Source organism: Hevea brasiliensis, chromosome 9 (assembly GCF_030052815.1).
Source record: "Hevea brasiliensis isolate MT/VB/25A 57/8 chromosome 9, ASM3005281v1, whole genome shotgun sequence".
In the NCBI taxonomy this organism is placed as follows: Eukaryota; Viridiplantae; Streptophyta; class Magnoliopsida; order Malpighiales; family Euphorbiaceae; genus Hevea; species Hevea brasiliensis.
The window spans coordinates 23,349,357-23,421,445 of record NC_079501.1 but is presented as its reverse complement, the minus strand read 5'-3'; the positions used below and the strand labels follow the sequence as shown (position 1 = coordinate 23,421,445).

General features: G+C 34.7%; 3 protein-coding genes, 2 long non-coding RNA genes and 1 pseudogene across 6 annotated transcripts; 3 read left to right on the top strand and 3 right to left on the bottom strand.

Annotated features, from left to right (window-relative positions):
* Positions 1-7,126: 7,126 nt before the first annotated feature.
* LOC110664048 (uncharacterized) lies at positions 7,127-8,221 on the top strand. The gene is made up of 2 exons (XR_009151335.1): positions 7,127-7,633; positions 7,730-8,221. It is a non-coding gene; the product is annotated as an uncharacterized LOC110664048 (long non-coding RNA).
* A 4,623-nt stretch (positions 8,222-12,844) lies between these two features.
* LOC110663590 (probable mitochondrial saccharopine dehydrogenase-like oxidoreductase At5g39410) lies at positions 12,845-24,474 on the top strand. Of its 2 annotated transcripts, XM_058153465.1 has the most exons (4): positions 16,534-16,917; positions 21,578-21,888; positions 22,002-22,326; positions 23,599-24,474. In XM_058153465.1, the coding sequence occupies exons 1-4, from the start codon at positions 16,882-16,884 to the stop codon at positions 24,289-24,291; spliced, it is 1,365 nt and encodes a 454-aa protein (XP_058009448.1). In that variant the 5' UTR covers positions 16,534-16,881; the 3' UTR covers positions 24,292-24,474. The 2 variants fall into 2 exon arrangements, with proteins under 2 accessions (XP_021678651.2, XP_058009448.1); XM_021822959.2 differs by lacking the exons at positions 16,534-16,917; positions 21,578-21,888 and adding an exon at positions 12,845-13,463.
* A 16,677-nt stretch (positions 24,475-41,151) lies between these two features.
* Positions 41,152-45,728, top strand: LOC131183200 (uncharacterized; annotated as a pseudogene).
* Positions 45,729-47,014: 1,286 nt separating this feature from the next.
* Positions 47,015-55,293, bottom strand: LOC110663567 (probable ubiquitin conjugation factor E4). The gene is given in 19 exon segments (XM_021822923.2): positions 47,015-47,465; positions 47,560-47,649; positions 47,823-47,987; positions 48,108-48,200; positions 48,454-48,576; positions 48,692-48,787; positions 48,876-49,079; positions 49,167-49,256; positions 49,739-49,853; positions 49,964-50,076; positions 50,189-50,392; positions 50,855-51,007; positions 51,179-51,458; positions 51,557-51,708; positions 51,951-52,126; positions 52,129-52,154; positions 54,272-54,443; positions 54,446-54,555; positions 54,557-55,293. Coding segments are annotated over 19 exon segments (3,072 nt in total). The 5' UTR covers positions 55,087-55,293; the 3' UTR covers positions 47,015-47,285.
* A 773-nt stretch (positions 55,294-56,066) lies between these two features.
* Positions 56,067-60,829, bottom strand: LOC110663559 (cyclic nucleotide-gated ion channel 2). The gene is made up of 8 exons (XM_021822910.2): positions 60,643-60,829; positions 59,887-60,562; positions 57,937-58,152; positions 57,525-57,841; positions 57,313-57,424; positions 56,993-57,229; positions 56,817-56,903; positions 56,067-56,732 (listed from the first exon to the last, which is right to left on the bottom strand). The coding sequence occupies exons 1-8, from the start codon at positions 60,678-60,680 to the stop codon at positions 56,247-56,249; spliced, it is 2,169 nt and encodes a 722-aa protein (XP_021678602.2). The 5' UTR covers positions 60,681-60,829; the 3' UTR covers positions 56,067-56,246.
* Positions 60,830-70,732: 9,903 nt separating this feature from the next.
* On the bottom strand, positions 70,733-71,535 carry LOC131183393 (uncharacterized). Its single transcript, XR_009151493.1, has 2 exons — positions 71,314-71,535; positions 70,733-71,066 (listed from the first exon to the last, which is right to left on the bottom strand). It is a non-coding gene; the product is annotated as an uncharacterized LOC131183393 (long non-coding RNA).
* Positions 71,536-72,089: the final 554 nt, after the last annotated feature.

Below are 72,089 nucleotides of genomic sequence, written 5' to 3'. Positions count from 1 at the left end.
AAATAATAAAGAAAATTTAGACAAAGTAAAAAAATAAATAAATAAAGCCAATGCATGGCACGTACATGTCAAATGTAGTATTTAGATTTATGGAGAGCAGTGACAGACGCAAGCTTTAAATGGATATATAATTAACACTTTGGAGAGGCCAAACTATATATGAATAAAAAATATCTTTAAATGTAAATAATATATATATATATATATATATATATATATATATATATATTAAAATTATTATGGAATAAAAAATTATGTAATAAATCTTTTAAAATTTTAATAAAAAAAAAACACGTGCTTAATAAATTAATTTACTGTAACGATCGAGCTCCAATCACTAGAGGAATTGTCCACTTTGACCATAAGCCTCACGATTTTGTCTCATAGATGGAATGGAGAACTTCCTACCAACTCTCCAGGCCATTCCACCAAAAGGCGCACCTCTAGTGATTAGTTACATCATCTTATATATCATTACTTTTTGAACCCAAGACTATCTCCGTGCTGTGCCGATGTGAAAGTTGACTAAGGGACCTTTATATAAGATGGAAGAACTAATCACTAGAGGCGCCTTTTAATGGAATGGCTTGAAAAGTTAGAAGAACTCTAGGTTAAGCGTGTTCGCTTGATAGAGATCTTAGGATTGGTGACCTCCTGGAAAGTTCTCCATTCCTTCTATGGGACAAAACCGTAAGGCTTATGACCAAAGCGGACAATTTCACTAATAGTTAGAGCCCGATCGTTACACTTACATAACAAATTTATTTATTGGGGGCTAATTTTGAAAAATAATTTATTAATCTCTTTTTTTTTTTCAAAACTAAAATTAATTTTTTTTTAACCTTGCGAAGGACTAGGGTCCTATTGGCCCCTTGGATCCGTCTCTGCGTAAATAATAATAATAATAATAATAATAATAATAATAATAATAATAATAATATATTACAACTTTAATTAAATTTTTTAGATAAGCAAGATTTTTAATTAATTAAAGTTCTATTATATCTATTATAAATAAGATTTAGTATGTTTTTAATATTATCAAAAAATAAAAAAAAAGACAAAAATAAAAAATTATCTAATAAATGATATTTAAATTTCTTAGTTATTAAAATGAATCCATACAGTTATTTTTTAAATTAGAATAGGATTATAATTTAAAAAAATTGAATTTTTATACTATCTTCCTTTTTTTTATAAATAATATAATATATTAAAAATATTTTTAATTTTAATATATTTTAAATTTTAATATATTTTTAATTAATTATATAAATAAAAATATTTATCAATTTAAGAATTATCATTTTTTTTTTGCATCATATTTTATGAAAGTTATATGATATATTATTAAATATAATATTAACTTAATTATAAATAAAAAGTAATATAATAAAAAAATATAATAATAAGTTTTAAAAATATAAATGGAAGAATATGTTTAAAAATTAAAATAAATTTCTTTATAAGGCGGATGAAGTAAAAATCTAAATATACAAAAAATTTAAACTTTTGTGTGCATTTATCCGATTTTTTTTTTTTTATTTTTGGCAGTTTTGATGAAATTCTTAAAATTAAAAGCAAATTTATTAAACTGATTAAATTGGTTAAAATGTAGATTGAGAGTAATATTGTATTCATTTAAAAAAAAAATTCAAGTTGAATGATATCTTATTGAAAATAAGTAGGTAAATAAATAAGTATTAAATTTAGTTATTTAATTTAAAATTTTAATTTTAATATAACTTTAGTTTACTAGAGTAAATTTAAAAAAATTTACCATTACAAACATATTAATATAATACAAATTGTTTATATGAGTGTAGAAAACATTTCAAATTAAATGTTATTTTTTTATCATCACAAATTTAAATGTATTTAAGGCTTTATAGTAATATTAATAATTTTTATTTTTTAATTTTTTATTTTAATTAATTATTTTTTATAAAATTTTATATTTAATTAAAATTAAATATAAATAAATTAAGAATTTTAATTTTATATAAACTTTAAAATTTTAAATTTAATAAATATAAAATTAATTTAAATAATAAAAATATAATTATAATTAATTTAAAAAATAAAAAAAAATTTTGACAAAATCAATATTCTCCCTCCCTCCCATCCTATGTTTATTGTCACACCCTCACAAATGAGCTCCCAAAATTTCAATTTTTTTTTCCGCAAGGTTACCTGTAGAGTGAGGTTCGATGGGTGTAATTCCTTGTGGGGGCAAGAGGGAGGTACGTGTTGATGGTAGGCAACACGGGCAAAAATAGAATTTTTAGCCAAACAGGCCTACCGGGCGAGCTAGAGAGCAACCGGGCTGCTGCAGGAGCAAATGAGGTTAAGTCTGCGAGCCAAGCTCTAAAATGAGGTTCACTGCGGGCGTTGGGCGTGCTGGGCTGAGGAGCGCCCCAAAACGAGGTTCAGGAAGGCCTAGTGTGGGCTCGAAGGTCAATCGGGCGTGTGGGAGCAATAGGTGGGCGAGCCAGGCCCAAAATGAGGTTCACAGGTGGGCCTGGCTCGCAGAAATAGCAGGCGGGCATGGGCTGGAAGCCCATGCGTGTAACACCCCTATTTGTATAGCCTGGTATATTTTACTACTCCGGTGACCGGAGTCGGTCCGGACAATTAAGGGGATTAGAACCATACTTAAGACAACTAGATAAACTATAAACACAAATAATTAGTAATATCCAATTAGTTAAGTATAAATAAGAAAAACAGAACATAAGAAGTTAAACGAGCCGAGAGTCACAATGATGGGTGACCTTCTCAGGAACGACTGCGAAGTCGTTTTAAACTCAAATTTCGAACCGTAAAATGTGACGCCGTGGTCCTTAGGACCCTTATAAACACAGTGGAAAAGAGAAAATCACGAAAAAGAACTGTTAAACCAGTCAAATAATTAGATAAGAAAGCCAGAAGAAATATGAAATTAATTGCAAACCGGGATAAACCGGCGAGGGGCAATTTGGTCAATTGACCCCGAGAGCTGACTTCTGACCTAACTGTCAAATAAAATCGGAGCAAAGAAAACTTCGGGATTGAGAATTAAATTAAAGAACTAATAGAAAAAAAAAAGAGAAAATGAAAAAGTTAAAAAGGTGTAGGGATATGATATCATGCATGACATCATGCATGATGCCATAAATCCCATAATTTATAAATTAATTAAAATGAATTGTGGTCTTTCATAAGACATAAAAAAGAAAGGAAAAGAAAAAAAAAAATCAATTGGTCTTCTCTCCCAAAGTTGCCGCCTCCCATCCTTCTCTCTCCCTCACCATTGCAAACCTCCATTAAAGCTTGCTTCAAGCTTTGAAACCACCATTAAACCTCAAATCCTTCCATACTTGCTTCACAAAAACTTGATTTAGTCACTTGAGAAGAAACTTGGTCATCAAAGAAAGAAGAAAAGAAGAGGGAAATTAGAGAACTCAAATTCAAATTGAGGTAAGTGTAATTTCAAGTTTAGATTCTTATTGAATTCATGAATTTAAGTTTATGTGTGGTGAAATTGCATGAGAAATAAAGGAAATCATGCTTAAATAAGGGAAGAGAGAATGTGGCAGCCATGAGACCCTAAGGTTTTGATGGTATTTAGTTAGGTTAAACATGAAATCTTGGTGAATAGATGTTAAATATGTGAATTGTATATTTAGATTACATGAATTGTGAAGATTGGACAAACTTAGGGTTTTGGAGATTAGGGTTTAGAGACAAAAAATGTGAGAAACTTGTAAATGGTGTTTTTGACCTAATATGAAGTGAGAAATGGTCATTTGTAACCTAATTAAGTGTGTTAGAAGTGTTTGAATCAAAGCCAAATTCAGATTGAGTATGCAGCATGACCAAAAGTCAAATTTGAGGGACCAAAAATGAAATTTTACAAGTCCAATTGGTATGTGACTAATTGGGAATGAAAATAGGCACTAAATGACACAATTTTCATTTAGGAAGCATGCCCAAAAAGTGACCAAAACCTAGTGAACAAATTGACCAAAGTTGGAAAATTGCAGGCTGCCCTGTATAAACTGACCAAATGAACAGTATTTGTTCATTTGGTCATAACTCGAGATAGGCAGGTCAAAATGACCTGAAATTTTACTAGTGGTTAGATGAGATATAGGCCTAAAACTTTTGTGAAGAACACAAACCCAAATTATGCCATTAACTCAATCAAATTATTGAGCAAAGTTGAGTCACTGAATCTCCAGAACTGCAGATTTGCCATATGAACAGTAAAGTTTCAATGGCTATAACTCTCTCTAGAAAACTCCGATTTAGGTGATTCTTGAACTGATGGAAACCTAAAACATAGTAGAACATTTCATATGAAGAAAATTAGATCAAATTATGGACTTAACTTGATCAAATTGCTGAACGAAGTTGGAGTAATAAATCAACAGAACTAAATTCTGCAGCATGAACAGTAATTATATTTTGGCTATAACTTGAGCTACAAAACTCTAATTGGAGTGATTCAAAAAGGAGAATAAACTTAAGACAATAGGGAACATTTTCTATGAAGAAATTTTTGCCAAATTCCAACAGTAAAAGGACCAATGAAACAGTGCAACTTAGGACTCCAAAACTGAAAATTGGCAATTTTGTCTAAAAGACCTAAGTTTTGAGAAAATGACCAAAACCAACAAATTTAGTGACCAAAATGTGGTATGTGGGTGAAGTTGGAGTTCCCATACCTATTAAGCCTTAGAAACTCAACAATTTGACTTGAATAGTGTAGTGAATAGTAACCCGAAACACAAAAATTTCAAGAACGTCGAGTTTAGCACGTTAGAGCCAGGTAAAAGTGAAGCTAAATTTATTTTGAATTTATGTTAAGTTCTAGTACTGAAACATTATAAAATTGTGTGTTTTAGTTGGAAAGAATACTGGGAAAGAACCCGAGGAACCGAGTCGAGGCCAAGAGGCGACTCGCTTGAGGTTTGTGCACAACGTGTAATTTTTGTAAATTATTTGCTGCATATTGTTTTGAATGATTTGAAAAAGTGAATTGAGACATTATTTATGATGCTTTAATTGAAATTGTTGAAAGTTATTGTGTATATTTGAAATGACAATGTTTAGCAAATTGTTAAGATAAGTTTTGAAACCACAGTATCATGACCATATATTTGAATACCTCACTAGCACGATTAGTGGGGGTAATTAGTTTCGAATTTTGATTCCTTCTCTGGAGAAGTGTTGAGGTGTGCCAGTAGAAGAGGATGTGAATGGATATCCATATATTTGAGCTAGCTAGCCTTGTGATGTGACTTTTCTTTAGCTTTTGGCTATTGAGATTCTATTTGTTTCGAATAGCATGATCTAACTGTGGGTTTTATGAAATGTGATTTGATACTTCAAAATGAAATTGTTTGGGATTAAATCTCATAAATTATGTTTTGTGTTTAACTCGCATGCTCAGTTCAAATTTTGAATAAATGTGATTTTATTTCTGTATAAAGATTATTTTAGTATGTTGTGCACCACTGAGTTCTAATACTCAGCGATAGCTTTTATTGCTGTCGCAGATTTAGAGACTAGAGGAGCACCAGACTGAGCTGCTGAGATGTGAGGAGCTATCAGCTTGAAGTCATCGGGTATAATTTATACCCTAATTATAAATATTTCTTTTGATATATGTATTGCATATAAATGTATGGACATGTAAATGGGTCTTGAGCAGCTTGAATAAATTTTGTATGAAGTTTGTAATAAAGTTTAGTTTGTATTTCTATTGATGTAAATTTTGTAAGGATGTATATAAATTGTTTTGTCTCTAATGAAATATGAGTGAAACTATTTTATTTAATTTGAATGGAATGTATTGCTAGTATTTTGAGGATTATTGAATTTTGAACTTGAGAAATTGATTGAAATGATTGTGGAGTTGTTGAAATGGATTGAGCTTGATTGTGAAATTTAAGTAGTTGTTGAGAAAACATTTTTAGAAGTGCTTTTTATAGATATTTGAAGAACTGGTTTCTCAAAATACAGACAGAACTCTGTCAAAATTTTTATAAAATTTGCAGAAAAATAAAATGGACCAAAAATATTAACTAAATTTACTTTTAATCATATGTTTTAAATACCTATTAGAAAATGTTCACCACTTGTCAAAAGTAAGAAAATTGTTTAAAATCCCTTGTAGGGTACTTAATGAGTTATCGGTAGGTGAAGTTCGGTAGTTCATTAGGTATTCTACGGGATCATGTTATGCCTTATAGAGGGGTAAGGTGTGACAATGCGGGGGTGCAGAAACAGTAGGCGGGCCTCCCAAGCGCGAAACGAGGTTCAAACATAGGCGGGAGTTGCTGGGCACCAGGCGCGCGCGAGATAGGGGAGAAAGCGCGTGGAAACGAGGTTCAAATGGGCGCGGGAGCTGCAGGCGTGCGCGGTTTAAATCTGCGCCGGAGCTAGGTGCCCGCGGGCTGCCAGCCTGCCCAAACGAGGTTCACCTGCGCTGGCAGCCCGCCAAAATTAGGTTCACCCCCAGTTTTCTGTCAACCCGCCCATTTTCGAATTTTGGCTGCCAAAGGGAGTTCTAACTCGGCCAAAGCACTACAAATAGGGGTCTTGAGGCTCATTTTCATGCATAGAGTGATTCACAAAGCTCCTTGTATACTTAGTCAATTTTCTAGCTCTCTTGTGAAGCTTTAGGCTTGTAAAGCTATTTTTCTCGAGTTATAAAATTACTTTCTTTTTTTCAATTTCTCTCAAGTGTGTTTTTCACTTTATTTTCATACTCTCACCATCTTTTACCTTTTTCACCCATTTTAATCTATTTTATATAGACTACTTGAGTTGAGAGGCTGATTTAGTCTTGCCAATTGACTAAGTGCCGCACAATTTAAGCCTAGTTTGATGTGAGCAAATACTTACTCCTGTGACATTATACACTTACACATGTATGCGAATATATTATATTTATAATTTTTATATACGACTCCCTCGTGTCATAATGTCTGGCTCGCCATTGTGGACTGTGTGCTGCATACCTATATCATGTGCAATAAATGCCCATCTCATGAATTTTTTTTTCATTGTCTCATTGGAGGAAAATTATAGATACTCATAAATTATGAGACGTGAGTCGAAAGAGTGCATGTGATCAGAGTACTTGATAAAACCTCTTCGTTGGAATGGTAAGTCAAAGATTTTAGGTTTCAGTTGTAGATTTTAAGTCAAATATTTTAAGCTTCAGTTGCATATACATATACCAATCCAAGTACTTGAAATTTCTCAAACTTTCCGCTCTTTGTCTCGCCAATTTCATGGAAGATCAAAGACAATCTCCATCCCCTCCTTATGACGTAGTAATCCTGGAAGCCTCAGGCTTTACAGGCAAATACGTTGTCAGAGAAGCCCTCAAGTTCCTCAACATCCCTTCTTCTCCCCTCAAATCACTTGCACTAGCCGGTCGCAACCCCACTAAAATAACTCATGCCCTCAATTGGGCTTCTCACCCCCAACACTCCTCCTTCGATCCCTATCCTCAAAGCCGATACTATTGACCCTTCTTCCATCCGTCATCTCTGCACCCAAACCAAGCTCATTCTCAACTGCGTTGGACCCTTTTACCTCATGGTGAGCCCGTTGTTGCTGCTTGTGCTTAGACTGGGTACGCTTATAAACTCTACATTAATGCTTAATTCTATTCTTTGTATAACATTGATTTCAATTTCAATTTCAATGTGTCTGCCCAAAATTCTATTAGGTGTGATTACTTAGATATATCTGGGGAGCCTGAGTTTATGGAGAGAATGGAGATGAAATTTCACGAGAATGCTGTGGAGACTAGTTCTTTGGTGTTTTCGGCACGTGGGTTTGATTCGATTCCTGCTGAATTGGGGTGGATGTTTAATTCCAGGCAGTGGGTGTCCCTGGCTATACCAAACCAAATTGAGGCCTATTTGAGCATGGAGTCAGAGAAAAGGATTGTTCTGAACTTTGGGACATATGAATTTGCAATTTTGGGAGTGTCCACCATGGAAAAGTTGCAGGATTTGAGGCTTTCAATACCTAAAAGGGCAAGGCCAGCTGAAGTTGATAATATTGTATACACTGGTTTTTTATATTATTACTTGTCAAGTTAGGTTTAGTATTGAGTCTCTTTTATTTGAATGTTATTACTTCAAATTACACCTCAAATAACACTCTTTTATTTGAAGTAATACTCTTTTATATTTATTAAATTTAAAATTTTAGAGTTTATATAAAATTAAAATTTTTAATTTATTTATATTTAACTTTAATTAAATATAAAATTTTATAAAAAATACTCAACTCAATTAAACCTTTATCCCAAAAAATTTGAGGTCGACTATATGGATTCGCTTTCTCCACTCTAAACGATTTTGAGTTAAATCCTCAGAAATGTGTAATGCTTTTAGGTCATGTTGTACTACTCTCCTCCAAGTCAATTTAGGTCTACCCCCTTTTTTTTTTTTTCTATCCTTTAACCTAATGTGCTCTGCTTGTCTAACTGGAGCCTTCGTATGTCTACGCTTCACATGACCAAATCACCTCAATCTCCCTTCTCTCAACTTATCTTCAATTGGCACCACTCCTACCTTTTCTCTAATACTCTCATTACGGAATTTATCTATTCTAGTATGTCCACTCATCCACCTTAACATTCTCATCTCTACAACTCTTATCTTAGACGTATATGACTCTTTCAGTGCCCAATACTCACTACCATATAACATAGCCGGTCGTATGGCTGTACGGTAAAATTTTCCTTTCAACTTATTGGGAATCTTATGATCATATAAAACTCCCATGGCACGTCTCCACTTCAACCATTCGGCTTTAATCCTATGATTAACATCCTCCTCACATCGCCCATCTACTTGAAAGACTGAGCTTAGATATTTAAAGTGATTACTTTGGGACAGTACTACTCTATTCAAATTAACTCCTTCCCTATCACCAGTTTGGCCTTCACTGAACTTGCAATACATGTATTCTGTCTTCGTTCTACTTAACTTAAAACCCTTTGACTCTGGAGTACTTCTTCAAAGCTCTAGCTTTCTATTGACTCCTTCTTGTGTCTCATCTATCAGAACAATATCATCCGTAAACATCATGCACCAAGGAATACTCTCTTGTATGTGTTTCGTCAATTCATCTAAAACTAATGTAAAAAGGTAAGGGCTTATGGCTGATCCTTGGTGTAATCCAATTGAGATTGGAAAATCTCTTGTGTCCTCTCCCACTGTGCGCACAATAGTAGTTGCTTCTTCATACATATCTTTCAACACTTGTATATACCTAATAGATACTCTCTTTTGTTCTAACACATTCCATAAGACATCTCTTGGAACACTATCATAAGCATTCTCCAAATCGATAAAAACCATGTGTAGATCTTTCTTCCCATCTCTATATTTCTCCATCAAGCTTCTAATGAGAAAGATCGCTTCCATAGTTGAACGACCGAGTATGAAACCAAATTAATTGAGAGAGATAGAAGTATCATGATGTAGTTAACTAAGGCTTTACCTCCTCCTTTAATATTACTATGAAGCCTTAAATACATTTAAATTTGCGATGATAAAAAAATACATTTAATTTGAAATGTTTTCTACACTCATATAAACTGTTTGTATTATATTAATATGTTTGTAATCGTAGATTTTAAATTAAATTTACTATTGTAAACTAAAGTTATATTAAAATTAAAATTTTAAATTAAATAACTAAATTTAATACTTATTTATTTACCTACTTATTTTCAATAAGATATCATTCAAGTTGAATTTTTTTTTTAATTTTAAATGAATCTACATTTTAACCAATTTAATTAGTTTGATAAAATTGCTTTCAATTTAAGGAATTTCATCAAAACTGTAAAAATTAAAAAAAAAATCGGGAAAATGCAAACAAAGGTTTAAATTTGTTGTATAAATAGATTTTTACTTCATAATATTAAGCTACTATATAGGAGTAGAACATTAGTAGTGATATGACATTACTATCAACGGAAGTTCTGTAAATAATAATTATTTTATTATAGTAAAAGAATAAAATCAAGTATTTAAAAACTATATAAAAATTATGTGTATTATAAATTATTAATTTAACATATTTAAAATAATTATGAAATAAAAATAATTATATATATATATATATATATGAAGCAAACATGTAAAGTAATAAAAATATTTTTAATATATTATATTATTTATAAAAAAAGAAAGATTGTATAAAAATTCAATTTTTTTAAATTATAATCCTATTCTAATTTAAATAATAACTGCATGGATTCATTTTAATAACTATACTTATATATATAATTTTGACATAATTATATATATATAACTGTTTATAATTTTGACATATATATATATATATATATATATATATATATATATATATATATATATATATATATATATATATATATATATATATATATAGCAAACATGTGAAGTAATAAAAATATTTTTAATATATTATATTATTTATAAAAAAAGAAAGATTGTATAAAAATTCAATTTTTTTAAATTATAATCCTATTCTAATTTAAATAATCCTATTCTCATAAGAGCTAATGCTTTAATCAAAGAGTTTTTTGAACTCAGCCTCACAACCTCTATGTATTACAAGATAAATGCCCTCACACCATAGGGATGGATTTATTTGATACAAGTGCATGTCTTATGACCATGTATAATTCATTTTTCCATTGAACCCATATCTCATATCTCTAATGCTCGAGCTAGCTATCCTCGTACATGGTTCAAGATTATGTAAGCTTTAAGCTCATCCCCTTGATGTTGTCCCGTTCCTTTCGCCTATTGCAGCGAAAATGGTTACTGTAATCCCAACCTGAAGCAGATTATGAGCCTTAGAAAATTCAAAAACTTTATGTTTGATCCTCTTCAGAATATTGCCACTGTCCAGTTGGGAAGAGTTAAAGATTCTTTCATTCATCTTGTTCCACCAAACACTTTGGTCCAGCTGATATCATTTACTTGTCGCTGTGGATTGCAAATTAACAACTAACCAATATTCAATACTCTGGTCTGTAAGAACAGAATACTGTAGAACATAAAATAAAAATTACTTGAGAACAAAACAGACCAATCTTAGCTCTAAGGCTTGTAGCAATGCCACTTTCCTCAAAGCTATATTCTTCCCAAATTATTTGTGTATAATTAGGGTGTTAATGTGCGAATTGCCTCTAGGATGCAATGAAGCCCAATGACTACTTTGTTTGCACTACGAATCAGACTTTGAGCATTCAAAGTGCTACACAGGTTTGTGTTTTCCTTTTATTGTTTTTCGAGTAAAACAAGAAGAGGAGGTCTGACGTAGCATGTAGTGTGAAAAAAGATCGACACTCGATCAAACCCTTAAAAATAAACTAGATCTAATCCAAGATCTTAAAATAAATAAGATTTAATTCAAAGTCTAAGATAAATAAAGCAAACTAACTTTATAAAGAAGAAAACTCCACTAAATCTGAAAACTTGTACCTGATGAAAATACAATAGGTATTTATACTTCTAATAATACTTTCAAATAAAGACTAATTAATATAATATTTATCATATTCATACTGTTAAAATTAAAGTATATATGCTAAACTTTTTAATTATAGTTTATATGATATTAATGGTACTCATATTATATGTGATAAACTTTTAAATTAAGACTCCAGAACTTATGATAGTCATACTATCATAATTATGACATATATGATAAATTTTTAAATTAATCATATCATAATTAGGGTATATATGTTTTTGAATTAGAACATGTATAATACTTATGATAATTATACTATCAAAATTAGGGAATATATGTTAAACTTTCAAATTAGGGTATGTAAAATACTAATGATACTCATCCTATTAGAATTAGAGCATACATGCCAAATTTTTAAATTAGGTCATACATAGTATTTGTGATACTCATATTATCAAAATTAGAAATTATTTAGATTGTAAATGAGCCAAAGAATATTTTACGAGTTAAAAAGAATCACTAGCATATTTTACATTAATATCAATTATTTTTTGATAAAATAAAAATTATTCATTACCAACATACTCAATATTTTTATATACAAAAACTATTGAAAAATATATTATTAAATATCACAATACTACAATAAAAATTATAATCAGATACCATATATTAAAATAATAAACATGTATTATTATTATTATTATTATTATTATTATTATAAAAACATTAATATTTACTTATAATAATTTTTACACATTATGTCAAAATATTTTTTATAAAAATAAATAAGCAGTATAAGTGTATATAATAAAAACATATTTATCACAAAAAGTATTGACAAAATTTTAGAGTTAAAAGAACGTTAATCAAAATTTTAATTTTTAATATATATCTTTTAAGACATTTTATGATAATAATCATGAAATATGTAAAAAGAGTAGCATAGACTCTTAGGATTACATGTATTTTTGCTAATTTTTATTTCAGTAAAATAAAAAAATTTTAAAAATTAAAATAAATGCGAAACTTTTTTAATAATAAGAATACAAAAAGTAGTAATTTGTATTGAAATTTGTATTTGTATTCAAATTTATAGTGCTTTTAAAGCTAAATATAGATGCATGTGAAAGAATATGAACATCAAATTTAAATTATGCATATTATTTAAAAGAAATTTATAAAAAAATAATAATATAAAAATTTAATTTTTTAAGTATAAAATTATAAATTTATCCCATGGATTCACATTAAATATGGATTCACTCGATTCATATATAGCATTTAACAAAGTTAAACAAGTAAGAAAACTCACTTTATTTTATAAAATAATATAAAGTAAGGTAATGAAATATAAGATAAAAAACTTATTCAACTTTCCCCAAACAAGCCATTATGACTATTTACAAACGCGCTCTTCTTCTTTGAAAGTCTTCTGTTAGAAGTTAGCAGAACCACAAAGACAAAGCAACCAGTATGTCTTCTTCTTCTGCTTCTTCTGTCAGGCCAATAAAGTATGAAGTATTCCTTAGTTTTAGAGGTCCAGATACTCGTTCCAATTTTACTAGCCATCTTTATGGTACTTTGCGTCGATTTGGAATTCCGACCTTCATAGATGATAGACTTGAAAGAGGAGAAGAGATCGAACCAGCAATCTTGAGAGCAATTGAAGACTCTCGTATTTCAGTAATTATTTTCTCAAAAGACTACGCATCTTCATCCTATTGCTTGGATGAACTTGTGAAGATCTTTGAATGCAAGGACAAATATGGACAAAAGGTTATTACTGTTTTCTACCACATTGATCCCGCAGATGTTGACAACCAAACAGGAAGTTTTGGAGAGTCCATCGCTAAGCACAAGCAAAAGCAAGATCTGAAGGTTTTGACGGATTCCAGGGTGCGCAATTGGAGAATTGCCTTGACCAGAGCAGCTAGTATCTCAGGGGAGTTTTTGAATGGTTCCAGCTCCAGGTAACCTTTAATTTATAATTTTATTGCTTAATATTCTTGCTATCTCTGTTTGTGACTCATGAGAAAGCATCAAATTTTTTATTTTTAATACAATTGGCTTTGATTAATACTAAATCAGCACCTTACACTCCACCATAATGAGACGAAGCTAGCTAATTGATGGGTTTTGGGGAAATTTTCTACTGTTACAAAACAAGAGTCTCACGTTCATTGTCTTTCCAAACGTAGAAATGAAATCATTTTCCCTCTTTCGGGGTCCGTTTGATTCTAATTTGGGAAACGTAATTGCAATCCAACAGAATTGTTTTTCCCCCCTCGAGTGTTTGATTCCATAGCAAATTAGAATTTGATTTCTCACATAGACAGTTATTTTGTTTTTATAAATACAAAAATCAAAATCATTCGAATTTTCAGAGTGCTCAAAGAAACATAAAATATAAACATACTTGTAAAATGTTATATTCATCTGAAATTATCTTTCTGTTTTGTTTAGGTTAATGTCTTGTGTATTATTATATGCTTATTTTTATTTAGAGTACTTTATAAATTGTAATGGATGATTGCAGTTTGATTTATGGTTTGGCTGTTATAAATGGTTTGATTTGAAACAAGTACCAAATCAAAAATTCTAATTTGATTTGAGAATTACTCTAAATCATATTAAATGGGACTGTGCACACCCCCATTGGGAAGACCCATGAAACTAATCACTTTGTCTTTTGCATGCGAGCTATACACTCAGTCAATTTTGGGTTGCTATTTTAGCTGAAATCATGGTGGTTCCATTTAAAAATATATGAATGTGATTTTTTTATTAGTTAAATGTTTGTACAGCTTGGTGTAGGTTAAAAATTTCCTTCGCATGCAGATTGCCATGAGTTTAGGCTAAGCACGAATCCTGGAATTCCTCAACCGAACTAATTAATTAGACTGAAAATTCTTCAAACTCAAAATCTTTGTTGATTATTTGACTTTTTCGAACCGGACCATCTACACTGTTATTATGAGTATATATTTCATAAAATGTTCAAGAAATTAATATTCAACCTTTAGAAAAAATTACAGAAATTAATTATGAATTATTTAAAACTTTTACCAATTTTCATGGCATAAATCTTAATTAGCTAAATTAATCATCAAGGAAAAATTGAATTTACGACAAATTAACCACTTTGAATAAATTGAATATGCACTCACAATTAAGAAAAATAAAATTTATCAAGAAATTAAAGAAAAAGTCTTTTATATGAATTATAATTTTTTATTTTTATTTTAATTATTTATTTTTTTATTCCCATTTTTTTTATTATTTGTTTATTTCTCCCTTCAACGAATAAATCGCAAGAAAACTAGTAAATAAACGATAATTCAGCAAATAAACTAGCAGCAAACAACAATAAACAGATCACAGAAAACAAACTCAAATGAAAAAGAAGAAAGAGGAGGAAAGGAAGAAGGAAGATTAAAAAAAAAAAAACCAATTTTGTGGGGGGGGGGGGGGGGGGGGGGGGGGGGGTTTGGGTGGTGAGGAAGAGGAAGATTAGGAGTGGATTTAAGTGAAACATTGTTGAGACATGTATCTCTAACATGTAGACAATTAAGGAACCTGTCCAGACTACATTTTCTTTTCATTATAAGGTTTTCATCGTTCAAGTTAACTTTTTAAGCATTCTGCTATTGATGCAGAAGGAAAATCTACATTCGTCTCTTGCTGAAGAAGTCTTTAATTGGCAGACTCAAAATGTAAAGATTTAGAATAATATCTTAGAGAAAATTGATTCAAAGATTGATCTAGTAGTAAGGTTATGTAGGTATGTAGTAAGTTGACATTATTATATCCATTCAATAAGTAATATCGCTATGACATTTGTTGGTAGTGCCTTTCAATATCTCTTTGCCTCAACAAACATCTTATTTCAAAAAGTTTTTATTTTATTTGTTTATTGTATAGGGAAATATCATCAATAAATTTTATAAATTTAAATAAGTGTTTATTTTATATAATTATAATTATTTAAATAATACTAAAAAAATAATTAATTGGATATCATATGTTTTTTTAAATAGTAAAAAAAATTATTAACAAACAATATATTTTACTAAATTTTTAAATATTTACATTACGGTATATAATTTTGTAAAAAAATATTTTATCTATTGTAATATTTTTGAATAAACAAATAATTATAAAAATTCTTTTAACATAATTTTATTTGGAAAATTATATAATTTTTTTATCTTTCTAATATAATTTAGTTTGACAATACATAATCATACATTAATAATTTAAACTTACAATTTATATATAATTTATAAATATTTTAAAATTACAATTTAAATTAAAATTTTAATTTGTAAAATTAAATTTCAAATTTTTGGCAAATTAAAAGCAAAAACTGTAAAATTTAATTAAATTTTATAAAATTTATTTGAATTAAACATATTGTTAATAAAAATTTTCTTTACTAAAGAAAATTGCGACCATCTTTTAATTGAAATATTAAAAAAAAAATTAAGGTGCATTTAAAAAAAATATTATTTAATTTTTATATTTTAATAAAATTAATTCCTTAATTTATTTTAAAAAATATATTATTTAATTATTTTATTTTTAATTTATTAAATTATTTAGCCTTTCATTAATTTTTCGTTAATCAATAAATTTCAATTCAATCAAATTACTATTTAGCTTTCTTATTTAGTGAAATTAATTAATTAATTCTTATATTTTAAAAAATATTATTATTTAGTCTCTAATTTAATGAAACTAATTAATTATTCATTATATTTTATAAAATATATTTCTAAATAATAAATAAAAATTTTATTATGTGAGAATTAAATCTAAATTTTTTAATTATTTAAGTATTTTTATTTAATTTTTTAATATTATTTTTTATATTTTCTTGCTATTAGGCTTTATCAAGTATTATTGAGAAAATGTGAAATGGTATCTAGAAAATTAAATGAAATTATACTTTTGAAATTCTAAAAAAATATAGATATAAATTTATTTTTTGCAGAATAAATTTTTATTTTTTATATAAAAATATATTTTTAAAATATAGAGATCAATTACTTGATTTTATTAAAATAAAAAAATAAATAATAATTTAATTTAATTTAATAAAAAATTAAATAATTTAATAAAAAATATAAAACTTAAAAAGCTTATTTTTAAAAGTATAATGATTACGTAATTAATTTTATTAAAATTAATAAATAAAACAATCTGGCTCTTCAACGACTGTTCTTGCTGCTGTCCTGCGGAGCTTCAATTCTAGATGATCAACCTCCACGCTTTCCAAACTCGCTAACAGGCACACATTTGTAGACCCACAGCTAAACACTCTCTACCCTTCACCTCCAAACCCTAATAAATTTCTCAGCCTTCCACACTCTGTGTTTAACCAATTTCATGGATCATCAAAGCCAATCTCCATCTCCTCCTTATTGTCACGGGTCCACTTCTTAGCTCGGACAGTAGTCCCGTGCGGCGCCTAGACTTCCACCCAATCTAGGCCAGCCTACTCGTATTCAAGGGTCTTTCCCCCTTTAAAGAGGATTTCCAATATCCTTATCGAAGGTCTCCCACGTATCTAGCCCGATCATCGAGCCTTGATATTCTTTGTAGCACGATGTCGCCCTTCATCGTGTACATCCACAAGCATCATCCGAAAACCTAGCAACACGCATCGTCCGAAAGCAAGGCAACAAGCAACATCCGACCGTATGGCTGAACCCAAAGCCAAGGTATAATATTGTTCCCCTATACCGAATAGCATCATTGGCCCATATACCGAACAGCATCGTCGGCCTCCTATAGAAACCTCGGGCCTAGGAGAGACGCGCACTACAAGCCCCTCGGCCTTGTAGTGTCCATGAAGCTCCTTCTTCATGGAGACACCGAGTCCCTATCTCTCGAGAGCTCGATGCCCGCCGCCTAGTACAATGAGTACGTAGGGAGCTCACTTAGAGTCACGCCCTTGCGCCAGTGACCCCGGGGATGGTGGAGAGCTTGACACCAATTTCGGAGACTAGCTGGGCCCGATCGTGCCCGACCGTGCTCACCCGTGGCCAACTAGTCTCACCCCCCTAAAGAGCATTTGGAGCATAGTGACCTCTGGCAGGAGGAGACATCAGTATGTCTCACCCATCACACCCCCCTGGACTTTTCCATATTTATAAAAGTGTCCGCCAAACTTCTTATTCTCTTCAACTGTGCCCTTATACCATCTCATAGGCCTACGGCTTGGCTGGGTTGGCCAATCCTCGAGGGATAACGGGCTGTCCCCCTTACATTCTCCCCCACTTAAACAATCGATGTCCTCATCGATTTGCCCCGAACACCTCCTATTGAACAATGCTCTCCTGAACATTTTGTGCCTCCCATATTCACTATGTTGAACAAAGCTCTCCCAAATGTGTCTCTTCATGTCATTCATCATGTCGAACAAAGCTCTCCCGATTCCCTTATGCATCTTCCTACACCTTCTTCATATCATCCTCATGTTAGGATTGTGGTATGGTTGCTCCCCTCGATCAATGATGGAACGACTGCCCCGCTTGATTAATAATGACATTACCACATTCTGCCTTGTTATATTCTTCCTCGTGACATTTTGCCCCACTTGGATACTCGACAACCCTGTCGACTACCGCTGTTGTTGCTGTGGCATTGCAACCCAGCGAGTTCTCATTTTGATGGATCTGTTCACTCATCTGCATACTCCCCCACTTAATTCTCCATATCTCATGTTGGGGTGGTTTCTTCGATGTTTCATTTCTCTGTATTGTGATTACCATGCCTCTGCAGGAATATCTTCGGCCTTCACTAAGTTATTCTCGTGGCTTTGCCTTATAGTTGCGCCATCATAAGTACCTCGCAAATAATCACAATACAAAATAGTGTTATACATGAACTCAAGCATACGAAAGTAACAGTATTCGATTTCGAAGATATGCTATAATATTACAGTTGCCAATAATGAACAACATATTCATCATGTAAATGAATAGAGAAACTGACACATTACCGATTTCGTGTATTGCCACGTTCCTCTCGGGAACTCCCATTATGCTCGTGGGACTCATTGCTCCAGTTAGGCTTGCCCTCATTTCTTACTGCACACCCATTGTTTGTATATCCGTCTCTTGATGCTACCGCTTATCGACGATAAGCAATTCTCGGCTACCGATTGCTTCCGCTCGCTTCGCTCTCTTCCAGTTTGGCTTTAACTCATATTGAGCACCACCAAGTGAGTTTGGCCTTCATGTTCTCTTGAGGTCTCCACCTTTTGCTACTTCTCATCTTCCATTTGGAGTGTGGTTAACACCTTGACGGGATACAATATAGGTCACGATTGCACTCTCCACCTGCAAAATCTTCACAAGATTGCCTCGAGGGACTTCTCTAGTCCCACATGCTTCTTATTTTGTTTCCTCGGTGAAAAACACATATACACGACTGTCACAGTCGTCAAGCTCATCTCGTTATCGCAATCTAAATGCTTGGCCATCACAATTGCTTAGATTTCCCACAAATGTCTGGAACCCTCTTTGACACCACTATCATCACAATTGTGATCCCAAGATCATTCGTTTGCCCATAACTCAATGTCACTTGACAAGTGCTTCATCATCTCTATGTATTCTCACTTCATAGGTATTCAAGGTGGCCTCAAGCTCTATTGGCACACCCAATTCATCGGGGAGTCATTACCCTCTCCTCAAAAGACTATATCTAATGAGGCGTGCAGCCCTCCCACACGTGGTATCACCACTTTTATCACCATGTGGCTCTGAACAGCACCATCTCGTATTTTACGATTGTTTTGGTGAGCTTTTCTCATATAAGCTACCACCATCAGCATTATGACCTAGTTACCAGTACTAGGTATCCGAAACTTTTGAGTTTGATATGAATATTCGGGCTACCGTTTGCTAACGCAACTTCATAGTGCTTGCACGCACAATTGGGCCTCTGCCCTTTCTCGTGTTATCACAAGCCAACTCGATCCCTCCGAAATTGGACATTGGGTTTTATACCCTTTCTAGGCTTTTCGTAAGCCAACTCAATTTCTACGCAACATGATTAGGGATCCACCTGTCCCTTTTCCGAATTTATCTCGTAGCTGATTTTACTTCAGCCGTTCTTAGCATCTATATCGCCTCGTAATTAAGTGGGATTCAATAAAATCCACACATAATCCGAACTTGCCATCAATGGCATTCAAGGACCATCTCGCCTCAAGTTGCACTCTAGCAACAGTTTCACCTTCCAAGTTATCCATAAGATAGCAACATTCATATTTCAAGGGATTCAATATATTTCTCATCCTTCATTTGAAGGTTATAGCAGCCAACCGCAATGGCATTCTCCAAGGAGACAATAACCGTCCCCGTACCGATTAGGGTATTCCAACCCATAATTCCGAAGGTTCACATAACCATTAAGCTATCTCAAATTTTCCATCTCTTTACCCGCACAACATATGTTACGATATTTTGAAGGCTTTCATAGCCAACAAGTAGTTCCCGAATTCCAACTCTTACCCCAACTAGGGTAAGACACCATCTCAAAGAGATAAGCCAATAATTTTGCAACTCTTGGGGATAGCACACCCCATATCTCGAAAGACTTCCACAGTCTATTAACAATTCGCAGCCGTCTTATCAATCCTTGGGGCTTACTCGTCCCCACACATCTCGAAGACTTTCAAAGTCTTTTAAGCAATCCCGAGTATCGTATATCATCACCCGACAAGGGTTGTTCACCATCTCAATGGCTTTAGGGCTACCAGTTGCCCCATATTTTCTAGTGTTTTCTCAATATCGATCGCCTCATTTTTATCCGACCAAAGTCTCAAATGATGTTACTTGCTTGGCAAATGTCATTTGCCAACTTCGCACACCGTTTTGCCCACGTTAGCATCCTTTGCATTGAGGAGCCCCAATTGGTGTACTGCACTCGCATACCACCTCTTCAGGGCTCAACAACATCAAGAATACTCATTTGCTCAACATATCTCTTATACGTTGTGCATGCCACAATATGTTTTTGATAAGGACATCATGCCCTTCCCCATCTCGGGGTTGTATACTCCGCTCACCCTTTCTCAAGGTGAACACCCGATTGGCTTTCATCGCTTCCATCGTTTCTCACTATTTTTGCATCTCGTATGCATCACACGATCGAAGGTTTCTCAAGGAAGGTATGGATTATTATCCATCACGAGCACTGACCTTGCTCTGATACCAACTGTCACGGGTCCACTTCCTAGCTCGGACAGTAGTCCCGTGCGGCGCCTAGACTTCCACCCAATCTAGGCCAGCCTACTCGTATTCAAGGGTCTTTCCCCCTTTAAAGAGGATTTCCAATATCCTTATCGAAGGTCTCCCACGTATCTAGCCCGATCATCGAGCCTTGATATTCCTTGTAGCACGATGTCGCCCATCATCGTGTACATCCTCAAGCATCCACCGAAAGCCTAGCAACACGCATCATCCGAAAGCAAGGCAACAAGCAACATCCGACCGTATGGCTGAACCCAAAGCCAAGGTATAATATTGTTCCCCTAAACCGAATAGCATCATTGGCCCGTATACCGAACAGCATCGTCGGCCTCCTATAGAAACCTCGGGCCTAGGAGTGACGCGCACTACAAGCCCCTCGGCCTTGTAGTGTCCATGAAGCTCCTTCTTCATGGAGACACCGAGTCCCTATCTCTCGAGAGCTCGATGCCCGCCGCCTAGTACAATGAGTACGTAGGGAGCTCACTTAGAGTCACGCCCTTGCGCCAGTGACCCCGGGGATGGTGGAGAGCTTGACACCAAGTTCGGAGACTAGCTGGGCCCGATCGTGCCCGACCGTGCTCACCCGTGGCCAACTAGTCTCACCCCCCTAAAGAGCATTTGGAGCATAGTGACCTCTGGCAGGAGGAGACATCAGTATGTCTCACCCATCACACCCCCCTGGACTTTTCCATATTTATAAAAGTGTCCGCCAAACTTCTTATTCTCTTCAACTGTGCCCTTATACCATCTCATAGGCCTACGGCTTGGCTGGGTTGGCCAATCCTCGAGGGATAACGGGCTGTCCCCCTTACACTTATGACCTAGTAATCCTGGGAGCCTCAGGCTTTACAGGTAAATATGTTGTCAGAGAAGCCCTCAAGTTCCTCAACATCCCTTCTTGTCCCCTTAAATCCCTTGCTCTAGCAGGTCGCAACCCCACTAAACTAACCCAAGCCCTCAATTGGGCTTCCCACCCCAGCACTTCTCCTCCGATCCCTATCCTCAAAGCCGACACTACCGACCCTTCTTCAATCCGTCATCTCTGCACCCAAACCAAGCTCATTCTCAATTGCGTTGGCCCTTTTCGCCTCTATGGTGAGCCCGTTGTTGCTGCTTGTGCTCAGTCTGGGTGCGCTTATAAACTCTATATTAGTGCTTAACTCTATTCTATATTCTTTATGTAACAGTGATTTCAATTTCATTGTGTCTGTGTACTCTACTTTCTGCCCTAAATTCTATTAGGTGCGATTACTTGGATATATGTGGGGAGCCTGAATTTATGGAGAGAATGGAAATGAAGTTCCACGAGAATGCAATGGAGACTGGTTCTTTAGTGGTTTCGGCATGTGGGTTTGATTCTGTTCCTGCTGAATTGGGGTGGATGTTTAATTCCAGGCAATGGGTGTCCCCGGCTGTACCAAACCAAATTGAGGCCTATTTGAGCTTGGAGTCGGAGAAAAGGATTGTTGGGAACTTTGGGACATATGAATCTGCAATTTTGGGAGTGTCCAATGCGGAAAAGTTGCAGGAGTTGAGGCGTTCAAGACCTAAAAGGGCAAAGCCCGTGGTAAGGAGTTTATCTATTTCAATCATGGGGATTAATGCAAACAATTGTTAGGAATTAATATTAATAAAATTATAAACATTGGTTTTTTTTATACATGATATGTATTTTTGTGTGTATTATATCAGTGGGCAGTAGGCTGCAGCAGATTCAAAACATATTCATTCTCCTATTTGAATTAACAGCTCAGCTAAGCATTACTCCCATTCTAGTTCCGGTGGTGTAAGTGGAACATTTTCCTCTTCGAAGTTTTAACTAGTGGTTGCACTTTACGCTGGGATAATGTACTTTATTACTACTATCAAACTCAATCTCTTAAACAGTTCTTATAACCTTTGCTTTAATAATTTATTTTCTTGTTTCTATGTTCAATGCTGAAATGGGCATTGTTGGTAACAGTAGAGACAGGACTGCCAACAGAGTGGTTGTAACTTCAGCTATAATGCCGGAATTACATGGCGTGTCAGTGATAACATCTCTAGTGGGAGTCCAACAGTTGAAACATGAGTATTTTTAAACTTCATAATGCTAAGTAACAATGATTTCCATTATCTCTTTTGTGGTTGCCTCTTTATGGTCCAAATAAGGTTGCGAAGGTTTTCTTGGCTCAGGGCCTTCTTGTGAAGAAAAGGAGAAAAAATCAATGACAATTTCTGGTCGAAATTAGGTTGTGAAGGTTTTCATACCTTTTATTCTTGTGGGGAAAAGAGGAAAAATCAATGACATTTTCACATTAACTTTTGTTATTATTATGAAAGAGAATCATGTTTGAAATGCCTTGATGAACATAATATTTATGGTGAAACTGTTTCAAGTAGGTGGTAAAATTTTCACCAAGTATACTTATTTCATTAAGAGGTTATTCAGTCTCTTCTATTGCAAAGTATTGCTGCCCACTTAGGTTCTCTCTAATATGGTAAAAATTTTACAATTAGATTGCCTCTAATGTGACCTTCTTAATCCGTCTCTTAGTCAAGATGGGATAATAGCAAATATAGACTGATTTTTCACATAAAGGTTTCGAAGTTGTAAATTATTGTGCTTCAATTGAATCTACAGTGTGATAACTGCTTTGTTTGAGGAAAATATGTCATCGCTTCTCTCTCTCTCTCTCTCTCTCTCTCTCTTCTATTGATTATTTATTTTTTTTTAAATGGACTTAGAATATTTTTCTACCTTTCAGATCTCCGCGAACTTTCTAATCGCGTTTGTTTTGTCTTCCTGGTTGGAGTTGGACCATGAACTATAGTTAATGATTTACATGCATATTTGCAGATTCCTGGACCCTTTCCTCCTAAAGGACCACCGATTGAACACCCAAAGGAGATTGATCTTTGGGCTGTAAAGCTACCTTCTGCAGATTCTATTGTTGTTCGAAGAACTCTTGCAACACTGACAGAAAACCCCCAAGGTCTTCCTGGGGTTAATGAGAGTGCTGAACATATTAAAAAGAGAGAGGCTTTCTGGTCAATGATGAAGCCTGCCCATTTTGGGGTGAAGCTTGCCTCTAAAACTCTATCGGGTGTCATTCGCTTTATAACAGTTGGCGTGTTCATGGGTCTATTGGGTGGAAATGCTATTGGGAGGTGGCTTCTATTTAAATTTCCATCTTTTTTTAGTCTTGGATGGTTTACGAAGAAGGGCCCCTCAGAGGATGAGGTGAGAAGTGCTACATTTAAGATGTGGTTTGTTGGACGTGGTTTCAGTGATGGGAATCAAGTTTCACAGGCAAACATGAAACCAGATATGGAAATAGTAACAAGACTAATGGGGCCTGAGATTGGCTATTTGACAACCCCTATAATCCTAGTTCAATGTGCTCTTATCCTTCTAAGCGAACGTGACAACCTGCCAAAGGGAGGAGTTTTCCCCCCCGGTATTGTATTTGGCCCTACTGATCTTCAAGAACGACTCCAACAGAAAGGAATATCTTTCGATGTCATTTCAAAGAAAGCTCTCCCTGCTTAACTGGTGCAGGCTTCATCGAGCTCTAGGAAATATAACAAAACTTTTACCTGTTTTAAACAAGATAGTTATGATAGGAGATAGATAATTACGATAGGAGATAGGTACTTTCTTTCAACTATTTTGTTCAAAAAAAAAATTGAAAATGCTATGAAATTATCTTAATTTGAATCTGGTTTTCCTCAATGGCGTTGCGTGCCTGTTCCCTTTGCATGTTTGCAATTATTTAAACGAAGAGTAAGCGCTTAAACTAGGCAGAGCAACCATCCTTCATTTCCATCTATTAGATGTATTGACTTGTAGAGACGATTCCAGATGAATGCGTATCTTCTTCCATGTCTCAATGAGTTCCATCAGCCCCTTCCTAGGACTGCCACCAATGACCACAGCTCTTCTAGCCTCTTCTGTGATGTGCATTGTTTGAATAGTTCATTGCCCATCATCCCTTTAATCTTTTCTGCGGTATCTGTCCCATTCACTACCATCTCTCCACCCCGCCCCCAACTCTTCACCCGAGTCCCTAATCACAATATCAGCATTGATTTTCTGGTCTCCATGTTGTGGCCGCGCAAATATGCGCAGTCTATGCGATATAGTCACTGTTACAGAATTCCACTCACAATAACTCGTAAAACCACCAACTGCTGGGTGGTCTATTATGTCATGACCCAACCTATGGGTCGGACCGGCACTAGGATTTGGGTCAGCCTAAAGCCCCCGAGGCCCGTAGTAAGCCTAACTATTCATTAATCAAACTCTAAGGCCCATTTGGGCCCAATTTCAAGAATTCTGTCACGACCCAACCTATGGGCGGACCAAGCACTAGGACACAGGCGACAAAGCCCCAGAGGCCCGTAGTAAGCCTAAGCTGTTCATTAACCCAACTCTAAAGCCCATTTGGGCCCAATATCAAGAAAATAAGCGAATGAGTCCCATAAAATGGACTTTCCAACGGGGAGTTTTCGACTCACCCGACCTGTAAACACAATATATAGTCAATTGGGGAGCTCAGCTCACCCTCCACATACTCATCATCATAAAATAAATGGGAGCTCAACTCCCTCATCCAATCCATCAAACATGCATAGCATATTTAGTTTACAGGTCCAACATGATAATAATATTACAGACCAAATTCAAATAATTACTGCTAACACATGCGGAAATTCTAGGAGTAAATAAAATTACACAAATATTGATAAACAACCTGCGAGGTAGAAAAGCAGGTTAACCCAGAACAAAATATCCTCCTGTGGCCTGTAAAAATTTTTGAACAGGAGTGAGCGTTCGACTCAGAGAGTAAAATATCAATCTTAACTATAATCTCTATAACTATCTGAACTAATGCACCCTGTAGAGTGAAATGCAACATAAACAACATTTTCACATCATAACATCAAAAAGGTAATTTGGAGCACTCACGCACCCTGTAGCATCAATCATAATATATTGGGAGCTGATCCCCTATACAGCTCTCTTAAATCCAACCTGGTGCCAGCGAAGAACTCAAGCCGGACTTTCGCTTAATAAACCAAATCGAGGGTCCCAGCGAAGAACTCAAGCCGTGACTACCCCTCGAAGGAACGGGTCCCAGCGAAGAACTCAAGCCGTGACTACCCCGTCCTATCCATAGTCCACACCACATCACACGCACGCCAACGCACGCACACTGCTCCAAATTACCACAACAACACTCATGGCACATTAACAGTTATCAATGCAACATAATTCGTGCCTAGAGTTTAACTACATAAATATATATGCATATAAGTGATGCATGGGCATGCTGAACATATAATAATATCGAAATTATAATTAAAATCAATATTTTACTCACAGACTTGACGACAATCCTTTGTGGCGGTGGCGGAGGAAGAAAGGCATCGGCTCACGACAATTACATTACATTTATTTAACACAAATGACTCAATACAAATAAAGAAAAGACCAAATCGTCCTAAGTCATGCAGAAAATCGTGAGTCTCCCTATACCTAGGACCTACCCAACTGCAAAAGGCTCAAAACACACTTCTATATTCACGGTCCATATGTCCACAACTCAATCATATCACTCGGCCCCTCACGGGCCCATCAAATCGATCATCCATCACAATACGCAAAATTTCAATTTAGTCCTTATTATCGATCATTTTTGCAAAAACTGCCCAAACAAGCTCTAAAAATTATAAAACTTTGCCCCGTGGTCCTTAGCAATATTACTAAGCTATTGCAAAAACAATCGTAATTTTCTAAGCTACCACGAATATTTTATGGATTTTTAATCCTATTTAAGCACTAGAAAATTACGAAAAAGCAAGGTTCGGGTTTACCTTTGCCGATTCCGACTTCGGAAAGCGCTCGGGATGCATGACAATGGTGGGGTAGCCAAAACCTCGATCCAATTCTGAGACTTTTCCAGAGTCGGTCTGCATGCGGAAATTCACAGATCCGGACAACTGTCGAATTTCCGCGAATTGAGGATACCTACACGAAGCCCAATAATAATATATAAAAAATCAGGGGTGTTACATTCTTCCCCCCTTACAGAAAATTCGTCCTCGAATTTTACACAAGGCAGAATAAAGCACATGATTATACATTGAACAGATAAGGGTACTTGCTACGCATGTCCCGTTCTGACTCCCAGGTGCACTCTTCCACTGACTGACTCCTCCACAAAACCTTAACTATAGGGATCTATTTGGATCTCAACTGTCTCACTTGGTAGTCAACTATGGCTCTGTTTGCTCCTCAAATGTCAAGTTCTCCTTTAGCTCTATCACATCCATTGCGGTATATGAGAAGGATCAAATGTATTTCTGAGCATGGAGATGTGAAACACGGGATGAGCGTGAGAGAGGTTGGGTGGTAGCTCCAACCGTGAGGCAAGCTGCTCCAATTCTATCAGTAACCTCAAAAGGTCAGATATCGAGGTGCCAACTTGCCCTTCTTTCCAAATCTCATGACTCCTTCATTGGAGAAACCTTCAGAATACATAGTCGCCTTGCAAACTCCACATCCCTCCGTCGGGTGCATAACTCTTACGCCTCTTGAAAATTGTCCTCGGTCGTTCCACGATTAAAGGAACTACCTCAAGTGTCTTGCACTAGGTCTACATCATGCACCTTCGCTTCCCCCATTTCTGTCCAACACAGAGGAGACCTACACTTTCTTCCATATAATGCCTCATAGGGTGCCATCCCTATGCTAAAGTGATAACTGTTGTTGTAGGCAAACTCCACCAAAGCTATCTGCTCATCCCATTGACCTCCAAAATCCAAGACACTCATGCGAAGCATGTCTTTGATGTTTGGATTGTCCTTTCAATTGTCCGTCTGCGAGAGTGGAAAGCCGTCTTGAAGTTCAAGCGTGTGCCAAGTGCCTCTGCAATTTTCTCCAAAACCGAGAAGTGAATCGGGGCCCTCATCGGATATTATGGGCCGGAACTCCATGCAATCGACTATTTCTCGAATGTAGAGCCGGGCATCTTGTGCCCGCAGAATATGTAGTCTTCACGGGTAAGAAGTGGTGATTTAGTCAAGCGGTCTACAATTACCCATATCGAATCATATCCTCGCGTGGTGCGAGGTAACTTGATCCACAAAATCCATAGTGATCATTTCCCACTTCCATTCGGGATAGGGAGCTCTTGCGGCTTCACGACGGTCTCACGGTGTTCAAACTTCACCTTCTGACAAGTCAAGCACTTGGACACAAAGTCTGCTATGTCTCTCTTCATGCCATTCCACCAATAGCTATCTTTCACATCATGGTACATCTTGGTGGAACACAGGTGGACAACATGCGATGTGTAGTGTGCCTCTCGCATGATTTCATTCTTGAGGTTGTCCACATCGGGCATACATATCCTAGAACCTTGCACTAGGGCGCCATCATTGGCAAATCCGAACTCACCACCTTCACCTTGCTGTACTCTTTCTATAATCTTCATCAATTGTTGGTCTCTGTGCTGGGAAACTATAACTCTGTCCCTCAAGTCTGGCCTCACTGAAAAGTGAGCCAACAATACCCCCTCATCTGAAAGATCTAGGATTAAACCTTGATCCATCAACTCATGTACCTCCTGAATCAACAGTCTCTTCTCTGCTGAAATGTGCGCCAAGCGCGGAAGATTTTACGCAAAGCATCTGCTACTACATTGGCCTTCCCAGGGTGGTACTGGATGGGGCAATCATAGTCTTCCAGAAGCTTCATCCATCTCCTCTGTCTCAAGTTTAAATCCCTCTGTTGGAAGATGTACTTCAAACTCTTATGGTCGGTGTATATCTCGCACACTTCACCATACAGGTAGTGTCTCCAGATTTTTAGTGCAAAGACTACAGCCGCCATTTCCAAATCATGGGTGGGATAGTTCTGCTCATGCCTCTTCAGCTGCCTTGAAGCATAAGCCACTACTTTTCCATTCCGCATCAAAACACACCCTAGGCCAACTCGAGGCGTCCACTACAGTGTATCCTTCACCGCTCATAGGTAGTGTTAACACGAGGGCGGTGGTTAGACACTCCTTATCCTCATCATTATAACTGACTCTATCGAGCTCTCTTCCTGTCCTTTGCATCTTATCCACTTCCCTTTTCCTATTTTTTGGTATTGTTGGTATCATTTCAACCTGCTGTACTTATTCCTTAATTTTAGTCTTATCTCATCCTTACACCTTTTCCTTCAAAGATGTCTATCCCATCATCAACTTTAACTTTCTTTTTATTTCTTAGTCTTATCTTGAATACTAGTTTCATTACTTCAAGAATTCTAACCCTATGATTTACTCCTACCAGCACATTCTTCACCTTATGTAACAATGTAACACTTATAATTACCCATAGAAATTTTTTTTTTTTTTTTTTTTTTATCCCCTTTTTTCCAACTTAACTATCAGAACATTATCATTCCCTATCAGCCTTAGTAGGAAATTGCTTATCCTGGATGAATATGAGCCCCATAAACTATAAGTTCCATCTGAACTAACACGGCTGTAGGAAATATGTGTCATGCCTTAATTCCAAACAAGATACTTCACGTGTTCATTCTCCTTAATATAATCATATATATTGCCCATAGCTTTCTAAACTTCAACCTCAATTTACCCATCAGCAACAATTTCATCTATTGAATCTCAACCATAAATAGTACTTCCTCCAGCTCATAGTTTAAAACAGTTGCAAGCCTTAGTAGCTAACTCAATTTAACTCCTGTCATTACTCTGTTCGTCCTTTCATACTTAATACTAGGTATGCACTTCTTGTCATTCTCATATCAGAAATTATGTATGAATTTGTGCCTACTAAACTCTCAATAACTAGGTCTCCTTGACTCGGTTTACATTCCTTATATAATCTTCTAGAACCAAAAGCACAAGCTAAACTTGAAAAGAAAGAAAATATCCTCTTATATTCAACTACACCCGATTGTCATATTATAACGTTTCACCTAAGTTTCTTGGTCTTTCTCTCAAAATTTAATCATATCCTAGCTCAAATATTGTCTAACTATAATGTATCATCTGCAAGAACCCTTTCAGTACCATTTTACTACTTGACAAAATATTTAATAATTTATTAACTTTACTTATACTCGATCTATGATTCATATCTATCATCGTTTTTATTGTGCCCTTAACTTTTGTTGATTCCTGAAAGATTTCTCTCACTAATAAATTATTCCAACACTAATTCCACCCTTATCTAGGGTCATTAATTTGATCCTTGAACTTTCTAGTGATTTATAACCATCCAGACTTGTCACTTTTCGTTCTACCCCTACTATTGTCCTGTCGTTATTGCTTGACTACAAAGTGATTCTGTTGATCACACTAAAAATGTTTGCCTGACATTCATAACGAACCTCTAACTACCTTCTCACTATCTCAAAAGTCTAACCTAAAACCTATGTGTCATTATCTATCATTCTTTTCCTCTCATCATACCTATTTGATCCCTTAGACTGACTTTTATTCAACTTACTGCTTACTAACTTCTCTTTCTCTACCTATTTAGGTAGTCCGCAATACCATCGCACACCTTCTAACATTTACTCATTATTATTGTATTCCATACCTCCATCACTTTTCTCACTAATGTGGTCCCATTTTGGGTTTTCCATCCTTGTCATTCTCCTTGCCAAGAATAACACTTAGCCTATCCTATATCTTAACTTTGTTCCTTTTATTATGCGCTCTTTAGGTTGTCCTTTCATTTATTTCCTTTGTCTTACCCAAAATAGAACTTGACTATTCTATCCTGGTTCCATTCTTCTTCCTAACATAATAGTGTACTTGCTAACTATATCTTTGAGTCTCTATCGCGTTATCATATGTCCGTGCTACTCGTGATTTAGTCCTTTGACCACTCTAGCTAGTACTTCCACTAGCATTTAGATTATATTGCATGCAATCAATTGCCCAAACTTTCATTCTGCACTTTCTTTATCCATTGGCCTTCTGTGATTTATCTTCGCTAATTTATTACTCTTAACACTATTATTATTATTATTTTCCATGTTTACTCAATTCCAAAACTTAAGATTTCGGGCACCCAAACTCGTCATCCAATTCAAAGGATTTACATCCATCGTGATCTGATTATATATGATTCCTATAATGGAACTTGTATCCTCTCCAGGATACCCGAGCCAACTACTCTCTACCACACTCTACATCCCATCCGGGACACTATTCCATAAGTCATCATTATCGTAATAACCTTGATCCATTCGAAAGATAGGACTATATCCTAACTTGCCGCAACAAAGGTACTACATCTACCACCTTGCCGAACCATGTCATGTTAATGACTCTTTTATCATATCATAGCTCTATAAATCATCAATTCATAGTTTCGACCTTCTCTAGGTAGTAGAGTTGTACTTTATTCCATACTGATACACACAAGGTATACTATTCTCACTCTATAAGTGTCACCTTTACTTTGCAACTAGTCCGAAACCACGGGTCTGCTAGCAACTCTTGATGTAACTCTAGCTCATGCTGGGGTAACTGAGTCACCGACTCTAGTTATCACCCAACTGTGACCTTTCAATATTCTAACTCTAGACTCTTAGCCAGGAGTTCCCAACTCCTCTGCAAATATAGAACTACGTTGCGGCATAAGCGTACCAAAGCGAAGCCATCTCAAACACCCTCATTATGGAGCACCACGGGGATGCACGCAGCTCTACACAATAATCTCATGTCGCATCGTAATCTGCACTACAGAGCGGACATCGAGAACATTGTATAGTTACTACGATACGTCTATGCACTAGGTCTCCTAATTTCTTATCTCTCCGAATCTTCTATTATCACAAACTTATTACTGGGTCATCTACCGATGTGCCAAAGAGTGGTATCCTCATCCTTATCTAGGCAACTGTACTTTTAAGACTCACTTTTATGTACTCGTGTCTTACGAAATGGGCACACCATTTAAACCCATCTTGACAAAAATATAACATTTCTTGGAGTACGTATCCTCATGATAGATCTCACATGTCTACTAACTCTATTTCACATTTACGTGTACTCCACGAAAATCAAGACACTAAGCGAGGTAATCTTATATTTCCAGGTATAACGTATAATCTATAAACAAATTATTACAGGAAAAGACGAAATAGAATCCTATACTCAGCATGTGACTCATAGTAGACTCTTTCCAACAGTTTATACAAACATTCCATAAGAATCTGGAGCCTAAGCTCTGATACCACATTTGTCACGACCCAACCTATGGGCCGGACCAAGACTAGGACACAGGCGACTTAAAGCCCCGAGGCCCGTAGTAAGCCTAACTGTTCATTAACCCAACTCTAAAGCCCATTTGGGCCCAATATCAAGAAAATAAACGGACAGAGTCCGGCCATAAAATGGACTTTCCAACGGGGAGTTTTCGACTCACCCGACCTGTAAACACAATATATAGTCAATTGGGGAGCTCAGCTCACCCTCCACATACTCATCATCATAAAATAAATGGGAGCTCAACTCCCTCATCCAATCCATCAAACATGCATAGCATATTTAGTTTACAGGTCCAACATGATAATAATATTACAGACCAAATTCAAATAATTACTGCTAACACATGCGGAAATTCTAGGAGTAAATAAAATTACACAAATATTGATAAACAACCTGCGAGGTAGAAAAGCAGGTTAACCCAGAACAAAATATCCTCCTGTGGCCTGTAAAAATTTTTGAACAGGAGTGAGCGTTCGACTCAGAGAGTAAAATATCAATCTTAACTATAATCTCTATAACTATCTGAACTAATGCACCCTGTAGAGTGAAATGCAACATAAACAACATTTTCACATCATAACATCAAAAGGTAATTTGGAGCACTCACACACGTAGCATCAATCATAATATATTGGGAGCCGATCCTATCTGACTCTCTTAAATCCAACTCGTGCAGTGAAGAACTCAAGCCGGACTTTCGCTTAATAAACCAAATCGAGGGTCCCAGCGAAGAACTCAAGCCGTGACTACCCCTCGAAGGAACGGGTCCCAGCGAAGAACTCAAGCCGTGACTACCCCGTCCTATCCATAGTCCACACCACATCACACGCACGCCAACGCACGCACACTGCTCCAAATTACCACAACAACACTCATGGCACATTAACAGTTATCAATGCAACATAATTCGTGCCTAGAGTTTAACTACATAAATATATATGCATATAAGTGATGCATGGGCATCTTTGAACATATAATAATATCGAAATTATAATTAAAATCAATATTTTACTCACGACTTGGACGACAATCACCGTGGCGGCGGGCGGAGGAAGAAGGTCTGCCCTCACTGACAATTACATTACATTTATTTAACACAAATGACTCAATACAAATAAAGAAAAGACCAAATACGTCTTAAGTCATGCCGAAAATCCGGCAGAGTCTCCCCTATACCTAGGACCTACCCAACTGCAAAAGGCTCAAAACACACTTCTATATTCACAGTCCATATGTCCACAACTCAATCATATCACTCAGCCCCTCCCGCCCATCAAATCGATCATCCATCACAATACGCAAAATTTCAATTTAGTCCTTATTATCGATCATTTTTGCAAAAACTGCCCAAACAAGCTCTAAAAATTATAAAACTTTGCCCCGTGGTCCTTAGCAATATTACTAAGCTATTGCAAAAACAATCGTAATTTTCTAAGCTACCACGAATATTTTATGGATTTTTAATCCTATTTAAGCACTAGAAAATTACGAAAAAGCAAGGTTCGGGTTTACCTTTGCCGATTCCGACTTCTGGAATGCGCTCGGGATGCCTGACAATGGTGGGGTAGCCAAAACCTCGATCCAATTCGGAGACTTTTCCTGTAGCTGCATGCAGTAGGAAATTCACAGATCCGGACAACTGTCGAATTTCCGCGAATTGAGGATACCTACACGAAGCCCAATAATAATATATAAAAAATCAGGGGTGTTACAAATTCAATCGGACAGAGTCCGGCCATAAAATAGACCTTTCAACGGGGAGTTTTTGACTCACCCGACCTGTAAACACAATATATATCAATTGGGGAGCTCAGCTCACCCTCCACATACTCATAACAACATAAAATAAATGGGAGCTCTGCTCCCTCATCCAGTCCATCAACATGCATAGAATAATAAGTTTACAGGTCCAAAATAACAATTTATATTACAGACCCAATTCAAATGAATATTTCTAACACATGCGAAAATTCTAGAAGTTTATAAAATTACACAAACATAAATAGATGACCTGCGAGGGAGAAAAGCAGGTTAACCTCAAAAATATCCTCTTGTGGCCTGGAAAAATATTGAACAGGAGTGAGCGTTCGACTCAGAGAGTAAAATATCAATTTTAATCATAATCTCTATAACTATCTAAAGCTAATGCATCCTGTAAAGTGAAATGCAAAATCAGCAATAAATTTACATCATAACAATAAAAAGGTAATTTGAAGCACTCACGCACCCAGTAATATCAATCATAATATATGAGAGCTGCTCCCCTATACAGCTCTCTTAAATCCAACTTTGTGCCGTGAATAACTCATTTCGGACTTCCACTTAATAACCAAATCGGGGTCCCAATGAAGAACTCAAGTGTCTACCAGGGACCGGGTCCCAATAAGATCTCAAGCGGTGTCTACCCGTCCTATCCATAGTCCACACCACATCACACGCACGCACACTGCTCCAAATTAACACAACAACATCCATGGCACTTTAACAGTTGTGAATGCAACATAAAACGTGCCTAGAGTTTAACTACATAGATATATACATATAAGTGATGCATAGGCATGCTTGAACATATAATAATATCGAAATTACAATTAAAATTAAAATTTTATGCACAGACTTGACAGCGATCACTGTGGCTGTTGGGCAGAGGAAGAAGGCTGTCCCGGCTTACCTGACAATTACATTATAATTATTTAACACAATTGACTCAATACAAATCATGAAAAGACCAAATACGTCCTAAGTCGTGCCAAAAATCCGGCAGAGTCTCCCCTATACCTAGGACCTACCCAACCTGCAAAAGGGCTCAAAACACACTTCTATATTTACAATTCATATATCCACAACTCAATCACATCACACAGTCTCTCCTGGGTCCATCAAATCAGTCATCCATCACAATATGTAAATTTCGATTTAGTCTTTATAATTGATCATTTTTGCAAAAACTACCCAAATAAGTTCTAAAAATTCTAAAACTTTGCCCCGCGGTCCTTAGCAATATTACTAGGCTATTGCAAAAAGAATCATAATTTTCTGAGCTACCACGAATATTTTATGAATTTTTAATCCTATTTAAGCACTAGAAAATTATGAAAAAATAAGGTTCGGGTTTACCTTTGCCGATTTTCGACTTTGGGAATGCGCTCGGGATGTTTGACAATGTTAGGGTAGCCAAAACCTCGATCCAATTCGGAGACTTTTCCGGTAGCGGGTCTGTCTGGCCGGAAATTCACAGACCCGGACAACTGTCGAATTTTCGCGAATTGAGGATACCTACACGAAGCCCACAACACGGGGGTTAGTATAAAATTTTTACGGAATTTTCTAAGCTCATTTAATGCTCGGAAAAACACTGCGAAGTTCTACGGGACCCACTGAAAAATGGTGTCGAAAAATTTTGAAATTTATATCCTCGCGAAGCTCTCGACGAGTGGAGCGCTCTGGTACTCTCGGTTTTCTCGTGGGGTTTACGGTTTGTGAGAAATCTAGCCCAAAAGTTAAAATGGGCTAAAACTTCCCGGGCAAAAATTGGACAAATCGCTTGATGGATTTCGGTGTTCTTGGTGTCTATGGAAAGCTCTCGACCTCAACATGTCTGCTAACTCTATTTCACCCTTTTATGTACTCCACGAAACACTATATTTCTATCAGTATGGGTCTAAGTGTTGTGCCTATCTAGTGCTAGGCACGGGTACATAAAGGTGAGTCTTGAAAGTATAGTTGCCCTAGATAAGGATGAGGATACCACTGCTGGCAGTCATCAATGGATGACCCAGTTAGAATAAGTTTGTGATAATAGAATATTCAAGAGAGATAAGAAATTGGGAGACCTAGTCGGTCAGGACGTATCGTAGTAACTATACAATGTTCTCGATGTCTGCTCTGTAAGCTGCAGATTACAGTACCGACATGGGATTATTGTGTAGAGCTGCGTGCATCCTCGTGGTGCTCCATAATGAGGGTGTTTGCGGATGGCTTCTGTTTTGGTACAGCTATGCCAGAACAGAGTTCTATATCTGCAGAGGAGTTGGGAACTCCTGGTTAAGAGTCTAGAGTTAGAATATTAAAAGTTCACAGTTGGGTGATAACTAGAGTCAGTGACTCCGTTACCCCAGCATGAGCTAGAGTTACATCAAGAGTTGCCATCAGACCAGAGGTTTCGGATTAGTTGCAAAGTTTTAGAATTTTTAGAGCTTATTTGGGTAGTTTTTGCAAAAATGATCAATTATAAGGACTAAATTGAAATTTTATATATTGTGATGGATGACTGATTTGATGGGCCCAGGAGGGGCTGTGTGATGTGATTGAGTTGTGGATATATGGATTGTGAATATAGAAGTGTGTTTTGAGCCCTTTTGCAGGTTGGGTAGGTTCTAGGTATAGGGGAGACTTTGCCGGATTTTCAGCACGACTTAGGACGTATTTGGTCTTTTCATGATTTGTATTGAGTCAATTGTGTTAAATAATTGTAATGTAATTGTCAGGTGAGCGACGACCTTCTTCCTACGCTTGACCGCCACATCATTATCAAGTCTGTGAGTAAAATATTAATTTTAATTGTAATTTCGATATTATTATATGTTCAAGCATGCCCATGCATCACTTATATGTATATAATTATGTAGTTAAACTCTAGACACGTTTTATGTTGCATTCACAACTGTTAAAGTGCCATGGATATTGTTGTGGTAATTTGAAGCAGTGTGCGTGCGTTGGCGTGCGTGTGATGTAGTGTGGACTATGGATAGGATGGGTAGACAAGGCTTGAGATCTTTACTGGGACCCGGTCCTTCGGGGTAGACACGGCTTGAGTTCTTCGCTGGGACCCCGATTTGGTTATTAAGTGGAAGTCCGAGCTGAGTTCTTCGCTAGCACAGGTTGGATTTAAGAGAGCTGTATAGGGGATCAGCTCCCATATATTATGATTGATATTACTGGGTGCGTGAGTGCTCCAAATTACCTTTTTGCTGATATAATGTGAATTTATTGCTGATGTTGCATTTCACTTTACAGGATGCATTAGCTTTAGATAGTTATAGAGATTATGGTTAAAATTGATATTTTATTCTCTGAGTCGAACGCACACTCTTGTTCAATATTTTTTCAGGCCACAGGAGGATATTTTTTATGTTAACCTGCTTTTCTCCCTCGCAGGTCATCTATTTATATTTGTGTACTTTTATAAACTTCTAGAATTTCCACATGTGTTAGAAATATTCATTTGAATTGGGTCTGTAATATAAATTGTTAGTTTGGACATGTAAACTTATTATTCTATGGATGTTGATGGACTGGATGAGAGAGCAGAGCTCTCATTTATTTTATGTTGTTATGAGTATGTGGAGGGTGAGCTGAACTCCCCAATTGATATATATTGTGTTTACAGGTTGGGTGAGTCAAAAATTCCCCCGTTGAAAAGTCCATTTTATGATCGGACTCTGTTCGGTTGAATTCTTGAAATTGGGCCCAAATGGGCCTTAGAGTTGGGTTAATGAATAATTAGGCTTACTACGGGCCTCGGAGCTTTAGGCTGGCCCAGGTCCTAGAGCCGATCCGGCCTATAGATTGGGTCGTGACATATTATGTCTTCGTGGTTTAGCCAGCATTTACCACCAACCTCTTTTCCTTTCAACTTCTCCATTAATCCAGTTCCAATTACCTGATCCAAGTCTTCTTCATCCTCTCGATCAATTTTCGCATCCTTCACCATCCATACATACCTATAACCACTCCTTGCCAACCCTTCAACCAGCTCTCTTGAGCTACTTTCTTGACACAGCAGTCCCACTACCAAAGCTGATACATACCACGGACCCAGACAGTTGGTCATCAAGCCATGCTAACGATTGGCTCTTTTCAAATTCACATGGTGCAACTGGAAGTGCCAATGGCAATAACTGACAGTAACCCTTCTATTACTTTTCCATCATTTAGCTTTTGTGAGTGATTCTTGCTCAATGCCCTCAAAGGTATTGACCAGAATCCCACTTGACCCCGCCATTTTCTTACCATTCTCCAAGAAAGAGGTTTTAAGGAGATTATTTGTGTTCTATAGCAGTGGTGAGGGAATCCATGATCCCAATCGGTTCTAGGCTTAGAATTTTAATTGCATCATTCTCTTCTAAATCAGCTGTGCCTTTTGAACCGATCATAGCTTGGAAGGACATAAAAAGTGTTGACATGATGTGAAGAGAATATAATTAGGAAGATCAAGAGCTTAAGTGAGAAATAGCAGGAAAGGCCAAGCTCATGTCTGTAATAAGAGCACAGAGAGGTGGAGATAGTGAAGAGAACGGAAGAGAAGGAAGGTGAGAGGATTGACAAATGCGTTCCATGCGGTAATGGAAAGGATCCTTTTAGTTGAATGGATGCTTGTCAAGAGGAAGGAGATGAAACTGCTTTTGATTGATCTGAGGAAAGGAAGTGAAGAAGCGAAATAAGGTTTATGACTCAGCCAGGGAGACTGTTGGATTTGAGGTGATGAAGGTTACTGACATTATCGACTGTAAGCAAAGCAGCAAGCCTAAAGAGGGTGTGATATACTGTGAACCATGCACGCACTTGGGAGGAGAGCTACGTAAGCAAGTTTTAAGATCACTGGAAGTGGAAATTTTGAATTATAGTTTTATGTACAATGATTAAACTCTCACCCTTCATCATAGTAGGATCCATGTGAGACTCACTGTTATTAACTATCAGGACAAAACCATTGTGCATACTATGGATATATTGAATAATTTTCCATGAAGAAGAGTCGAATATGGCAATCAGCAATTGAATTCCCTTCATAGACTACGTTTCCATCAAGCGCAGATGCATTGAACTTGCCTGCTAACAAGAAACAAAAATAGCAAAGCCGATCGTGTTATGCACAGGTTGAAGGCCAAGAAAGTTTGAACTGAATTGATCCCCAAGTAAGCAAAACAGATTTATTCAGAATACTTGGTCTTCTGTTCACTTCTGTCTAAAGAACAAACTGAGCCAAAGCCTGAATCCTTAAATATTGTGTATGGATTAACTTCCACTAGGATATCTACTAAAAATTTCACTGTTTCCCTTTGGATCACTAATAATGACTCGATGAGAAACGGCACAATCTGCACTAGTTTCATTTGTCCTGCATTTCATTATTCATGGTAATTATTTCTCTCAGCATCTCTCTACTCACAGTCGATTCCGTTTGTAATTATTTACCAGACAAGAATGCATTTGGGTGCCCCATTAGTTGGCCAGACAACCTCAAACTTGTGCGAGTTGACCCCAAGAATGCAATGCTTCTCTTATCATCACTGGGAAAAATAGCAACAAACAGGTTTTCTAGTTATTATTATTAACTCATGCTATTTTTTCTTTAATTTTTATTTTTAGTTGGAGGAAGAACCACGGGATACATTGATACCAGAAAGACCAGAGGGTGAAACGTCTAACCTCATTTCAACATAGTTTTTCAATGACTCCCGTGATTGCCTTATCAGAACTTCCTCCAATTTCAGTAGCCTTCCTAGCTTCTTCTCCAACCTTCTTGGCTCTACTCCTCAGCTCTGCATCATCCATCAGCCTCACAATCTCTTTAGCTAACTCTTCTTGCGTCACCAACCTTTCAGCCCCCACACCCCATGTAGTCTCCAATATTCCGAGCCCTGCCTTCTGCAAAACTTCTGCATTCACCCTTTGAACTTTCAATTAATCATTGATTAATTATATATTTTCTAACCAAAACTTTACATTGTAAAGTTAAAGAAATATTACAATTATACAATTATAATATAGAATTATTCTTTCTTCATACCTTTCTCAATTTATTTGTTTTCTTAGTAGAAAATCATAGAATAGAGATTCGAATATGAGTTTGTCAATCATATCATATGCCTTTGGCAATTAAATAAGTCAGGCTAAACAATTTATCTCTTTTAATTATCAATATTTCTTCTCTTAATTTTTTTTTCTCATCCTCTTTCTTTATCGTTAATATATTTATATTGTTAGTATAATTATAATAAAATATATAATGTGTATTGTATCCATAAATAATACGATGTGCAAATTCACAAATATACGAATCTTTACGAGTAATAGAGTATTGAGAAAAGTATCATCCTACAAAGACTATCGTTTAATTGCCAATCAATTAATTACTGAGTTTTTGTAAACAACCATTAATGGAGATTTCAATTTAACATAAGTACCAATTAACCAGCTAAATTCTTAACTAGGCAAGCATATCAAGTAATTAAAACAAAAGTATAGTGATAATAATACAACATAGAACACTAAAATCCATAGCAAATAACAAAATCAAGTCTTCATGATTTTTATAGCCCTAGTAGGGAAATTTATTTAATCAACATTATCAGGAAATTACGCAAAAATATAATAATTATAACATTAATTTTTTATATATTTAAAATATAATTATATTTTTAATATGTTACATAATAAATTAATAATTACATAATTTTATTAAATATTTAACATATATTAATTATAGTTGATTATCAGCAATTAATTGTCAGTAATACATGTTTAACAGAAGTAGACCTTTAATAATTTTATTTTTTAAGACAATAATACGATAATGGAAAGAAAATCTGCCAAAACGACACTGTTTCAAACACACTTCGTCTTCTATTCTAGGCCCGCGAAGCCATATCCATAACCATAAGCCTACATCCTCTCCGCTAATCTGGGCGCCAATATCCAAAAATGAGATCCTGCAAAACCTTAACTCTAATCCGCACATCGATTTCTTCCGTCGAAAAATCAAAACAACATTTCTTCAATTCCAAATCTTTCTTTCCATTCTCTCTCCGCTCTGTTCCCTTCCTCTCCCTCAATTTTCATCTTCTCTCTCGATCCCTTCCAGGTCCGCTCTACATTTGCGTTGAAATTTTTTTATATTTTGTAATTTATTTCTGATTTCTTTTCTTCATTGATCGGTGTCGCTGGGTGCAGGAAGTAGTCCCTGCGGAGTCCGTGCAAGGCCTTATGGGACTTTGCAAGGAGCAATCTCGTTAGAATCCACAGAATTTGAAGCAGGCGAATCCCAAGATAACTCCGAGAAAAATGACACAATAGAGTACTTGCTCAACAACCGCGATGATGTTTCGAGACTGATGAAAATGGAGAGGAGGTTGTCGCCGGTTTTCGACAGTGGAGTTGAACCCGCACAACCGCTGGGGCGGTGGTTTCCTTACTTGGATAGGTTTAAGTGTGGGAATGGGGTATATTTGAATAGCGGGGAAGTATTGGAGGCGGTGGGGCCGTACATAATGGAAGAGAGGAAGGAAAGGTTTAGGAGTGCGGTGATTAACCGGAGCTACTCGGTGTGCCTGGTGGTGGAAGGATTGAGTGATTTTGGCAATGTTTCAGCCGCGTTTCGGTCTGCGGACGCGCTGGGATTCCAGTCAGTTCATGTGGTCTCGTGTGATAGCTCGAAAAGGTGCATGGGGATTTGAGGTGAAATGGATTGATGCATTTCGTTTCCCCCCTTTTTTGGCATTACTTAATTTATAGTTAATAATAAGTTTGGATGTTATTGGTTGTCTGTCTGGTGGATACACAACTCGAGTTTTGCATTAAAGACCAATGGCAGTGGCATGTCATATTACGGAAAATTTTATGATTCAATAGGTTGAGATGTGTGTTATAGGATATTTTTAGGTTCAAGCTTAATGGTTGATTGTGTTGATTGGTTTGCTTTGAGCCTTTGATACGAAAGAAAAAGGGTGGGTATTTGAGTCAGAATAAGTTTTAAGTAAAATTCCAGTCCTTTACATTGCATTTGCTAGTATAGGATAGTAGACCAGATTAGTGTTCTTATCAAGTTTGAATCTTTGTTCAAGGATTTTTATAAGTTATTTACTTGTTCAATATCCTGTATAAGATCAATAGGATGTCATGATAGTGAGAGAAAACTGTCAAGAGTATGCCCTTCTTACACTTCCACCCGTTCTTGCCCGGTTCAATTCAAGTTTTAAGGTTCCTAATGTTGCTGCTTTGCCAATTCAAGGTTTCGGGGGAAGATTTCACGGATCAAGTGTCAACTAAATATCAGTTCCCTTGGGAGTGCCAAGAGTCCCACATTGGAAAGAAACAATAAGTTAACAAGTTAAAAGGGTATATAAGGATAGAAGACCAACTAACTGATTGGTTAGTTCTAACTTTTAGTAGTGGTTGGTCTAAGTTCGAGTATGTCCGTCTCATACTTCATGGACTATTGCCTTAGCCTAGTCATTCACCTCCACCCATTTAACTCAATTCAATAATAAAAACATATCATTTGGACTGAGGCCATATATCCATAGCTGAAAAGCCTGAAATTGATTTTGTTACATGAATTGGTGCAAAACCCATGCCATGGAGGTTTTCATACGTCTCTCATGACTTGTTCACAGTGGTACAAGGCACAATTTAGTTTCTTTTAGCTGTTCCTGGTTTTCCAGAAGCTTTAAGAGAAAAGTGATATGTTACTTCACCAACACCCCATGCTTTCTTGTTGTTGCAGGTATAGAGACAATCGCCACGTTAGCATGGGTGCAGAGAAATGGTTGGATATTGAACTTTGGGACTCAACCCAAGAGTGCTTTCAAGTTCTAAAATCACGTGGTTATCAAATTGCCACGACACGTTGGAATGGATGCTGTAATGACCTATTCTAATCTGTTTTGCAAAGTTTTTCTCATGGAAGACTATATTTAGAATAAATAGTTTTGTAGGTTTGTATGGGAAGGCAATTTATCATCTAACAAGTTCTATTGCTATAAGTTGGCAATGATAATCAGTGTTGAACTGTATAGCATCTTTGGCAATTGAAGTGAAATGTCCTTGGTTTAGATATATGTCTGAACCGCTCTCTTGTCATGCTCAGGTATCCATTTATGACATGGATTGGTCATGCCCAATTGCAATAGTAGTTGGAAATGAAAATAGGTAACTAATTGTCTAATTTTACTATTTGTTCATAATATATAAAGCTAGAGTATTTTCATTGTGCTTTAAACAGAGTTGTTATGCTTATAAATGCCAATGTTTGAGTGTAATTTCTCTTTTGTCTTCAATTTTTTATATTTTTCCTTGCTTTGGAAACAAATTTGAATTTCTAAATTGCTGTTAAAAATGAAAGATGAGAGCATCAAAAGATGAGAACTCCATTTAAAGACTTCTTTTTGTAATTTTTCTTATGGTGATAATATTTAATAGTTTATATGCATTTTTTGTGTCGTCTGTCCTAGCTATTTAGTGTTTATAATGAATATGAGACAGATTGTGTACTTGTAAGTCTGCTTGGCTTCATGATTGTCATTTACATGCTCAAGAATATCTGTCAAGCTTATAGTTTTCTTTCTTTATTTATTTATTTTTAAATACCAAGGTCCTTGAGTTGCTGATCGCAGGGGGATAAGTGATGAAGCCCTGGAACAGTCAGATTTGCACTGCAGTATTCCAATGAAAGGCATGGTAGACTCTTTCAATGTTTCAGTTGCAGCAGGCATCCTCATGCATCATGCTGTTTGTGACAGAACTTCTCGGCTGGTAATGATAGATGCTTTACCGTACACTATGTTATATGGTAGTGAGTGTTGGGCACTGAAAGAGTCGTATGCATCTAATATAAGAGTTGCAGAGATGAGAATGTTAAGGTGGATGAGTGGCCATACTAGACTAGATAAAGTCCGTAATGAGAGTATTAGAGAAAAAGTAGTAGTGGTGCCAATTGAAGATAAGTTGAGAGAAGGGAGATTGAGGTGGTTTGATCATGTGAAGAGTAGACATACGGAGGCTCCAGTTAGACAAGTAGAGCAGATTAGGTTAGAGGATAGAAAGAAAAAAATGGGTAGACCTAAATTGACTTGAAGGAGAGTAGTACAACATGACCTAGAAGCATTACACGTTTCTGAGGATTTAACCCAAAATTGTTCAGAGTGGAGAAAGCGAATCCATATAGCTGACCCAAAATTTTTGGAATAAAGGCTTAGTTGAGTTGAGTTTAGTTGAGTACTATAAATGAGATGTTCCATTCTCTGATGATGATATCTAACTTTAAAAGTGTGTAAACTAAATTAATAGCGTCATTCATCTATCATAAACCGATGAAAGTTTTGGTACAATTTTTACAGATCTTTGAGGAGACAAATTGGATTCCTAAACTCAAAAACGCAACAAGTGTGTGTGTCAATGTAATATGGCTAATTGATACCCTCTTACATCATTCAAGTGTGTGTGTCAATGTAATATAGCTAATTGAATTGATAAACTCATACATCCAGTTGTTGTGGTCAAATGTTGTAGTACAATTGTTGCTGGTAGAAGGCAGATTCAAATAAAGCTACATGCCAAAATTTTTTTTCCCATGTGTATTTGTCTATCTGCCTATCAGTTGGCATGTTTGTATTCATATTCATTTCATTTGTATACTCGAGTCGATTCCAATTCCGTGTTGGTGACGAGCATAATTCCTCAGTTCTAGATTTTTTATACTTATCTATTTGGTCTTTGATTGTTTTCTCTGAGACAGCAAACAAAATTATATGAACTTCAAGGAAGTTCATGTTCATCCTTGAAATGAGGGTGATCAGATGCTGTTGTTCTTGGAGCCAACTAATTTGCTTATCAGAAAGGAGAATATGAGAGAGGACCATTATTTTGTCTGGTATCCCAGATTTATAAGTTCATTGCATCCGTTGGCAAATGTTGTTAAAATGTTATGCTTCTTGATGCTATCTGCAAGACAAGGAAGGGTCAGAAAGCCAATGGGGTGTATTTCCCCGTTGGCACTCTGATGATTGTGGATTGGTACCATGGTTATTCGGCTATTACTTCTAATACTTAACAATGGTTATCATCAAACTCTGATGTACATGAATCCCAATTATTTATGTAATTCAATTTCAATTAAAGCTTCGATCCCAAACAGGTTGACTAGGAGTTATTTTCCTTTCTTCTGTTCTTGTGTGGAGCCAAACTTTTCATTTGCGGTTGCAATTTTATTTTAAAATTTAATGAAAACATTAAATTTTGCATTAATATTTGCAGGGCTGTCATGGTGATTTGACATCAGAAGAAAGCCAGATCCTACTAGCAGAGTTCTCACTGCGGCATAGTAAGAGTGCAATAAGCATTGCTCATGAGTATGCAAAGCGCAAGGCAGCTGTGCCCTTGCCAAAGCTCTGATAGAAAGTGAACCATGAAATGTTTGAATTTTACATCTTCCAACTTTAGCATTTATATTGCAACTTAAGAAACTGATGAAGTTGTGCCAATTGGTGTGAATGCTATTGTGGATCCATTTTAAGTCAAATCAGACCAAGTTACTTGATTGAGATATTACGGTGGAGAAAACCCCAGCTTGCCAAAAAATCTGTTAATGGGAAGGGTGAGCAGAATAGTTCACCTAGTGGCCGGGAATGCCTAAAGTTGAAATGTATTTTGGGCTGAAAATATTGATCAAGAAAGAGAGGACATTTGTTCATTTGTCTGTTTTGTCAAATAATTTTAATATCTTAGTCGTGTTTGTCATGAATAGGACTAGAGAAGAAAGAACATATTTTTACGTTCCTATTATTTTGGAGGGGTAAATGCTATTTAACTATGATAATTGATAGGCTGCCAAGCAATGTATTATCAGCTTTATGCATCCATTTTTGTGGTATAGTAAAAGATCAGTAAACTTTGTCAATTTGAATCAAGTGTGCCGATATGTTATTATTGAAATGCTTATTCTATTTTATTTCATTTTATTTATCGCAAATTTTATAATAAATAAATATTATTAATGTGATCTAACAAACTTCCATGAAATAACGCGATTAGCTACTCATAATTTATTGCATTTAATACCCCTACTCCGATTTCTTTTTCCCATTCTTATTTGACAATTTTATTCATCAATCTTCATTTATCTATTATTTTTAGCAAATAGTGTGTTTGATAAAAGGTTGAAAAATCAGAAGTTAAATGCTATTTTTGTAAGAAGTTGTTTGGTACGAGATTAATAAGGGGTTTATTATTATTCATATAAATTTTAACTTTCATTAATGTTATTTAAATACTTAAAAGAGAATAGGTTAATTTTTTACCTCATTAATATTTATACCTTTTTGAGAGGATAAATGTTAATTTTGGTAGCTTAGGTTAATAATTAGATTCCTGAAGGGTGTGTTTGATAGAAGGCTAAAAAAATTAAGGATTAAATATTATCCTTGTAGGTTAAAAAATTAAGTATTAAATATCAATAAAGTGAAAAGCTAATTTATTCTCTTTTAAATATCTAAATAATAATGATGAGAGTTAAAAGTTACAAGGGTAACAATTACCTTTTGTTAACCTCATACCTAACACCCTAAAGATTAAAACCTACAAATATAACATTTAATCCTTAATTTTTTAACTTTTTACTAAATACACCTAAGTTTTTACTTTTAAGGAGAGTAATTATTAACCTAGACCCTCAAAATTAATATTTATCCTCCCAAGAACATAAATATTAATGAGGTAAAAAGTTAATTTAATTCAAATAATATTAATGAAAGTTAAAAGTTATAAGGGTAACGATTATCTCTTATTAAACTCATATCAAACAGCCCATGATCTAAACTCAACTCAAATCAACTAAGTTTTTATCTCAAAAATTTAAAATCGGCTATATAAATTTGCTTCCTCCACTCTAAACCCCATGATCTTCCTTTTTATGTCAAGTGGATAAAAAAATTGAAGAATGTTCAGCACTAAACTACGAATCCGTACCCCAAGTAATAACTCTTTTAACATTACTGATATATTTTTAAAAAATTATTATGGAAAGATTTTACAATCAATATTAAAGAATTGATTAAAAAAATAATTTTTAAAATTGTAAACAATTAAATTTTCAGTGACTTTCAATAATAATAGTAAAAGAGTCACTTCCTGCTGGTGAAATTTTTCAGATGAACGGCTAGACCCAATCAAACACATGCAAAAGATAGAAGATAAAGGAACAAGAAATAGATTCTGAGACTTGCAGCAAATTTATAGAAGACAATTTTGAGGATTCACAAATTAACCGGGTAAAACCTATTGCACAATGTGACGAGTGAAGTTGGCCAACAGTTTGGCTGTAAATAATAAATTAACAAGCACTAAAAAATCAAAAAGCTTTCGTCTGAAACCATTTTGTCATTTTACATTTGACATTTAGAAGTCGGAACTGGGATGCCCCAAGGTAAAAGCTTTAATAAACTTCTATAAAAGCTCTAATGCCCTAGTCAATTAACATGTCTCCAGTTGTTCTTTGTATCGCCGCTTTAGAGCTCTGCATGCTGAAGTCATCCCCGTGCCTTTTTAATTCTTGGGATCTAATGAATTCCTCAATTCTTGCCTTCAACTCAACATTTGGAATCAGCATGTCCGCAGTGAGATGGGAGCGGTTGAATGGATCACTCTGCAGTTCACATTAAATCAATTTGGATGCCTGATAAAATGTAGGCTTTTGTGATAAAATTGAACATGAAAGCATGAAGCAAGTGAAATTTTACATTGTCACTAAGAAGATGCCTTTGAATGACAGGTCTGTCTACTGTGATTCTTGAAGAAGGTAAGATCACCGGATCCTTCATCAAAGTGTACTGCAAAATACAAAAATATATACATAAAACATTATCGTGTTGTGTTATACATCCTTGATTCACTGTCCCCCTTCATAAATGGCAGATCATTATCACGCCTCACTCACCAAGACACTTTCAGGGAAACTAAAAAAAAAAAAAAAAAGAAAAAGAAAAAGGTGCACAGGACATACTTGAATTGGATCAAGGAATTCATCCGGTATCTCTCCAAGGGCAGCTTCAGTGTCCATTGCCTCAGAAGCTGCCACTTTGGCTTTGACACCGAGCTCAATGAATTCCTGTATAACCCTCCCATCTTCACCAATTCTCCTAAGCACATTAGCTGCAGCATTAAATAACTAGAGCAGGCAAATAAAGTCAGATTGTGTTCAATCAACTAGTACAGATTCTCTCATGAAAGTTTGGATTCTAATAGCACATTAGAAGTTTGTGGAGAAGCTTCAAAACAGTTACACTACCTGCTCATTGTATGATCGACCATCCTTAGAGATAGCAGCTGGAAATATGTTTTCTGTATCACCCCTTGCCAGATGAACATATACATGGACAATCTTCAAGTGAACGAATAAAAAGAAAGTAAAATAGTGATAACAAAACAGAAATGTATGTATAATAAATTTTATGGTGATACCAAACAAAAATGCATTTATAATTTTCACCCAGTTTAGCCTGATAACATAATAATAAAATTTCTCCTATAGAAGCAGAATCTGTTGATCCTGGATTAAAAATTCACTTGAGCAAGTAAGCACTAACACAAGATGTCAGCAGATTCAACAGAATTAATTAGAGCTGCATGCTAACCTGTTTAAGCAACTGTTTTGGGCGGAATTCATACTTTTCTGGGTCTTTAAGAGTTAGAGATTTTCTTTGGGGACCCACAAGTTGGAACAAAAAGTAATTGAGCATGCTGGCCACTCTTTCAACCTGTAACACGGAAACATGTAATCAGTCAAAAATACATAAAAAGGAAATAACATTAAGCCATTCAACTGCTGATTGATAGTAGCATAGATAAGCAAGCTGGAGAAAAAGATTGTACCATCTCAGGAAGTAGAAAAGGTGCTGTAATTTGCTCTGATGTAAATGCTAGCATGCTCACATCTTCATTTGCCAATTTCATATCAATCCGAATGATCTAAAAACAACAAGAAATATCGACCCAAGTACTTTAGCTTTCTTAAAGATTCTTCAATAAAGTTATGAACATTATTACATATACCAACATTCTCTTGGGAATGGAAAAGACGGGTCCTCTCCTGCCTCTCTTGAGCTGGCCTTCGCTCCCATTCTGTAGTGTTTGACATCTCAGCTTCCAACTCTTTAAGTTCAAGAATTTTGTTCAGACTTTCATCAAGAAGAAAGATGCTATCATTGATCAGGAAGTTTAAGAAATTCAGATAGACACCCTTTTCCTCTTCCTTAGCAATCTGGAATGACATAAAATAGAGTGTGCGTGAGAGAGAGAGAGAGAGAGAGAGAGGGAGAGTAGATAATTCCAGCCCTTGCTACTATACCTGTCTCCAAGAATTTCGATGACTAGGGACCTCCCAGAGGTATTCAAGAAGTTCTGCAATATTATGTCGGATGTTGAACTTATCATAAAACTGCACAAGATAGAAAACAGAACAATTATGGTCCATGGAACCCAAAAATTCCATTATTTGACATTGAAGACAGATAAATCATTACTTGATAATTCAATTAGATAAAAATGCAACATGAAATACAATAAAAGGGATGCATTGAGAACTAGTCCTGATAAAAGGAGTGAGCTAAATGCCTAATTAGAATATTCAAGAAAGAACGTAGATCATATTCCTCCTGACATATGACAATACCAGACAAAAACAAGAGAGCCAGTCCCCCACCACTGTTGACTCTAGATTGTTTGTCAAGTGTATAGCCAATATAAAGAAATTACTGCCTGTGGGATTAAAATATATCTAGAATAAATGCTTAAATTCAACGGTATGATAAATAACATTTGCACAAATCAGCTGGTTGCAAAGGATTAATGCTACAGTTTGCTTCCAGCCAAGTGATGAAAACAATTGTCTCTCAGAAAATCAAATGTCATGGAAGTCACCTGGGTATGAGAACCAGTAAACTCAATGTCAACATAAAGCTTCAAGAGGTTCCTGACAAGATACTCAAGGGACAATTGATGCCCTTCAAACAGAGTAGTCGCAGGAGATGAACCACTGCAATTGCAACAACCAAATGTTGTGAAAACCTATATTTACATGTTTCCAAATTCAAATGAAAATTTTGAAACAATCTATGCATGCAAAATGGAAGACATCAAAATCACCTTCTACGAGGCATCCAGCAGTTCAATACTTCAACCATCTTTGCTCTTAGATAAGGGTTTCTAATGTATGTTGGACTTGCCATGAACATGATAATAAAGTTCATAAAATCATCCTGCCAAGCAAGGATCATATGAACAAAAAAAAAATCCATATTAATGATGTGAAGTTTGTCAAAAATGAAAAAGGCATAATTTCAGTATAAAGCATTTTAACAAAAAGCCTACCAACAAGACCCCATCCAAAGCTTTTGGAATCCGGGAAGCAAATATAAGCAATTCCATGGCATCATCCACAAAATGTTCAGGCAAGGATGCAAACTCCATAGGGCATGTTGGTGGCAGAGGCATTTTAAATCCACCAACCAGACCAACCAACCAAACCACGATTAACCGGTAGAAAGAAAGTGCCTGCTGAATAAGTGCTTCATCCTTTTAAAAAGGATAGAAAGAAGACATCAGCATAATCAGAAAGAAAAGATAGCCACTTAAAATTGACACATTAAGTCGGTAAGTGTCACACACAATGGATAAAAACATTACTTAGAAGACAATAAAGCAGGGAGAAGGTTGAGAAAACACAAAGATGGCAAATATCCTGGACACAGTGCTACATAAAGCTTAAGAGTTGGCCTAAAACAAAGGTTCCTAAAATAAAGTAAGAAGTCATCAAGCAGCAACTTCCATCACTGATCACACTTATTCAATCTTCTTCCGTAATAACATGATTACCCTTTAACTCTCAGTACACTAATGCCCCACATGAGCTCCACACAAAAAATAAACAGCCAGTTAGAAGATGCCATTGCTTAGCACATTTTGTGAGAATGTGTATATATGCAGGTGCATTTTGAAGAAGAGGAGTGAAAAACAGAGAGAAGGGAGATCATCTACCCTTAGTATCTGAGCTTCGTAGCAAAGCTTTTCTTGTGAATACAACTCTAAATCTTTCTCAAGGCGAGCAATATCCAGCTGCAGTTGTGGAGAAGGTGACTGCTCTTGCATGGCCTTCAGCGTCGAGAGACTGTCTTCACACCTTGAAATGTCCTGTAATTATGTTTATTAGTAAAGATAAGTCTCTCTCTCTCTCTCTCTCTCTCTCTCTCTCTTACACACACACACACACACATATGAAGCAGTCTAAATGATATATAACAGAGAACCAACGATTACAAATGTGGCATACCTCTGCCTAGGCATAAAAGATGTATCCATTACCTGAACTAGATGCTTAAAGTCCGAAAATGCTTTTAAAAGACCCAAGTTGAGCACTCTTGCAGTCATAAAGAAGCATTCACAGATAAATGTGTATTTAGCCTTTTTACCACTACTTGATGTAGGGTTATCAGCACCACTACCAGAACTGGAGGCTTCATGAGATTGAAGCAAGCGATTTTCACCATCACTAGAATGAGAAGGAACAACTGCTTTCCCATGATTATCTTTATTAATCCACTCAGCAACTTCTTCTGATGATGCATGTAGAGCTGTCAGCCCCCTACAATACATTGAAATCAATTAAGAACTAAAAATCAGGACAGCAGGATAATCAATAATATCATAACAATAATTGAACTGTATTAAGCAATGCATCACCTTAGATCCAAACGATTACCGTAAAACACATATTTTGGATCAATCTTATCCCTTTTTGTCAAATTTAGATCCAAAAATGGTTCACAAAGCTTAAGCATGACAGCACTTAGATTAACAAACATGCCTGAACTTGCACAAGATATAGGATCAACCTGAAACAAATGTAGAATACATTGTCAAAGTAGAGGGGGGAAGATATTTGTATAATCTAAGGGATATTATTACTTAGAAAATCATCATGCACACGCCAGGTTAGAATAGAAAGATAAATTTTCAAAAGCATGTTAATTTACTGGAATTATTATTGACTGAGATAAAGAAAAAGTAACATTCTTGTTTAAATCATAAGCATTCTAATCCCGGCACAAATAACCCATACATGAAAGAAAAGTACCTGTATATGGGCTCTCGATGGATTTCTATTGATCACCTCAGCAAGATATTGAAGAACATACTCACGTGTATCACTGCTTTTAAGCAAAGTGAAGAGAACCTTTTCTAGATCATCATATAGATTATTCATAAGAGTCTTAATTGTGGTGAATGAAGATAACAAATCAGCTTGTCGGCAGTCGATACTTCAGAGAAACACTGCTGTCTGGTGTTTTCAGGAGATCAAGAATCAGTTAGATACTCTTATTTGTTAATAAACATCCCAGCCAAGAGAACTTGACAAAATTTCCTTAAATACAATCCAGCATAGATGACAGTGTTCTATATTTCTGAAAAACACTTTTTTTTTTTTTTTGCATTTAAATTGTAAATGGCAAGAAAAGAATAATTAATGAATCTAACAATAAGAGAACAAAACTTCAATTATGACTAAAGCATCTAAAAAGCACTGTGCCATGCCTTAACTAGAGATATCTAAGAAATGAAAGAGACCCTCTTTCAAATCACTTAAATTAAACCCTCGATAATTCTCAGAATGCAATGATTCTAAATAAACCAAAGAAAAGCACCCAATGTCAGCATCCCCAGCATATATCTCCCCCATATCTGAACCTGTAATGCCTAGAGACAGAGGGAAAGGAATTAAAGGGAAGAGTAAGGGAGGGACATGTGTAAAGAAGGAAAGGCCTAAAACACTTGGCCAATTAAGCACTAGAAAGACCATGTCAATTTTGTGAAGAACGATAATTGTTCTTTGCCCTCAGCATCAACGCTGGAAGGGAGGGGAACTCCATGTGTAAAGAAGGAAAGACCTAAGCGCTTGGCCAATTAAGCACTAGAAAGACCATGCCAATATTGTGAAGAACGATAGTTGTGCCTTGCCCTCAGCCTCAACGCTGCTCCCACCCAATGAAGAGTAATGTATGAGAATTAAAGAAAAATTGAATTGGAAATTAACCAAGTTAACATCATAGCCTTGCAGTCAAAACCTTAATATAATAAACAGAAAGCAGCAAAACATAAACCAAAATCATTTGTAAGTTTATTCTACCATGACCTCATTCTGTATAACAACAATATATACCCACTTTACCTAATCCAACAACAATCAAGAAAATTTCTGAAGAATACTAGCAACCAGAAAATCTAACACGGGGCGATTGGTCATTGCCCATTGGTTGAACAGGCAGACACCATTGCAAATGAATAAGAAATAGCATACTTATGCTTATCATCCATGAAGTCTGTAGCAAATCTCACAAGCCTAGGCTATACCCTGCTAAGTTTACTTCATCACAAGGTCATGGAAACAAACTACCAAATGATCCAACCAATACACGTAACAGAAGGCTATAATTCACTGCCCACCTCAGGACCATTAAACCTCCTTCCAGGCTTGCAAATCTAGAACAAACAAGAGATGATGGACATCCAATGCCATTAATTTATAGTGCTAATTTGAAACGATAACTTCAGTCTGGCTGAAATTAATTATTTCAAGGATAATTTTTGTAACATTTTAATGGCAAAATAATGGTGTTACCGTTGCATGAAATATGAGGATAGAATTGAGTAAGAGAACTAGGCTCTAAGCTGCATTGTCAGAGGCAACTAAAATCAATTTATCATTGCAAGCAATATTGAATTGATTAACTAATGATAGATGTATATATAGCAAGGCAAATTAAATCTAATTAACATCATTACTGAACTTCTGCTTGGCAAGAATCTTTCATTAAATCAAGTGCAACACATGTTGTCATCATATTTTTTCAGATAGGGAAAATGAAATTTATGCCATCTCATTCATCCAAAATTGCTAATTAAGTGTCGCTCCCATGTACTTAATATAAACTACAAAGATAAAAAAAAAAAAAAAAAAAAAAAAAAATACAAACAAATCTCTGAACGTTTTAGGACTTCCTAATATAAATATTGCAGTTTGTAGAAGCCTAAAGAATTGCATTTATGTGGCTGTATGTTCAATTTCCATGCGACACTTCCATATTTAGCAGCAAAATGAGGTCTGGCATGACTATCATTTATCTTATAGAGACATTAAAATTAAAGGGGGCAAAAATCCAAACCTTGATCAAATTTACAAATATCGCCAATCCTTTTTAATTTTGTCAATTATAGACACAGTCTTTCAAATTGGTGTCAATAAAATCAATACAAGCTAACTTCAAAATATACTTTCCTTTACTTTTACATATCAGACATCAAAATTCGTTTACTTTTCTCAACCTCTCAACAGCCAAAAAAAACCTTAATGACAAGCAAATGTACAAAACAAATCAGAAAAATTAATATTCTACTCACCCAACATCCGGCTCGCTCTTGAAAATGGTGTGATCAGGCAATGCACTAACATGAAAAAAGGGCCCCAAAATACTGGTCATTTCGATAACTCTTCCATTCAAATAAGCCCCTTTGGGAATCCACCACGGATGATTCACAAGGGACTTAACTCCCACGGGAAAAGTAAGCAAAACTTCAACGCCCTTAAAGGCTGCTGAAAATTCCCCAACACTGATACCTTTATAACATTCCCTCTCAAATCCTCGTAAAGCCCCTTCAATATGGGGTCCAAGCTATCAAAATCCTTCCAGAAACAAATCTTCCAAAAACCTCGGAGGCGGCTGTGTTCCGCCGCTGTTAAACTCATCTACGTCAGCGAAAATGAGAGGAAGAAGCGGCGAAACATTGGATTTTTTAGGATCAGAATTAAAAGGGAACATGTCTGGATTCCCCAAATGAATTCTACAATAAGAAACGAACAACTTCTTCGCTTGCTTGATTGAGGATTCCAATTCTAATTTGATATTTTTGTCCTTCATATTAGCAATTTTCTTCTCCTCTTCCGTCGCGCGGCGATAGCAGCCAAGTAGGTACTGGAACGGAGGCTCAGCTCCTGGGAATTGTCCCGATAGGCGATCAATCAGCACGCGTTCCACCAAGTCGCGATTCACCTTCAAGTCTTTCCCTTCACTAAGGATCTCTGCTGCGGTCATCTCCAAGTAGACAATTCGAGAATCAGCAACTATGGAGTCGGTGAGGGAGACTAGCATGATTTTGCGGAGGATGATATCCTCGATTTCCTCGAGGGACCTTTGGGGCTTCTTAGAGGAGGCCATGGACAATAACAACCAAATTATATAAAATAATGAGAATAATAATTAAAAAGTGTTATGATTTAGAAATTTTTCTGGAGAAACAAACGGAAAGGGTTTAGGGAAGGCAGAGCCCAGAGGAAGGAGGAGGCGCAGCTGAAGGGAACCGTGCGTTGTTGAACCCTTTTATCATGCTTTCGTTTTCAGAGGCCTCTAGGCCAACCCAAACATAAACCGTATCCAATTTTACTTGGAGTAGGAGTAAAAATAATGATGATGATTATTCTTCATAAAATACAAGAATTTATATTTTTAATGAAGTATAATTTTTTTTCTTTTATATGAGATAATTAAATAAATATTAAAAATTAAATTAGAAATTTTTTATCTATAATATAGTGAGAATATAAAGAGAATGATGATTGAAAAAAATATTAATAATAATTTAATATTATAATAATAAAAAATTAAATTTAATTAGTTATTAAAATTAATTTATTTTAAATTTTTATTATTTAAATTAATTTTAATATATATTTATATTTATATAATTTGTAATCCAACCTATACTTAAATTTTACAACATTTTAAACAGTAATTTCACTTATATAAAATTATAATATTATTTTTATATAATTTAATTTAATTTAATGACTAAAAACATATTATATATTTGGGGTTTAAATTTCTATTCTCCAAAGTTTTTTATTTAAAAAATTATATAATAATTTTATCGTTTATTAATTACTTCTTGCTACTTTCTTTCTTCCAAATCTTGCCCTTCCTTCTATAATTTTTCTCCCCCTTTAGCTTTACCCCACAAAAGAAAAATAATAATAATTACAGTAGGAAGGGCGGGAACTTTTAACTGAAATTTGGATTTCTCTTTTTCATATTTAGATTTTGGATTTTACTGAAAGCTGGGATGAATTTACAGACAAATTTAGCAGGAAAAGAATTGATTTTCGGAAGCAAGCAGATTCTAAGACATCACAAAAAGTGGATGAACGAAAAATAAACATTTTATTTCCTTGGGAAGAATGCAGCTATTTTCCAATGCTCACATCATACAAAAAAAGAAAGTAACTATTCCATGGCTTACCATGGTGAAATTTTTTGCCTAAAGAAAGAAATAATACTTTTATTAAACAAGGGAGAGAAGAGAAGAGTTGGTAAACAAGTTCTTATTCGAGGTGGTCATGTGGCCTGATTGACATGAACATTGCAGCATACTGCAGTAGCCGACGTTCAGTGCCTCCATTTTCTATTACAGGAATCATCGGACCTCTAGTCCTCGTCCTGTATCGCCGCCAAGCAAATTGTATATTCACTGCTGCCCATGTTCGCCAATTCGATGAGTAATACCTCGCAGTTCGCTTAAGCCTTTCGTTGGCAAATTTGTAGCGGAAGTGATCTGTGATGTAACGAAGATGGTCTGCACCAAGACCATATGCTTCCGTGGATTCTACACAAACAAATGTAGCAGATGAGGCTGGAAGCCTGTCTATGAATGGGCGACGAAGGCACCAAGAGAGCAGCTCATCACCCAGAAACCCTCCTGGTTCAAGCACACTTGTTGCTACCATGCCTTTACTGAGGCTTTGGCTTCTCTTTATACGTCCGCGAACAATGAACAGCATCCTTTGCACAGGGTCTCCTTCTCTAATTATCTGCTTCACAAGGCCAGGAAAATTTGTCACACACTTATTACTATTAAGGCAGCGAAATGATATAAACTAAATCTGGTTTTGCACCTTTTCATCTTTAGAGAATACAAGAGGCTTAACCCGATCACAGATGTTGTCAAGAATAAGATCATCCAAGTTGTGGAATAGAGGTACCTGAAGGGAATTTCAAGTTATGGTAAACAATGATTAACAAAATGATATAGAGGATTAAATATTTCAATGGCAATGGTTATGTCCGCTACCTTCTTAATGAGGTCTAAGCAAAGGTAGCGTTTGATATCTCTTCGGAGTCCTTCAGGTAAGTCTTTGATTAATTCCATCTCATCATGTCCTCCCATGGCTGCCCATCTTTGTCGTTCAAAATGGCTAACTCTCTGCCTCAAACGAGATGGTAACTGTCTCCGCCTCATCCACCATTCCATATCTCTGCATCTCAGCTGCATTTTCCTCTTCTTTGCCATGACCGCGTGCAAAAACACCTTCATTGATTAATCTATTAGTTTGAATCAGATGTTTAAAAATTGTTAACAATTTTTCAACATATACATGAAATGAACCTCACCTGGATATTCCCAATCAACAAAGTAAAGAGCAACAAACCACTGAGCACTATGCATATACTGAACATCACTTCTATCCAATTGCTGGTGGGTTCAAGATCATTGCCAAAGGTGCTGCAGATTAATAAGGACAAACTCATGACTTCAATTCTATTTTAGTTTTCAGAGACCAAGAATTGCTAGAAATGACTTTCAGTTTTGTTGTATCAAATACCTGAGGGTTATTAAACCCCAGAATATGGGATAAAGGATCTTGACAGCAAAAGAATTGCTAGAAATGACAGGAAGAGCAGTCTTATAAATTCCATATTTGAATGGCCCTGTAGTATCCAAGCACATTGGCTTTCTGATAGTGGTAGTAAAGTTACCAGCACATGGATTTCCAATTGTGCTTGCCGGTACCAGAAACCGATAACAGATCTCCTCTGAGCAGGACAAAGAGAGGTCACACTTTGGTCTTCTTTGACACTGCTGCCTGAGGCACGAAGCGGCACGTTGAATAGCAAGAACATACCAACATCCTCCAGCAACCTGTAAATTAACAAACATATTTCTTTCTAATCCCAGAATTTGTCGCATGAAGCAAAATGTATTCAGATAAAGAGGAAGATTAATTATTAACATACGTGAGATGCTATGAAGTAGGCAATGAGATTAAGGCCAAAACCCCACCAAATAGTACCGAAGATGTAACCTGTGACCTTCTGCATTTTTCTCATCAAGTAAATGCAGTGATACACTTTAGGCAGGAATTGGAACATGAAGATCAATAGAAGTATTGTCATTATGAGCTTAATCTGCTCTTCTCTGATCAATTTGGGAAGAACTAACCAGAATACAAACTGCAAAACCAAAATGAACAAAGAAAGATCTAATTGTGAGCTTAACAGATAGTAATCACCAGCTGGCCCTGAAATCAAACAAAAGATTTGGCGGTGGTTTCATTGTCAACTCAACTAAAGCTAGATTAACAGTGAGTAGATTCTTTCACCTAGAGAAGTGGAATCTGCTTAATCATCATAATCAAAATCAAATGACGTACGTATCCAACAGTCGACAATGCAAATTAATCACTTCAATTCCCTTAGTAAAATGCAGGGTGGGGTATTGTGGAACCCAGAACCCAACCACTTATTCCTTCCACCAAATTATTCAACTCTGGAGATCACTGTAGAGTGTAGACATTGTCATAATCAGCAAAAACACAAAATCTCCCGCTTACCTTCCTCTTTTCTTCTTTTATATTATCATTCTCTCAAGGTAACAAATCTTAACATTCATGGAAAAGGACAAGCATGACCATTATACTAATCTTCCCAAAATAATTTATCCATAAAAAACTTTGGATACAAATTGGTTAGTAAAGCAAAGTCCCACTACATAATTTTATATATAATTGGTTTTAGCTGATATTTAAATTGAAAATTTGATGATATTAAAGACAGACTCCAATATTATAATATTAAAGTTAAGAAATTTTTGGGTCCACTTATTAAATAAATAGGTGAACCTCACATATTATGTATCTTTGATTCATGGTCCACGTATTAAATAGGTGAAGCCCACCTATTATGTGTCTTTGATTCATTGTGGATATTTTAAATTAAATTAATTTTTTAAATTGAAAAAAATACTTTTTAAAAAATAATATTTTAAATGTTGTTGAAAATTTATTTTAAAATTTTTATGTTTAAAATATATTAAATTTAATTTTAATTAATATATATAATGAAGACAGAACCTCAAAATTAACATTCAAAATATTCAAAACTACTCTGAGCCTCTCATCACTAACTTGTTGAGTTGAACTGAAATTACAAATAATATACAATTAAAATTCAATCAGATATCTGAAAATAAATTTGCTCAACGTTATAAAATAGCGCACCGACAACTACAAAACTGTAACTGAATCGTAGCATATTAACCCAGAAATAAACAAAACGACAAACGACATGATCACCGTGCACTACGCCAGACAAGCTACGCTTAAAATTAAAACCCGAACCGGTAACCCACATCCTTTTTTTATTAATCAGCCCTATCATATTATATGGAGAATGATATTATACTCTTGGATTTGTGTAAATTTTCTTATATGGAATAATAAATTAATAATATATAAATATATAAAAGTAAAAAATATGATAATTGTCAAATAATTTTATAATTTTAAAAAATAAATTTTTTTTAAATTGCAAATAAAATCTATTATTGTACATGTGTCTTCATGTAATCTTCTTACATGAAATTACAGTATTTCAAAAAATTACCATACACCCTTATGCTTAATTGTTGAAATTTTCTATTTGGTAAAATTGATGTATTTAGAATAGTTTAAGGTTGATTATTAATATATTGAAAATATTAAAAAATAATATTTACTTAAATATAATAAAGTAAATTTTACTTAATTATAAGGAGATGAAATTCATATTTACGAAGTGAAGATGCATGTCGTAATAATCTTTTTAGTTTTATTGTTCACTTAAGTTTCCACGTGGCAAAAAACGATTGGACAAGTTTAAGGCAGTAACTTTGAAGAAACAGAGCTGAGCTCTACAAAGTTCACTGACCTGTGGGACTGGCACTATCACAAACGCATCGAACCAGAACCCTCTGAGGGAGCGCACGTAATGGGAGGCGATGGCAGGTGCGTCCCACACGAGTTTCCCACACCCAATTACTAGTGACTCTCGCGACACGTACGCCAACCTGAACTGCAACCACAGGTGGCACAAATGCACGGCGTCCACGCACGTGCGGAGAACAGTCAGGATTGCGGCTAACGCACCATCCATGTACAGGCACGGAGCTCCACCTCTTCCGATTGACAACGCGTAGAAGAACAATGGATCAATGGCCACAGCCATGCCACGTGCCAGAAGGAAAGCGCGGTTCCACTTCTGGACGCGCTTGCTACGCGGGTCGAGGACGGTTCCGAACGGGCCTGTGGGTAGGCGCGATTGGGCCCGGGATGAGGGACACTTCTTGGGATCCGGCCGGTTCTGAATAGGGACAAGAGATGAACCAGCAGAGGCCACCCATTCGGGCTGATGGGCGTGGTCGCAGCTAGTGGAATGGAAGACAGGGACGCCAACCTGGGTGCAGGCATAACATTCTATGGAGTTAGTGATGGGGTTGTCATCCATATTGATGTTATTGTTACTGCTACTGCTGCTGCTGTTGTTAACGCTATTGTTGCTACTCTCATTCTGCTTGTTCCCCCGGTGGCAAAGCAGTCCAATCCACCTGCCATATACATTAGAATAATTTATTAAACATGTATTTATACAAGCAAGAGGGAAGGAGGGAGTAGTGTGCATAAGTACCTTGGGAGAGAGAAGTGGAAGTGGGGCTGAGAAGGCATGATTGGAAGAGTAGAACCATGGGAGAGAAGAAGGTGGTGAAGAGGAAAAGAAGGAAAGGAAGGAGGAGTTTAAAGAGAGAGAGAGAGAGAGAGAAAGAGAGAGAGAAAGAGTTGATAGAAGAGGTGGGAAAGAAGAGGGGGAGAGGGGAGATGATTGTGGAAGCATTATAATGGAAAGAAGTCTGTCACGTAGCACATGAAGAGTTGCAAGAGGTGAAGGGCCAATGGAATGCGAAAGATGCGGTGGTGGGGTTGATGTATGTCTGGTGAACCACGGCGCTGGGTCCACCATGCACCTTCATGTCACTGCTGTTTGGACCACTACTTACCAACTCTAAGCCTCCTGTATGTTAGACAATTGCTTGAGTTACAGCAGCGCCAGTAGAGGCAAATGGAAAAAATATACACTCAGAGTATATCCCTTTCACTGTGTTCCACTTGCATGGGATTTTCTGTTATCACTTCCTAGAAATTTTGCAACAAAACAATTGGTAAATTTGAAACGTAAGGAAACAAGATATACTTCTGGTAAATATACATTAACATATGTTTATCATCTCATCTTAATATAAGAGAGGAAGTATGTGTTCCAATTAGCTAGCTTTAATTACACTAAAGAATTAGCAGCGTACGTCTTCTTCATTGAAAAATAATAAATTACCCAACAGTTTAAATAAACTCTAATTCAATATCAAATGTTAAATCATCACATCTATGCATAGCAAATTAAGATAAGATATTTTTCTAACTAAAACTACATATATTCAGATTTATCTACCTAACTTCTTTCAATCAACCTTCGCCTGTAATTAGCCATCAATTAATCCTATGAAAATCAGTACTGACTGGATATTCAGTGCAGTACAACTACTGATTTTGTGTATTCAATGACTTTATATATTTTAAGCAATACCTCTCTCAATTCTACTTGGGATAATACTAAAGATGTTAGGAAAAAGTGTTTAAAAAATTGACATTGCATTTATTAATGAGTTTCAGCTCATTGATGATAATGGAATCGTTTTCAGAATTTTTAAAATTTTAAATTTGAATTTCAATCGGATATATTTATAAAAAAATTACACATTATATTTCAATAATTATATGGAGGCTTTTGGAGATTATCATATATATTTATAAAAAAATTAGACATTATATTTCAATAATTATATGGAGGCTTTTGGAGATTAGTTCCTATATATATATATATATTATCAATCAACTTCTGTCAATTAAAAACAATGTGAGGCTTCAAAATAATTACAAACAATAATTAATTAATATCTTTTACTTATCAAAAAGAAGCAATTAATTAATATGTCAAAGTTGGCATAACCTAGTGTTTGATGAAATCAATGCAACTTAATTAGGGCAAATATGACTTGTCAATTGATAATAATTAACCATGGAAGAAGAAATAATGTGCTAAAAAAGATTATTGATCAATTTTTTATATATGAGACTCGATTTATTATAAATTTAAAATTTATTTATTAAATATATAAATTTATTTTAAATTTATAATATTTCTCATATAAATAAAAATTTTCACAAAGAGTGATAACACCGCATCATGATTGATCCTTTGATATTAATTAAATTCTGCCATTTCTAGGAGAAATATCTAGCAAGGTTTTTTCTACAACACAATAAAAATTATACATTTGTACAAATAAAAACAAATAATTTTCATATATATATATATAGAGAGAGAGAGAGTAGAGATGTCCTCTCTTTATAGGCCAACTTATTTTTTGTTAGTTTCTTAAAATAGGATAGCTCTATTCAGCTGGCACAAGAGTGCACCAGTGGCCTACGCTTCCCCTAAAATCAATTTTCTACGCGGAATAAAGTCCAATTTCCCACACGCGTAATTATTGAGAGGTTTAATTTATCTTAATTTTAATTTTTAATTTAATTTAATTTAAAAATTTTAATTTACGTCTAATTTAATCTAAATTTAAGAAAGGTATAACTCATCTATCGAGAGTTATTTTTTTTATTTTTTAAAATTAATTATTTTTTAATATTAATTACTTAGTTAATTATTTTTAATCTTAATTAATTAACTATAATTAGTTATTTTTATATTTTACTTTTTAATATTAATTAATAATATGAAAAAAAATAATATTTTTATATTTTTAGTTTTATTTAATTATAATTTTTTATTATTAAATTAAAAGCATAAAATACAAAAATTATATTTTTTTCATTTAAATAATTAAAATTAGTTATAGTAATAATTTTTATTTTAATTAATTATATGAAAATATAAAGATATTTTTCATATTTTCAGTTTAATTAATAATATTGAATAATAAAAATCATATTTTTATTTTTTATTTAAATAATTACACAATATAAAAATAATATTTTAATATAAAAAAATTAAATATTAAAAAATAGCACATAGTAGTTAATTGAGTTAATTTGAGCATAAATTAAAATTTGTGAATTAAATTGAATCAAAAATTAAAAATATGTTAAATTAAACATCCCCAATAAATATAAAAGATAAATTGATCCTTATCCCATTTCTTTACAGTAGCATTTCCAGAGAAAGGGAGAAATTTTAATTATGAATTGTTTAAAATTATTTTTCAATAATAATTGAACTATAAGAGAATAAATAAACAAATAATTTAATACAAGCAAATGAAAGACAAAGGGATACGGATGAATGGTATCTTGTCCCTTACCAATAATGATTTTATATATTTATATATCCATATTCTAAAATATGTTCATTGCACAGACGACATTAGTATATTCTTCGGTGTATTCTCTCTTCTAATCCTTAAGCCCGCATGCATATATATATATAAGACATTTTTTCACAAGAAAAATACTTTATTAAAGATTTTTTACTATTATTTAAATGAGATTCAACCAATATAATTAATAAATTAAACAATAGATAAATTTTTTTATATATAATTATTACGATATATAACGCATCGCTTAGGAATGATTTTAGTGAAAGATTAATAAGTTTCTAATCATCCTCTCCTTATAAATTGAATTTTAAGAGTGAATTTTACCTAAATGACTTATTTCTCACATGGTTTGATGCAACTCATGGTATAATATAGTTCATATTAATAATTAATTTAAATTAGAAAATAAATTTGAGACCTTAATTTTTATTTAAAAATAATAAATTTTAAAATAAATAATTAACTAGGAGAATTTAAATTTAAAATCATTCTGTATTACACATTTTTAAAAGATTGATTAAAATTTTTATGTTTCGAATGCAAATTTTTCCTTTATAAATGTAATTTTTGGATAAACAATTTTATTTAATTGAATATTTATTATTCAATAAAGTATTTTAATATTTATTTCTAGAATTAAAATTAAAAAAGAAAAGAAGGATCCACCAAATTTTGATGCTGTCAAATTAATGATGATGTGGTAAGGAAGTCACGATATTATGGGTATTAGCTTCTTAATTATATAACTGTCTCAAAATCTTAATTTTGTAACAAATAAATTATTCAATTCTTCCCCTCTACCTCTATTATTTTCCTTGTCCTCTTTCTAAAATCAGCAATATCAAGATCCTCTCCCATTGTAAAATTATGATACCTTCATTTTATCTCCATTTTCTTTATTTTCTTTTTTTTTTTTAAATACGTATTATAAATGTGCAAATTTAAAATTAATATTTTCAGTTTTTTTTTTCATTTAATGTCATGTTAATTTAAATTAAGTATATTTAAAGAATTTTTCTTATTTAAATTTAATTCAGTATAAATCAAAGACACAAGATATATCGTAAAATTTATTTATTAAATATATGAATTTCATATATTTATATTTTAAAATTATGGTAAACTAAATTTAAATAATAATTTTTTGTATTTAAAATTCTTAGCAACCCAACAACCTCACTGGGAGGAGCTTCATGAACCTGTAACCTTCCATGGCTGTAGACCGCAAGATTCGCAAGCTTGTATGCCACAAAATTTGCCTCTCGAAATTACCACCTTCTAGGGCTTTTTGTAGGAACTGCTGGCAATTGGCAATCACACTTATCTGATGCAAATTCATTTTTTCTTAGCTGTTCAATAGTACGCAATTCATGAGTATTTCCATAAGTTCCAAATTCAATATTTTATTTCTTTTTTATCATATTTGGAAGTTGGTAGCATATTTATATCAGAAATTTTGACTTTTAGTGTCATTATTGTTGAAAGAAATTCTTAAGCGTAAGCAAATATGTTACATCAGAAATGAAGAATTGAATTTCCAATCAAAATACTAGAGTAGAAATAACTTATTAAAATGCTTTTTTTTTTAACCTTTTGGAATGCAATTAGAATGCAGCCTTATTAAGGCTGATGTTCTACAGGACGTTTCCAATGCTTGGAAAATAGGCAATAATTTATCAATATTTGTTTGATTCATTATTAATAAATTTCTTGAATATAATTGTTTAGGTGATCAAAATCGACTTTCGTCATCCTCTCGGCTGCTCAGTGACATTTGAATGATCTGTGAATAAATATTGATTTTATTTATAACTTCAATATTACTAAATTATATTCAAGGTATGCTCATGCGTTCACTTATAAATATATATATATATTAATGTTAAATGCTAGGTATGCTCTTATATTGCATATTTTATTGATGAACTTGGTTGTGGATGTTACCTTAAAGTAATTTGGAACTCTGTGTGTGTTGGCGTGCGTGCGATATGGGTATGAATATGGATAGGACGAGTTGTCGTGACTAGAGCTTGACTCGCTAGGACCCGATCATTATATATGGATAACTCGGAATGAGTACGACTTTGAGTGAATCTCGCTAACCCCCGTACTTGAATTATTAAAAAAAAGTCCGACATGAGTTGACATCGCTGGCAGATATTGGAATTAAGAGAACTGTATAGAGGATTAGCTCTCATATATATGTGTGTGTGTGTGTGTGTGTGTGTGTGTGTGTGTGTGTGACACACAGGTGTATGAGTGTTCTAAATTATTTTTTATGCGAATACTGTTTGACTTATTTGAAATTATGTGAGTATGTTATATTTCATACATAGAAATACATTAGGTTTAGGTATTTATAGAAATTGTATTTAAAATCAGTATCTTGCTCTATGAGTCGAACGCTCATCCCTGTTCAACTATTTTTCCTCAGGTGACAAGTGAACTTATTGAGAATAACATGTTTTTTTCTTGCAAGCTCAAGCATAAAAGCTTCGCTGTATTTTTATTATCCTTGTTTCAATTTTAGAACTTTGCATGTACCAATAACATATTATTTTTATTTGTGGTTGCAATAACTTAATTTTCTGGAGTTGTAAACTTAGTCGTGTGGGATTGCTTGTATGCTTGAGATTTTATTACTGTGGATGGAGAGAGCTAAGCTCCCAAATATTTATTTATCTGTTTGAGGATTGTGAAGGTGAGCTGAGCTCTCCAGATTTTGATATTTTGTGTTTAAAAGTCAGGTGAGTTAATGTTCTTGTTGAATAATCCAATTTATTGTTGGACTTTGTCTATTTATTTTCTTAAATTTAAATTTGGACTATATTAATAGGCTTTATAGTTAGGCTAGAAATAATTAGGTTTACAATGGGTTTCAGAGGCCTTACACTGACCCAAGTACTAGTGTCAATTCGATCCAGAAATCAGATTGTGACAGCAAGATTTGCAAGCTTGTCCGCCACGAAATTTGCCAATCGAAAACAATGGGAAATTACCACCTCCTAAGGCTTTTTGTAGCAACTGCTGGCAATTGGCAATCACACCCATCAGGTGCAAATTCATTTGATTTTCTTAGCTGTTCAAAAGTATGCAATTCATGAGTATTTCCATAAGTTCCAAATTCAATATTTTATTTCTTTTTCTATCATATCTTAAAGTTGATAGCATATTTATATCAATAGAGTCATCATGGTTAAGAGAAATTCTTAAACATAAGCAAATATGTTACATCAGAAATGTAGGATTGAATTTCCAATCAAAATACTAGAGTAGAAATAACTTGGCAAAATGTGCTATTTTACTTTTTGGGATGCAATTAGAATGCAGCCTAATTAAGATTGATGTTCTATAGGACATTACCAATGCTTGGAAAATAGGCAATAATTTCTTTTCGCTACCTTTGGCTTTGATCTATGGCTTCAATTTTACTCTCATCCTTGGGGTTCATTTCAGTAGGATAAGTAGAGCTGGATTTATAGACAATGACAGCACTCTTGTACAATAGGACCCCACTTTTGTTGAATTATTGAGAAGATTATTTCTTGTCCTTTTTTTTTAATTTTTTACCTCCTATAATCCAAATTAGTGGGTCCTAAGTGTGTGTGATTGATGGTGAAAAGCTCTTTTGTTATTATTACTTTCTTATTTATTTTCAAATTTCACATGTCGTAGAGCAATATCATTGTTAGGTTAACATTTACGATGATGCTGCGTGTGAGACACATGTCATATTTTTTTGTGATCAATATGATTTTGGAAGTATATATCTAATTAATTTGTTGACAAAATTAAAATTCAGTACTAGAGTAGGGCAGGGTCATGATCCTAATTTTTGAACGTGGCACTACTTCACAACCCCACTTTATAATATTGCATCAGTACATTATTTCGTGCCTTCATTTCTTCACATAACTTAATAAAGTGGAGTTTTGAAATTCTTGTATATATAATTAGGGTGTTATTAACAGGAATGAGCATTCCTAGATTCACCCCATACATCTATTTGCTGAACTACTGCAACCTGTCGATGAAAAAAACCCCACAAGAACAAGACAAGAAGTCTCCGGAACTGCTGGATAAAGTAACCTCAGCTAGGATCCTGTCCTTGTAGACAAACTATTTAGCACAAGCAGAAATATCACAAAGTTCAAAGCAACTCCCAGCCTGGTTCACTTGTGTGCTTTTAGAATTCATCCTCCTGAAAGAACGCCATTGTTTCATGTAGGACGCGGTCATGGACTCGAATCAGGCTTCCCTGGGAGGTTATATTCGACTAGGGCTTGCTCCAAAGATTGAGGATAATATTTGTATTTAATTTATAATTTAAAAGAAGTTTGAAATTAGCTACGAGTACGAGTAAACTAACAGGAGTGATTCTATGCGTTCTCTCTCTGTCTCTCTGTCTCTCTCTCTCTCTGTCTCCTATACGTAGCTAATCCTCTGCTTGAGTTACTACTAGATATGGCACTGTTAACGAGTTTTTCATTTGTGGCTACATATTTTGATAGCTATATCTCTAGTTTATGCTATTACTAAGTTTTCAAGGGGAAAAAAAAGGAGGAAGATAAGAAAGAAAGAAATGTGATGTAATTCCCATAAAAAGAAAAGAAAATAGTAATTCCATTATTTGATATGACTTAGTTTATCCGCATTTGGAATAATTCTGTAAAATATTTAAAATATAATATATAAAATTATATTAGAAAAAATAAATATTTTATATTTAATTAATTATTTATATATAAAATCTGAACTTATCAAAATTCAACATAAATATAATTTTTTAAACTCAAACCGTCTAAACACAATAATATATATACTATTCAAACATATTTCCAAAGAATTTAATCGAATTGAATATTAAAAAACACTCAATATATTATCATTTCTATTTCATAAATACAACTATAATTGTGCTATTTATAAAATATAAATTATTTATTAAATAAATATTGTAATATAAAATAACTTATGAGTATTATATCAGAGATATAAAATTAAAATTATTATTATTTATAAACTTAAACTTTAAATTAATTAATTTTTGGAGCAGAAGACTCCAAGGTATTAGAGAGAATATTAATAAATAATAATAAAAGGCTTGGAAGCAAATCCCAAGTTAGCTTGGCTTTATCGCTGTTCTGTATGGGAAGAGCAATCACTTTTAAATGAGACGTGCCTCACGTTTGTGCTGCTGTTGGCCATGATTAGACAACAATCATCTCCTTTTGAAAATTATTGCGTCCTTTTTACTCCATTTCATTCTTTATTTTTTTTTCCTTTTCTTTCTTTGACGTAACTTTTCTTGTGAAAATGATCAGCAAAGAGAGAAGATTTTGTAGGCCATATAATTTAGGCAGCTGGAGAATAAATAAAATCAATCAATATTTTACGGAAGGTAATTGCTGTGCATAAAACGAATAGATTTTAGCCATAAATTATGATGGACTCACCATAATCAAAAGAAAATCATTATAAATCGTAAAATTAATACACACTCAACCATAAATTTACTGGCCCAATGGTTCATCGAACACCAGAATGAAATCACCTTATTACTTGCTTATTTTTCTATATTGGACAGTACAAAAGCAAAAGAAATGAAAGAAAATGATAGGGAAGTTAGCTCTTTCCTTTTTCTTTCACTCACTGTCAAGTCATACACCAGTAAATTCTATCCAAAAAGAATCATTTGGGACAAGAATCTTTTCTTGAAATTAGTTAATTTGTTACTTTAATTTCTTCTATTTTGGCAACTCAAGCATCCAATCATCTAGTCAGATGTATAGTCTGGGCAGCAACAAGTTTGGTGAGATCCATCAGGAATCAATATAAAAAAATCAAAACGCATTATGAAATGGAATGTGGTCACAGAATGCACAGTATATCAAGAATCTGTATGAGAGCTGGCTACCTAGCAGCAGTGTTATAGCTTAGCTCTCATAATAATTAATATTCTTATCACTAGCTAGTGTACATTAGCACACATGTACTTTCCTGACCAATTACAAGCAAACATATATTTATTCTGTGACGACCCAACACTTTGATACATCTTTTTCTACATATTTACTTTTTAAAGAGCTGATTGGACCCACAACACTGTTCCTTCTTGGATTATTTAATAATCATGCATTTGCAGCTGCACAGTTGCCTCCTGAATCCTCTAGGAACCTTCCACTTACGTTCAAAGTGAGAAAGGAACATCAAGATTCAACACACAAGTTGCCTTCCACATAACTACATGTATATATATTTCCCATCATCAATTAATATGATATAATTATTTGTGAAACAACGTGTACTTTTTTTTTCTAGTTTGTTAAAATATTTATTTAATTTTAAAGTTTAAGTTTATAAGTGAGTGTCTTAAAAATAATTTTATATCTATATATAATTCATTGCGAATGCTACTAAACTCGAATAGTGAATAAATATAAATTTATTTTATTTTGTATTTTAAATATTTAATTAATAAATAAAAACAGAGTTGTATTTCTTATTTTTTTTAATAATGGGAGTCTCAAAAATTAATATTTTTTTTTTATATCTCTAATAATGGGTTTCACTCACAGGATGAGATGGAATTTCTCTTTTGACCAAATAAGCAAGAGGGAGGGAGAGATTTAAATCCAGGAAGCTGAAGTGCAGGAGCTAGCCAACAGGTCAGGCCCCACCCCAGTAAACCTGTTTTTTCACATGTTAATGTTACATAGACAGGTGAAATTCTTGTTTAGAGTTTCTATTACCTAAATTCGATTTATTATAGATCTAAGGTATATGATACATGTGAGTTCATGATGGACAAAGTCTACACAAAAATATGCATATATGTATGTACATGTAATTAACTCATGCTTATAAAAAAAAAAAAATTGCATGCATGAAATTAATATAGTGAATATACATGTCAACCTATCTATTCAAAAAAGGAAGCATGCATGCATTTACTGAGAATGCGTGTGATAGTTTGCATTATTAGCCATACATGCTCATACCATAGAAGGGCATCTTCTGGGTGACCTCAATAAGCAAATTGTGAAGTACATGATATTTGTAACCTAGCTAACTATAGCAAAGAATTACTTTCTTTCTGGAAAAACCAGCAGTGACCCAATAATAGCCAATAGACAATATATTTACAAGACGATAATAATTAATAATAATTAAGTACATTGGCAAGTTAAAAGGAAAGAGCAAAGAAACTTCTGTCCTTTTGGAATATATATTATAAAGAGCAACAAAAAATGAGAGACTCCATTAATTGTTCTCTTTGTTCAATTTCCTAATTATTTTGCTTTTTATTTACTGCTCTTTTGTTATCATGGATTAAAGCAAGCGTTTAAATCAAGATTAATTAACCCTTATAATTAATCAAAGCATTTTGAAAATTTGAGACAAGTGTTTAGAATTTAATCCTTAAATAATCATATTATTGGCAGACTGCGAGGGGACTATTTTTAAGAGCTGGTAGTAGAAAACTAGAGAAAGAAAGAAAGAAAGAAAGAAAGAAAGAAAGAAACTGTGGAAGATGACAGCAACTTTGAGATTTCCAAGGCGTGTCGATCCCATCTCTCCTCTCTATATCTTCAAACTTATGGTGGGCCGTAGATCTCATAAAGCATGTGCAGATTAACATTCACATATCTCTAGCTAGAAGCAGCTGCAAATATATACACTATCAGATGAAGCAATTATTGCTCGTGATTTGTATATATTAATGTTTAAAGATTGCATTTATACAGTGCAAGAATATGTCATATCTAAATATCACTACAAGTTTTCAACAGAAAAAAGACAATCAAATATATATATATATAAATCAAATACAACAAATAATCATAAAATCTTTCCATGCATGGTAGGAAGCAAATAGCTGTTAGAGAGGAGGATGTTGCATGTTTAATTACCCTTTTGTCTCGTCTTTAAAGATCTGCTGTTGAAGCTTATGAGATCAAAATCAGGTTTGCAGGAGAGCTCTAGCTAGCTACCAGATTATGTTCTGCTACCTGCTTCAAAGGAGATGCCGGCCACTAGTAGTAATAGAGCAACAGGAGATTGGTACGTCTAAATTTGGGTAATCTTTTACATTGTTTGGTTGCTTTTCTTTTATATTTTAACCAAGAAAAGAAACTTGCATTGCATGGTTTATCTCTAATTTTTTATTATCAAATTTAGAAGAGAATCAATTAAGTTTCTTATAGTTAATCATTACAAAGTAAGTAATTACGCTAATTATGCATAAAGACAGGTGTGCGAACACATTAGCCAGATCATCACTATGATAAACTTCATTAGATTCTCGATAGATTTTAAAATTGACATTTAAAGATTTGGTTTCCGTACATATAAAAGCAGCAGCGCGCAGCCATGATGAGTGAATTATTAAATCCCTCGAAAATTAGTTTCCTTGCATATATTATCACGGCCGGACAATTATTATTTCTTATTAATTTTGATAGGTTTAAGTGGAATTTCAGTCAATCATGACAAAAACAGAAATTATCTGTCACGTTAATTATGGATAAATTTTAACAATTGTCCCTGAATTTATGTAGTTATAACACTAAAATTTTTCAATTTTAAAATTTAACATAAAATCCTCTAAACTTTTAAATTTTGTACAGTAAAATATCTCTGACTTTCAAATGCTTATTTTTCGCTAAATCGATGTGAATACTTCTCA

Bases quoted from the DNA above. Each gene is read 5' to 3' on its own strand.
- LOC110663590 (XM_021822959.2), top strand. From the start codon at position 12,967: ATGTCTTCTTCTTCTGCTTCTTCTGTCAGGCCAATAAAGTATGAAGTA. The intron at 13,464-22,001 runs GTAACCTTTAAT...AAATTCTATTAG, and splicing joins TTGAATGGTTCCAGCTCCAG to GTGCGATTACTTGGATATAT. The intron at 22,327-23,598 runs GTAAGGAGTTTA...GCATATTTGCAG, and splicing joins CTAAAAGGGCAAAGCCCGTG to ATTCCTGGACCCTTTCCTCC.
- LOC110663559 (XM_021822910.2), bottom strand. From the start codon at position 60,680: ATGCCTTCTCAGCCCCACTTCCACTTCTCTCTCCCAAG. The intron at 57,425-57,524 runs GTATTTGATACA...ATTAATCTGCAG, and splicing joins TGGGGTTTAATAACCCTCAG to CACCTTTGGCAATGATCTTG. The intron at 57,230-57,312 runs GTGAGGTTCATT...TAATCAATGAAG, and splicing joins TGTTGATTGGGAATATCCAG to GTGTTTTTGCACGCGGTCAT.